This window comes from Cupressus sempervirens, chromosome 3, assembly GCF_028749045.1.
Source record: "Cupressus sempervirens isolate cs-2001-9-10 chromosome 3, ASM2874904v1, whole genome shotgun sequence".
NCBI classification, from domain to species: domain Eukaryota; kingdom Viridiplantae; phylum Streptophyta; class Pinopsida; order Cupressales; family Cupressaceae; genus Cupressus; species Cupressus sempervirens.
This window is the reverse complement of record NC_143120.1, coordinates 622,626,812-622,698,900: the sequence shown is the minus strand read 5'-3', so window position 1 is coordinate 622,698,900 and position 72,089 is coordinate 622,626,812. Positions and strand designations below refer to the sequence as shown.

The 72,089-nt window shown below is 34.1% G+C and overlaps 1 protein-coding gene across 1 annotated transcript; it reads right to left on the bottom strand.

Moving 5' to 3' along the window:
* Positions 1–39,923: 39,923 nt before the first annotated feature.
* Positions 39,924–49,640, bottom strand: LOC149568210 (uncharacterized). The gene is made up of 4 exons (XM_089821213.1): positions 49,179–49,640; positions 47,576–48,530; positions 46,531–46,826; positions 39,924–40,545 (listed from the first exon to the last, which is right to left on the bottom strand). Exons 1-4 carry the CDS (start codon positions 49,627–49,629, stop codon positions 40,175–40,177), a joined length of 2,073 nt encoding a protein of 690 aa, XP_089677339.1. The 5' UTR covers positions 49,630–49,640; the 3' UTR covers positions 39,924–40,174.
* Between the last annotated feature and the right edge of the window lie 22,449 nt (positions 49,641–72,089).

The following is a 72,089-nucleotide window of genomic DNA, read 5'->3' as shown; positions in this document are numbered from 1 at the left end:
ATTCGGTATACTAACAGCTAGCAACAAAATTAAACATTCCAACAGCCAGTGAAAAATCCCAAAAAAGCCAAAAATAGCTAAAGAAAGCCAAAATCATTCCATCTAAGTCCAAAGTCAAAAATTCAAAAAAATAAATTTAAAAAAATAAAGCGTCCACTAGTGAAAACTTGGCAATTCAAGCACCTTGGACAAGTACCATGATGAAAACTTGGCAAACAAGCATCATGCATAATCCAGCCATCCCCAACTTAGCCTATCATCCTCATGCTTTTGGTCACATCTTGACATCCAACTCCATCTTCCAATCTATACACCTATCCTCCATCCTCCAGCTTCCATCTCATACCATCCATTGATCTTCTGCAGCTTTAGCCAATCATCCCAGCTATCATCCATCTCCCTAGCGCCTTCCGCTTTTCCATCCTAGCTTGAATCCTATCACATCCATCGTAAGACCTCCTTCCACACGTCATCTTCTGACTGGGGGCACTGTATTCCTTGGAGATCTTGTCTTGTCCATCCTCCCTTGTCATTAGTATCCCGCTCTAGGCTATCCTCATGCAAATCCAATGTCATCCTCTCATTAGCCATTCACTCTAGCGCCATCTATTTGTTCAGCTACCACCAACCTTAGCATTGTCCCCATCATCATCATTGGATGCATCTTGTCAAATCCATATCTTTCGTTATCACCTCATCCTTAGCTTTTACCTCTTGCACCAAATTGAGCCATCCAGCTATCCTCTCATCCTGAGCTTTTTATCCATCTGTATCATACCTATCATTGGTTCGTTAGCTTGTACCATATCTTGATTAGCCCACTTGTAAATATCTTGGTCCATCAGCTTGTACATCCTCTTTAGCTTAGTATCATTGTATCTATCCAGCTTTTGTGTCAGTTCCTCCTTGATCAGCATCTTGCACACATCGCACAACCCTTGGTTAGCTATCCCAATGCATCCTTTAGCTACATCTCCTGTCACCAAAGTGTTATCCTTCTTAGTTCAGCTTGCCAGATGCATCACTCATCCAGATCCACCATCTTAGGTGCTCTCCGATAGATCCTTGTAGTATATAGCTTTACTCATGTCTAATCTTGGTCCGTTAGTACCTCATCCTACCCATCTCATTGGGAAATGTTTCTCTTTTGGATTTTCACTTTCTTTTGATTTGGAATCTTCCCTTTTGGGTCTTGAAGTATCTTTTCCAAACAATCTTTTTGTTCCCTCCTCAAAGTTGCCACGATCTTCCATATCATGGTGTACTGCAAATGGGGCAATTTGGGCGTAAGGTCTTGATCAAGTCTTTTGTTTGTTTTTTCTTTTTTGCTTGTGGGTTACCCAGTGTCGGTTCCACTCTGATTCTTTCGAGATTCATGTGTGATGCTGGGGCAATCCTTGTGTGTTTGTTTTGAGTCAGTCTGTCAGTCCTCTGGATGGTTGGTGACACGGCCTTGATGTTCTTGGTAACCTTGGCAATTAACCAACAGTCCTATAGCAAATCTAGTGCTCAACTACATGGTGGTACTTCTCTTTGAAGTATCCCCCTGCTCAAAAAAAAAGCTTCAATGGTTTCCCTTCATCTCCATTATCACCCATCCATATCTAGCATATGTCTCTCCTACCCCATCTTATGCATCAGTATCTCTTTGAATCAATTCTCACCTTTAGCTTGAGGGATCCACAATCCTAGTCTTAGGGATCCAACAATCCAAATCAATCCACCAAGCCTCATCTTTCGAGATCCACAATCCTAGTCCTAGGGATCTCCGAAACCCATCTTCTACCAATCTGACTCTTTGAAATCCTATTGCATCAGCTTTTTAATCCCCTCATCCATCTCCCCATCCTGGATTCCTTTTATAGCGCTCTGCTCCTTCATCCTCTGCAATCTCTGAGATCTTAAGCTTGCTTCCTCTTGTGCCTCTAATTCTCCCTTTATCATTCTCTCGTAGTGAGAGTTTGAGCTAACTAAACCTCTTCTCTTAAGCCAATCTAAGTCTTCTTGCTCATCTTGGATTCTTGTACTTTTCAAGAAGTCGTCGAGCCTCGCTTTCTCTCCCTACCGCCTTCTTGAGGGGGCATCTTGCAGTCCATTCTCTCCTCTTCTGCTCTAGCCTTGGGCATCTTATTTTCTTATCTTTGATGCCATGCCACTGGCGGCATCACATCAAAGAGGGGCAAAATGTAGACACCTAAAAACCTTTAGAAAATAAAGTATTTTTATTTTCTGAAAAATTCCTGATGACATCATCATTTATTAATTATTTATTTATTTATTTTTATGCCATTAAATCCCTTTATCTTAATTAAAAATATTTAATTAAAGAATCCCTCCCAAAAATGTTTAAATCTTATTTAAACATTATTTCTTTATTTATTAATTATTTAATTAATAAATTGAACAAAAAACTCAAAATAAATAAAAAATTTATTTTTTGCCCAAAACTTGGCCAATTTCCTTAAGACCACTAACCTCTTCCAAAATCTTCTAATCCTTCTTTAATTTTGATTAAAGGCTAATCCCATCATTTTCTACCCCTAATCCCAACTCAAAATATTTAATTAAGATTAAATATTAATCCTCATGTTTACTAAAAAAGTTTTAATAAATATCTCCTCAACCCAAACCCTTGAAATAAATAAAACTTTATTTATTTCCTAAAAATCTAATTTATCCTCATCCTAAGAAGTTCTAGACTCTTCTAGAAAGTCTTCATCCTCATCCTAGGAAGTTCTAGACTATTCTAGAAAGTCTTTATCCTCATCCAAAGTCTAGACTCTTCTAGAAGATTTCTTTAAACCTAATCCTAATCCCCTCCTAACCTTGTCACATTCCCTAAACATGGGTTAAAACTTACTAACCCAAGCCAAAGTTAACAAATATCTCCTCCTTCACCCACCCTCATTAAATGTCATCCACTTGCCTATCCCTAAGCTAATCCTAAACCATCCTAATCCATCCTCTAATCATTTGCACAATCCTAAGCAAGCTTAAAACCTTCTTAATCAAGCCCAAGTCGAAATTCCTCTCATCTCCCTCACAATATCCCAACCATAAAACTTTATGAAGCCCACTAGGCCATAAATGACTCTTTCAAGCCTGTTTATTGCTCTTACAAGCCATTATGAGGGTCTTTATGAAGATTTTATCCCTTGAGCCTCCTTTGTTGACTCATCCTTCCCCTTTCCTCCATCCTCTCACCCTGTGACATGTGTCACTCCCTGATTGGCTGTAAGGAAGCACAATCCATGTGCTCTCCTCTCATGCAATCTGAGCCCTCCATGAGCTTTTTCCCATCCTTGCATCTTAGCCCTCAATCCCTCAAGCCTCTTGCCTATAAATTGGATCCTTCCACTTTGCAAAACAACACAATCCATGAAGTAAAGTCATAATGCCATTTTAAGAAGCCATTTTACATCAAAACCATACACTCACACCCAAATTCCAACTCCATTTGAAGCTATTTTTGAAGCATAAAGCTTGAGCATACATCCTATCTATTTAGACAAAGCTACTCAACAAAAGAGCTTCTCATTGAGAGAGCCCATTAATGGCTCATATTCTCAATTGAGAGCTCATCTTAGTCTATCTTGAAGTTTATGAATTTTGTTTAGTTTGTAGAAGCTTTATTTAAATTTGGTTTCTATTAGCATACTAACATTGCTCATTTACAAGTGTAACCTTTTTGTGTTGAGGATATAGAATCATGTCGTACTGAATGAGTGCCAGAGGATGTTCAAACTGATCAGCAGGTAGATCATGTCGAACATTCAGGTAAAGAAAATCTATGTTTTGTTCTTTTAAATTAATTTTTTGATTTATTGTTCTTTTACTTAAATAAAAACTCGTAATTCACTAATATAAAATGGTGCAAATTTAATTCATGAAGTACTTGTTATTGCAGTGGACCCCCATTTGGTGCAATGGCCTCATGATGTTCCTAAACGGATGAGGAGGAGACATGTGTTAGAACCAGTAGAGGAAGGGGATGACGAGGACATTGATATTCCTCTTAGAAATTTTATGAAAAAAAGAAATGGCAAGAAAGCAAAAAAGATATGATTATTCATGAATGACTTACTCTTGAATATTGTGTTAATGAATATTGTTAATGAATATTATTCATTAATGTTGGGTGTTAATGAATATTGTGTTAATGAATTATTCATGAATGACTTACTCTTATATGTTGTGTGTTAATGAATTTTGTGTTAATGAATTATTCACGAATGTTGTGTGTTTATGAATTTTATGTGTTAATGAATGTTATCATGTGATTATAATGATTGAATGTTATATTTCAAAAATGGATGAATTGAACGTTATTAAATGTTAATGGAGATGAAGAGGACATTGATATTCCTCTTAGAAATTGTATGAAAAAAAGAAATGGCAAGAAAGCGAAAAAGATATGATTATTCATGAATGACTTGCTCTTGAATATTGTTAATGAATATTGTGTTAATGAATATTATTCATTAATGTTGGGTGTTAATGAATATTGTGTTAATGAATTATTCATGAATGACTTACTCTTGAATTATTCATGAATGTTGTGTGTTTATGAATTTTATGTGTTAATGAATGTTATCATGTGATTATAATGATTGAATGTTATATTTCAAAAATAGATGAATTGAATGTTATTAAATGTTAATGGGGAATTTAGAGTGATGTTAAATGGCAAGAAAGCGAAAAAGATATGATTATTCATGAATGACTTACTCTTGAATATTGTTAATGAATATTGTGTTAATGAATATTATTCATTAATGTTGGGTGTTAATGAATATTGTGTTAATGAATTATTCATGAATGACTTACTCTTGAATTATTCATGAATGTTGTGTGTTTATGAATTTTATGTGTTAATGAATGTTATCATGTGATTATAATGATTGAATGTTATATTTCAAAAATAGATGAATTGAATGTTATTAAATGTTAATGGGGAATTTAGAGTGATGTTAGCTGGGGGGGTGGATAGGCCAAATGAGCTTCCACCTTCACGTGGTTGGCCCTGTTAAGTAGAGAATATTTAACTATTCTCGAAACCAAGTGAAGCTCAAACTTTAAAGATAAGCTTATAGTTAATAGTGACAACCAATTAGCAAGTCGAAATGAAGTTCTTTGTTACAAGTACCTTTTTAGTTTTTAAAGCACGATATCATGTTTTAATATTGTATAGTTTTTTTTCTTAAGTTAAAGTATTCTTTTACTATAACAACATAATTTATGACCATTTTAGTAACTATTCTAACATCGCTTTATGACAAATCTTGTTTTGGCAAAGATAGCAATACGTGGTGTTGTCTATTCCTTGGGAGATTGGATTGCATAGGTTTGTATCTCAACATCAACATGGAAAATGGTGTGAAATTGCACTTTCCTTAGTCGTGGTTGCATACCTACTGCACTCTTTCATTTGAAAAATGAATAGAAATACCATATCTAGTAGCTTCTCTTTATTGTATTCATTTCTTGGTAATAATTCAATGTCGTGCCATTTGATGGTAGCTTCTAGAGTTTCATATAGTTGTAAGGTGTGTCTTATCTTTTCAAGTTTGTATACTCCATTTGGTAGTTTGGTATTAATTGATGATGTCTGGGATCTTCTACCTTCACTGTAGTCTTCATCATCATCCAACTTGTTGTTTGGTATTTTCCATGTTATCCTCTATTTCCATGGTCTTCAGCATGGTTGTGTATTTTATCTATCTAGTTCAAAGACTCTATGTGCCTAAGGTGGAAGCCATTTAGAACTAACAGTTGGAGAGATCGTGTTTCCCCTCGTAAAACTAGAAAATGTCACGAGTTTAAGGTCAAGAAGGAAGAAGTCGTAACATTTTGAGTAGCAAAATATGCTTAAAATTACATATTTAGTTGATTCTTTGGTGAAGTTTCTTATTTCAATTCAACTGATTTTGGTTGTCAACCAAATTCCTAACTCCAATGTATATTGTATTTCAATGCTACATTTTCATAGGGATCTAAGTAAAATGGCAATTGACTATTATTTATATTTGAGAATTTTTGTTGTGCCTTACTATGATCCTCTGATAATAGAGGAGAAATCAATCTGAATTTGTTTCTCATGTCCCGTGTTGGATGCTTCTTCTTGTGTAACTAACCACTTTTGATGTGGGTTATGAACTCTAATGCTAGTATGCTATTACACTGCCATTTATTATAGAGTAGATATAATAAGTATCTCTAAATATACTGTAAGGATCTCTAAACATGAGTAAAGCAATATTACATAATGTAGATCTGAACTCAAAATTCATGATGTTTTCCACTCTGGAGAAAGAGGGGAACTTAATATACTCGTAACACACCCCATCAAAAGAGATCCATTGCATGGTTTTTGTTGGGGTTTGACTCTCCTGGTGTAGCACTAAGCTAGGCTTCTAGGTGCTAGGATATTTTCTCTTGTTGGTGGTTCTAGACCCGCTAAATGCTCTAGATAATTGTTTGTCAAATTTTGGTTGAAGGAGCTATGCTTGGGCTGTCAAGTCTTATGCAAAGTTTGTCCTATTTTGTAGTGATAAGATGGACTTTTATTAGTGCAGAAGTATGGTCTATAAATTCTTAGAGTCTCTAGTGCCTCTAAGATTTACACCGTTGGGTGACTAATTCTTTGAAGTCCCTAATGTTTGGTGACATTGAGCTATACCTATGTGAGTTATGTTTGGGTTTTCCTTCCTCATCTTCATTTCACTTTTGTGAGTTGTTTTGCCCGAGGCCATTGGAAATGTCCTTTGCTAGTTCCTAAAATTGGATGGATCTAGTACAATTTTGGAATATTCTATGTTTGTATTCTAGTTGAAATAGAGATCTCTCCACTTCAATCATGGTTGATGAGAGGCCATGGGTGAAGCATTGAATATGAGGGTTTTCCATTTTGTTGTAAAGATTGCATCTCTATAGGATACATGCCTAATGATTGCCATTTTGTGTTGGATAGGTGTTGTCACTTGATGGAGGGCCGTGAAAATGACCATTTGACAATTAGAGCTACTTATTTTGTTTTAGAATTTCCTTTTGAGGACTTGTTTTCTAATGAAGAAGAAACTTTTTTTTATTATATTGATGCTTCTAATGCTATTGGTCTGAGCTAGACTTCTATCACTTTCATTCGTGTCACAATTTTGGATGTTAGACCATATTACAAGTGTGATGCCTACTAGCCTTGTGGCCTATGTTGTTGAAGTTACTGCTCCCACTTCTGTTTTGAACAAAATTCTACTGATAATGCTGACTCTTAAATAATCACTCTTGGGCCTTGTTGACAGGTTGTAGTAGGGTTTCCTTTGTTGCAATCCTAACAATAGTGTTGCTTAGACTTTTGTCCAAGTGCATAGGAAGAGGTTTTTTTTTTGTGTTGTTGATGCCCTATGTTTATGCTATCATCCCTTGTTTGTGTAAAGGTTAACAACCCCTTGTTTTTGCTATTATAGAAAAACAACATATCAATATCATCCTTTCAGATTGAACAATACTAGACGAGTAATGATACTATCTTGAAAAATACAAGAAGCCAAGACTACAATATACACTCATTTGATGAAGCAAATAAAATCTTTCCAACAATAATTAGTCAGAACTATCAAAGTGAATTTTTAGGATTGTATAAACACAATTGGAAAATGGATCAAGAAGATTTCATGTCTTTCTCATGGCAACTTTGGTTATTATGTGTAAAATTGGCCTCATTCTTTTAACAATTATTTTCATGTTATCCATAGAATTTTTTTTATCATTTAAGTTTCTTGTTCTTGCAAGATGAACTACGAGATGCAGTGTTACTGGTGTTTGCAAATAAGTAGGATATTCCCAATGCAATGAATGCTACAGAGATCATGATAAACTTGGGTTGCATTCTCTTAGGTAGCGACACTTGTGAGTATTACATTCTTTATAATTTTCAGTATTAAAAATTGTAGATACTAATCATCTATTATGTTGCACTATTTCTACTTTGCATATAGTTTATCATCACTCTAGTAAACGAGAAAAAAAATGGAATGTTAAGTGTTGCTTGTGAAACAACTTGTATCCTGTCCTAAGGTATATACAAAGCATCTGTGATAGTTTGTTAGAAATAATTCCTTTTATTTTAGTTCTTATGGCTTTTGTTTTATTTTGCAGGTTTGAAAGATTATAGTGGAATAGGGTTCAAGAATTTTTTATTACAAAAACGTCTTATTTCTTTATTGATACAGATAGATTAAGGAGGTAAAAATTCCATTTACATGCATACTCATATGTAGGATGCAAACTTATTTTGATGTGACATTATGTGTGTTCTCTTTCACATTTTACTATCAATTTTCTATCCAATTTAATGACCCAAAACTACTGAGAAAAACTGTGAAGGTCACAATTGCTATTAAAATCTTGTACTACCTTTTTATGTTTATCGCTTACCTATCTGCAACTCCACAATCGATATTGGTAGTCTCTTGCCCTCACCTTGCAACTGAACTACAAGTGCCTTTTTTGTTCTTGACAAATCGTAAGCTTTCAACTTTTGTGAAGCCATTACGGATGCAAATGAACAACTGGTGAGGTGTCAATTTTAAGGCAATTTTTTGTTTCTGTAATGTACAGTTCAATTGCTAGAAATATTTCATCTAGATTGTTAATTGATAGATTGTTAACTTTTCATGTCATTTTCTACTTTGGTTGGGTAGTTCTCCTTGCATTTGTAAATCGTAAAGCTTGCTACAGTCTTTAGCCTAATGACAGTTTGGTATTACATCCAGGGCGATAACATAGTTGACTTAAAACTTTGCATTAAAGAAAACATCAAGGGATAATATTTGAATTGTGAATATTTGTAAATTATGTTGGTTTTAGACATAGTTATAGTTATAGTTATATATGTGCTCTTATGATGATGTGATTGGGACTATAAGTTTTTTTGTCACGTTTATCTATTTGAAAAATAGATGAAATTATTGGCTTTCATTCCTGATAAATAATTATTTCCTAATTTTATTCTTCCCTGCATGAACCAAAATTTAGACGCGTTGTGTCAATCATTGCAAAGGCTTTGCTCTCATAGAAGCCTTATAAACTGCACAAAATTTGAGTTGTAAAGCATAATTGCTCGGTGGAGGCTCAAGAGATCGTGCACATTTCTTCCTCCTTCCCATTGTTTTGTATGAAATAAATCATGTGATGAACAAATCAATGGTGTGGAGGTAGAAATGTGCACGATACCCTGACTCTCATGCACCGAGCAATTATGCTTTAGAATCAAGTTTTGTGCAGTTTAGAAGGCTCCTATGAGAGCAAAGCTTTTACAATAACTAGGATAGCTCGTCGAAATTTCTACATATCTTGGTCTCAATTTCGACACAAATGCAAATAAGAATTGGTATTTTGGTCGCAATTTCGACACCAAAGTGGTCGCCTTTGACGTCGCTTGTATGGCATCAGCGTAAAAAAGTAAGGTGTTTTCATAGCAATTTTGACGCCAAATTGGTGTAGGTTTACGTCAAAATTTTGACCAACGGCGCCCGCAAATGAGGAAATAACAGTTCAGCTTGGACTAGGGAAATCGACGAAATTTGCGTTGGTAAGTCCACCTTTATGAAGTCAAAATTTCGATGCAGAATGTATGTGGTGAAAAAATGACCTACTCTTTATCAACCTACTCTTGTCGAAATTTCAATCTTTTCGCGTCGAAATTTAGGCCTAAATTTACTAGTGACTCATGTGTGTAGCACCACCATCATGAAGATCATAACATAAAGATTGGATGAGAACACAAGCAAAATATCACTCAACCGAAAACAAGCTTGGGAGGACAGATTCTACATGAATCCCAATGAACAATAAAACCATATATCATAAACTGAGTCAACCGACCTCAATCCAAGAGTATGGATTCTACATAGAAAATCCTAAAAGACTCTAATTTACTTCATCTTCAAATTCCTAACCATTAAATGACAATTTGCATCTGAAAGTGAAGTTTTCTTGAAAATTCATAATTTAGTGTCAATTTAAGCAAAAAAGTGTAACCCACTATTGTGGATTCACCCAAGGATCTTGTAGAACTATTACTTGCTTTGTATTTTGTCATAACTGAGGAGGCCTTATAGCCTGGTACATTGCTTGTAATCAGTTATTTTATGAATAGAGAGTTGTGATTTGGTGTCAGATCTTGCATTTTTTTTTATCTTTTGTTGTGTATTTATTTGTTGGGAGCTAGGACATCTCCTTTGGGGGTTCTCCTACCTTGCACTACATCAAGTGGTATCAAAGTGAAGGTTGTTCCTAAGTGTGTACATCAAGCGCCCAAGTTGAGGCAGTTTGCACCAGGACCTTGGGAGGACATGCAGATGGATCTATGGTTGCAAATATGGAAGGTTGATCTTGTTTAGGAAGATTGATTTGTTGATGATTTATTGCAAAAGGTTTGCAAAGATCTTGGAAGATGGCTATGAGAGGATTGGACCCTAAGGTGATTGTGAATCTCTGTGATGTGGCGGAGAAGAGGTTTTAGAGATGTCTTCTTGGTTTGAAGCTAGTTTGGTTGATCAAATTAAGCAAGGGATGATTGAGTTTTGTAGATATTTGTGGAGCTAGAGTCTACCGATCTGGAGGAGAGTTGTCTAGCCGGTTAGAAGACTTGTTCAAGAGAGAAGATGGCATCGCAAGGTCAAGGTGGAAGAGTTTAGTTTTGTTGATTAGTTTGTGGAGCTAGATACATAACCTATAGAGAAACTAGAGGTTGTTGTTGAGGATATTCCTAATCTTGTTGATGCTAGGATGGAAATTGGTTTTCATGATCAGTTGGTTGAATCTGACATGGAGATTGCAAAGCACTCAATCATGGATGATCTGATTGCTATTGGTGGTGACTTGTAGAGAATCTTGTTGTGATCAATGAGATCGTTAGTGTTGTAAGTTTGAAATGTGTTGATGGAGATCTACATATTGCTATTGATGTGGATTTTGTTGCTACTAGTGTGGATTCACTACTTGTTGATGTGGATGAGGGTTTGTTGTTGAAGCATTAAGTTCAATTTGTTCCTAGGAGTGAGCATGTTGATTGGATGGTTAAGATTCTGGTGTTTGATAAAGTGATGCAGATGTGGATGATTTTCATGTTGGTTTTCTTTTCCCTATTGGAGTGAAAGCCTTTGGTGAAGATGAAGACGTTTGTGGATTTTTTATTTGGCCATCAAAGTGTGGGACACACTTTTCTCTTCGCACCTGAGGAATCTAATGCAAGAGTGTCCTAGGGTAGTTGGCTATCCTGCATGATTAAGGGATTTTGGTGGAGTTGAGTGGACCTATTTGGGTCTTGGGTAATTAATTTTTATGTATTTAATAAGTATTGTAAGCCTTTAAAGGCATTTAGTATTTAATTTCTATTGGAGGCCGACTTATGGCTCTTCATGTAGTTAATGTAAGGGTTATTTAATTTGTAGCTTACTGGGCCGACTTGTGGCTTAGTTGGGTATAAGTAACAGGTATTGTGGAGTCTTTTGACATTCATTCATTTAAAGGAGTGAATCTGGAGAGTAGTTGAACAGCGATTTTTTCATGAGTTTGTGGATAGAATGTTGAATGTGGGGCAGTTTATAGTAGGATTGTGATTATTCATCCATCTTGGATAAGAGGATGTGGTAGAGGAGAAAATTTTGAGAAGGGTTGGTAGTTGAGGCTTGGAAAACAAGGAGAGTTTTTGGTGGCCTTGCGAGTACCAGTTTGGATTTCCTCAGAGGTTTCTACCAAAGTGTGGATGGGATCTTAAGGGATCTTGTAGAACTATTACTTTTTTTATATTTGGTAGTAACCAGGAAGGGCTTACAACCTGACACATTGCATGTAATCAGTTATTTTATGAATAAAGAGTTGTGATTTGATATTGTTGTTTATCTTTTCTTGTGTTTTTATTTGTTGGGGGCTAGGACATCTCGTTTGGGGATTCTCCTACCTTGCATTGCATCAGTATGTCAATCATCAAACATGTATAATCTGGATGAATTTCTAGATCAAATAACAAATAACAAAAACACATAATTTTGATAAAAGTCTAGATCAAATAATAAACAACAAAAACATGTACAATATGGATGAAAGTCTAGATCAAATAATCTATAATATATAAAAAACTATAGATCGTTAGGTGCAGGACTATCATCATGATGTCTCCTCACAGTGCAGTTTGGAGACTGACTATCAAGATGTTGACTAGGATGTGTTAACCCCTATATATATTCAAATGAAAGTGAAATCAATGTACATAATTTCATATTTAATTAAATCTCTTTTAAATTTACAAATTTCATGTAATTTATATATTACATTTAAAACTTACATGTGTCTAATTTAAAAAAATTAAAATTCACCTATCCACTACTGACATCATCGAATGAGTCTCAACGACTTACACGATCTAGCATCAAAGATGGAGTAAAAAGAGGCATGTCCCCCTACAATACATACATACATGTGTGCAAAAATCAAATTGAAACATGTATTTAATTACAAAGGCACGATATGTATACATGCATAAATTATTAATTGAACAAACAATTGAAATTTTAACATGAATGTAAAAAACTATAGATTTACCTATGTAGATGTTGGTATCTAATAATATTCAGACTCCCTAGCATCGATCATGTCCACCAATATATCTACATTTTTTTGGGCCTCATCTAGCTCCATCTCTGCATCTATGGTAGCATGACTAGTGGCTGGCAAACATCCTAATAATAACAAGGCAAGTGAACTGACTAGATGAGATCACATACAAGTATAATCATCACGTGTCAACAAGTCCATCCATCCTATGGTCGACAAGTTGATGTCAACATCATCAAGGCCTACATCTAAACTCTAATCATGCCCTGCACTAGTTGAAGGGTCTGTACTAGTATGTATATGTCCCTCTGTAGAAAAAGAGTGGTAAGTAGGTAGATCATGATGTGTACTACCACAATGACCACTACCTGATCGATGAGAGGAATGTGGCTAAGGATGTGTCCCAATACCACCATGGACACAATGTCAAACATCTGATATGGGTATGCCAAGATGTTGTGATATGAATCTATATGAATACAATAGATCCTCAGCAAGACTAGTCATAGTATCTCATGCCAACACTCCAATGAGACCCTCTAAGCTCGTCAACAAAGGGATTCCTATTGCACTATACAAGTCTCTTAGAGATGAAGCATCAGATGATGATCTGAAACACCTATGAGACATCAAATATTGACCAACCTTGTCACTCGAAATAGATCTAATAGTTGTGGAGATCTTTCCAAATCCCTAAATCACCCCCCACAATTGGGTGCTACGCATGGCCTCATCAGTTGACGGACCTAATATAGGGGAAATAGTAGATGCCCTCTCTCTAACAATCGACCTATGTGTTGGTGGAGGATGACCTAGCTACCTATCAACTAGTCTACCATGCCCTTATCCCAAATGGGATGGTAAATCAGTGTATTTCACCATCCTTCCTAAGAGAACCTCAGAATAAAGCTATCATGCAAAATAGAGTGGAATTTGGTCAATATTTGGATAACGACCATGAGCAACAAGGAAGCATGGGTATATAAGTGTAGCCATCTATGGATCTGTACACTTAAGAGGAGAATACCCCTTCACATACTTTAGTGGAGCATAATGAGGGAAACATTCCCTCTTCAGTATCTCTTTGGGAACTAAGCCCTATACATGCTGCAACAAAAAACCTGAAGAGACCTCTCGTCTCTTACTATCAAGGAAAATTTGCATAGTACATACAGAATATGGAGCAGCACCATGAATCTCATCTCTAATATATGTGAGGCTATGTAAGATGCTTTGACATGTACTACTATACACATTAGAGTATGTGCCACCAGCCAAGGATTCATGAAGTCTCTGAATCTCTTGGTTAGTGTGATCATAGAGCATGTAGGGTGGGATAGGTTGTTGATCTGCAAGAATAGGGTTAGGTTAGCATTAGGTTACAGTTAATTTTAGGGTTAGGCTTAAAGTTAAAACATTAGGCTTAGGTTAAGACTTATTATTAGGGTTATAGTTAGGTGTAGAGTTATAAAACTAGTAATACATATTATTCTTGTTGCACGTGCCTCATAGTGCATCAATTAATTTGATTAGTGCTGGCATTCAAGGTTAATGTTATATCATGATTATGGTTTATATTGTGGGTCTAGGGTTAATTTTACGATTAGGGTTTAGTACTAAGATTGAGTTTAAGGTCATTATTAGGGTTTAATCATGGTAAATTTTCATTTAGTTAGGGTTTGGAAAATATTTAGGGATAGGGTTAGGAGTGTGTGTTCAAATATGGTGTTTTATGTTGAGTAAGCTATTATTGTTCTAGAGTTAGGGTTAGTGTTATAATTGTGTTTATATAGTCAAATCATTAGTGTTTAATATTAGTGTGAGACTTATGTTAGTGTTACGAGTTGAATTATGATTAGGTTTAAGATTTAGTGTTAAATATTGAGTAAGTTAATATAATTAGGGTTAGGGTTTAGTATTAGGATTACGGTTTATATTATGGTTATAGTTACATGGTTACGCTTAGGACAATTTGGTTAGGATTTAGAGCTATTTGTTAGAATCATGATCAATGTTAGGGTTAATATAATGTTTAGGGATCTTTAGGATTAAATGTTTAGGGTTAGTGCGAATCTAGATTAAAGATTTTAGTTAGGATTCATATTAAGGTTTTTTAGGGTTAAGAAGTGAGGATTATGTTGTAAAAATTTATAGTTAGTCTTCACATCATGGTTAGGTTTAGGGATAACAAGGATTAAAATGATACAACTTTAAATTTGAAGGTTTATGTTTAGGGTCAAACTGAAGTTAGATCTAAATAGTTATATAATTATTGTTATGGTATAGCCTACATGGCTAAGATTAGACACTTGTAGGATTATGGAACTACAATTTAGATTTTATGTTTATGGTTAGAATCAAGGTCAATTCTAGGGTAAATATATAATGTTTAGAGTTAAGATTAGGATTAAATTTACATGAGGGTTAGCATTGTGTTACATGACATTTAGGGTTAGGATTGTGGTTATATATTTTTTAGATTAGATTTTAGTCAAGGTCTAATTAGACTTAAGATTAAGGTGAGGACCTTGAGGTGAAGCTTATATTAGGGTTCATAGCATGACATAACCCGTTGGAACTAATGTTAGGGTTAGTTCATTGAAATTATTATTAGGGGTAAGTTGAAGATTTAAACACACAAACACACACATATGTATATATATATATGAACTTAAAACTTAATATATTACAGGTTCATGTGTGTACATTAAAAATGTAAATGTATGTGAATATCCACAATATGTATGTATACATATATGTATGTGTATATATATACACACACATACACATGTATTTATATACATATGCATATATACATGTACATGATACACACACACACACACACACACACACACACACACATGTGCATATACATATACATATATGCATGTATACACATGGTGTGTGTGTGTGTGTGTGTGTGTGTGTGTGTGTGTGTGTACACATACAAAATATATATATATATATATATATATATATATAATGAAACTAAAATCATTTAAAATGGGTAAAAAAAAGGGGAAATCATACCTTTTTCGATGTTTGATAATTTTGAATGCCCCTCTCTACATTGTGCTTCTGATTGAAACTCTTTATTTGTAGCCCCACTAGTGAAAATGACATGTGGGTCACAATGAAATTATTTACATTTTGGTTTTTATTAGTTTCAATCGAAACTTTCTTTACTAGTTTCAATCGAAAATGGTAAGCCTGAGACCAGGGTTAACAAAGCCAAGTTGGGCTTGGTACTTTCGATCGAAACTACATTGAAAGTTTTGATCGAAACAAGCTATGTAGTTCTGATCAAAACTACATGGCACAAATACTTTCAATAGAAACTCGTATTTTTTTAGATTTGATAGAAACTAAATAGTTTTTTCGAAACTTTAAAAAAACTTTCTATCAAAACTAATAAATGGAAAATTTGTAGTTGCAGGATTTTGAAGGAATTTATTCCTTTGAAAAAGTGTAACCCACTATTGTGGGTTCACCGGGAGACTTTTAGAAACATCAACCTCCACAAGAATGTGAGCATACATCGTTTTATACACATCAAAAGATTTCGCATCAACTATTTGGAAATCCTTAATGGCCTCCCCCATGGCCTCCAAGACTAAATTCAACCAAAAGTGAAGGGGAAGATTTAGCAATCTTACCCATAAAGGTATCTTATTAAAGGATTCAGTAGTAAAATCAAATCCCTAATGCCAAGGTTTGCCCATCAAGGGAAACCTCTCCTCCCAAAAGAAACAATTTGTACACAAAATGGATTTCCTATCTACAAAATTAGCAAATTTCATGATAAAAAAAACCCTTGCTATAGGATAAACCTAAATTGTATCAATTATGATTGGTTCCCAATGTTTGGAAATCCAAGCATGTAACTCTGGAAGAGAGGGCCAAAAACTCCTAAAATGAAAAATAGCAACAATAGAAGAGTAATCCTCCACATATTTGGAAATCTCATCAAGGGTTTATCAATCAAGAATAATCACAATGGGTTGACTTACAAAGACAAGCACAACAGATGGATGGGGTCCCCCTCTTCCGCCAAATTGACTACCGAGACCTGCCTCAAAAGCAACCAAATCTGCATAAGAAATCTCAGACCTCCTAGTAGCAACCACATCTGCATAAGAAATCACATACCACTTAGGAGACGTAGTAGCATGGTCCAAGGTCTTCTTAGGAGCATCACCCCGAACCACAACAGATGCAGCCACAAGAGGACGGTGGGTAGGAACTATAGAATTTTGAAACGCAGTGTGAGCAAAAGCAGTGGAAGCCATCCTATCAAGATGGTGGGGAGATGAAGGAACAACTCAATTTGATGAAGATTTGTTGCCTTGGTTTCCTAATCATCAAACTATGCCAAAACTTCATCTTATTGAGCCCAAGCGAATTCAAGTGGGTTAAAATTCAAGCTTTAAAAAAATATTCAATTTATTTCCCTTTCAATAATCTTATGGCTTCGATGCTTCCGGCTCATCTCTAGCTCTGCTCAGCACTTTGAATTTTTTTAATTAGTCACCTAAGTGTTGAGCTATGACAAGTTAATGAAAGCTCTCAAAATGTGTGTTTTCAATCGAAACATTAACCTTTAAACATTAAGAGGTTAAGAACGGGGGTTCAAAACATGTAATTTCGTTTGAATTCTTAACCTTTCTACCCAAAAGGATGTTAGAAATATTAATCTTTCCTTGGATGTATTAAATTTGGGATATTCCAAGGATACCTACATGTAGTTTGTCCTCTTGTACACATGAGGAGGATGTGTCATTTACTTGTCCTCTAGTCCACATGTGAGGACGACTTATTTTATAATTCATTTTATAAAGGAAATTAGTTTATCCTCTTTAAGCAGATCTTGACACTTTTCACACACTTATTATGAATGTGGCATTCATAGAAATGGGAGTTACGCATGTGACCATATGCAACTCTTTTCTCATCTCCATTAAAGAGATGTTTATTTATCATTCTTCTTTACACATCACATTGATGTTATTGTAATGAGATAATTTGGTTCACTACACTCTCTCTCTCTTTCTCTCTCGGCTTTTGCCTTCATTCATAATACTTACAAGGGTAACATTTCTTCTCACTCAACTCACTTGGATTGATCTCATTTTCCTTACTCTCATTTACTTTTCTTTCACAACATCAAAGCTTGGTTACTAATCCTTTCTTTGAGTTTTTAGTGTTGAAAGTTGTCATTCATTGGAGCTCATAATATTTGGAGACTTTTTTTTTAGAGAAGAACTTTTTGGTGGTTTTAACTCATTCTAACTCTATGTATAAAAATTTATTGTTTTATCTATTATTTTTCACTAACCCCCTTTGGAAGGCTTGCCGTCAGAGGGTTGTCCTTCGCTGCATTTTTTTTTCCTCTTGTTTTGGAAGGCTTGCCGCCAAAACAAGAGGCATTTCATTCTAATATTTTTCAAAAGTTGATTGCATTCTTGAGGTGAATATTTCTTAAAAACCTTCACTAATTCTTATCAGAGGTTTCAGTGGGCTAATGCTCGAATTATAGGATTTATTGCATTAATCTTATTAAAACTTTGCTCATTCTTTAACCTTCCTTGTTTGCGGGCTATTCTATATCTTGTTATTAATCTATCCTTGCATGCATTTAGCAATTTGTACTCCATTTTAGATTAAATAGTAATCTTAAACATCTACCTTGTTTGGTAAATCACGTGTATACCTATTATGTAGTTGATATAATCTAATCTCTTATTTATGTTGTTGCTTCAATCTGATTCATTTTAGTTTTTAAGATATATCTTTGGTGCATTTCAATTTTGTGGTCATTTTTGTCAACTTGGGCATTTTTTAGTGCTTCCAGCTTGGTTGCCCCCTGTTTCCTTCTCCCTCCTATTCTGCATGCCCTCTTGTGTTTCAACGGCCTCTTCTCGATTTGCAGTCTATTTTCTCCCCTCCCATCTATGTTTCCCTTGTCTTAGCATGTGCTTAGTCTTCTTTGACCTTTGTCTTCTATGCATTTTTGTCTTCTCTTCCAGCTCTTTAAGTCTCTCCCTCCTCCTTTGTCTTCAGTCCTCCACATTCAATTGAGGGTGTTCTACCCTTTCAGTGAATTTCACTCCACTCGAACCAGCAATCAACAAGACCTCTACTTGTGAGATTAAAGGTCCTCAGTCAACCCCTCTCTCCTCAACGACTCCCATTCATGAGTTTATTCTGCTCGTGTTCATTCTCTCCCACCCTAGTTCCCCTACTCCCTATGTCTCCCATTCAGCTCTCTGCGCAATTGTGTTGGATTATTTTTCATTAGCTTTGAGCCTCCAGTGCATTATTCTTTTGTTGCAACTTATTATTCCTTTAAGCTTAAGTATAAGGATTTCGGCATTCAGATTGTGCTTTCATAGTTTCATTTGCCAATTTAAGTTTGTCTTCGTTTTTTTATTCTTTCTCTATCATTGTCCAACAACATTATTTTAGTTGTTGAATATTTGTGCGTCCCTATTTTCCCTTATGCAATTTGTTACTATCTGAGGCGTTTTCTCTTACTCTCTAACAATAGTGTATTCTCTGGTTATTTCTCTTTCTTTGTCCACAAACAAGGATCTTACTATTATATTCTATCTTTTTCTTCTCTTATTTACTAGTTCCTTTATATTCATTGTTAAGTTTTCTTTTTTAAACAAAATTTCACTTTATATTGGTTATTGTTAACTTTCTTCTTAATATTGTTCAATTTTAGCTCTTCAATTCATTATTAAATTTATTTTTATCTTTTAAAGGGGGAGATATATATCTATTGAAAACAATTGGTTAATTGTGTATCGTCTTTGATGTACACAAAATGTCATATCTTTGTCAGTCAGTGTATGTCAAGCTCACTCGAGTGATGAAGACAGTTTCATGTGTCTGCCAAGCATTTCAGAGTTTGTCAAGTTCAAAAGACAGTGTCTACTGAGGTCACTCGGACGACAAAAAGAAGTTTACAGAAAATTAAGTGTTAACCGAGCTCCTCAGTTAATGAAAGAAAAGTTGGATGGAACCAGTGTTAACCGAGCTCAATTGATTACCAAAAGAACTTTGTGAAGATGCAGTGTTAACCGAGTTCACTTGGTTAACACAAAGAAAATCATTTCTGAGTTAGTGTCTACTGAGCAAGGTCAGCTAATGAAGGATTTTCTTGTTTTGGCATATTGAGTTCAATAGATTTGTTTGTTAATTCTAGCCGAGTAGGGAGATGAATATTAATTATTCTAAGTTGTATACGTGTATAATATAAATATAAGGTCAACTTGAGAATTGAATGTGTGCAAGGCAATAGAAGAAGAGAAGATACTTAGAGGAAGTGAATTAGAAGGATGAGCACAACATCCTTGTAGAGCTACAAAGATACATTCGATCAAAAAGGATCAAATATGCAAGCCAGATTTGAGATATGTAATTAGCAAATTCAATTGCATCATAAATCGGGTCATTTCATTGTTACTTTCTAACCATTGTACCAGTGATCTAAATTTCTTTAAAAAGTTGGCTTAACAGCTATTTGTAAATCCTCTAAGAAGGTTTCATTTCAAGATTGAAGTGTCTAAAGACCTCTAACAAGGCCACTCCTAATAAGGTGATTAAATCCTCTAATAGGGTCACACCTAACAGCATGTTGTGTAACCTTTAACAGGGTTGGCTCTTCATAGGGCTCACTTCAGAAGAGTAACAATTAGTAACTAGTTGCAATTAGTGGTTTTCCCAAATTGGTTTTCCATGTTAAATCTTGGTGTCATTTGTGTTCATGTTATTTCTTCTATGTGTATGCAACTAAGTTAAGTAAGGTTAATCATGGATAATATCTTAAAGATTTGCATGTTAAGAATTTATCGAGTTACAATGTTTACTAGTGTAAATCGAGTGCCTGTGTATTTATCGAGCATCAATATTTTTAGTAAAGTTTGTGTTTTGTGTTGACATCTAAGGGATTTGGGATTTATTTTAGAGGTAATTGATTCACCCCTCCCCTCTTAGTTACTCTTATATTTCCAACAATATCACCATTTTTTTCTTTTTTTTAATTATGTCAACTTTAATACCTTAAATCAAACTTAATAGTTCTAACTATCACTCATGGAAAATGCACAATTCCTTTATTTTTCATTTTAAACACTTGTTAGATGTTGAAACGGATGCTTCTGTTGAGCATGCTACAACTGCCACCCAAGTTGAACAAGATGCTTGGAAAACTAAAAACGAAGAAGCTTTAGGATTAATTGGCATTAACATTATTCTAAATTTATATGTTTTAATTGCAAATTGTTTTAAAGCTCATGAAGCATGGTCAACTTTGCAAACTACTTAAGACAGTACAAATGTCGCAAAATTCAATTGCAGGATCAGCGTGAAGATCTCACGCATATGAACTTTAAAACAATAGATAAATTTCTTTTAAAATTTGATGCTCTTAAAAGTCATTTGATTGGCTTAAGTGTTCAGTTAGTTGATATTTGTTTCATTCATATTATTCTTAAAAAGTGCCTTCCTAGACAATTTCAACAATTTATAACTAATAGTCATGCTCAGCTTGCTATTCCTAGTTTATCTTCTCAATTGACTTATGGTATTTTTCAAAACTTATTGCGTCAAGAAGAAGCTAAACTAATTCAATTTGGTACTCTTAAGTCAAGTGAACATGCTTTTATGTCTAGGAATTCAAATAATAACTTTCGATCAAATAATCATAATCATAATCATAACTATAACAACTCTAATCATTCAAATAATAAATCTAATGTCAAAAATAATAATAATAATCGTAATAATTCCAACTATAATAATAATAATCAAATGAATCATTAAAATTCCAAACCTCATTGTACTTGTTGTGGTAAAAATGGTCATGTTGCTAACAATTGTTTCAAAAAGAAAGATCAGAAAAAAAACCATGAACAACAATAATCACCAGGGATTCAACATGCAGTCTCTCCCGCCCATCATCCTTTGGTTGTTGTCTAGGATTCCCTTCGTCCTCTGATTGTGGTGGTGGAGGCTTTCTACCCTCATGTTGTGGCTCAAGTTGTTGCCGCAAGTTCTACTCCCATTACTCCAACTGCTCATGATGTGGATGTTCTCCATTCTCTTGATACATCTCAAGTTGTTGGGAGGAGATCTACAATTTCTTATGTGGATGTGGCTACTTTTAAGGCAGGTATTTGTGCTCCTGTTATGAAAAAGGGGATCCATTCAGTTGTGTTTGTTTCTGTAAGTAACCCAATTGTGCTTAATCTTTATTCAAAAATTGTTGATGAGATTTCCACACGTGGAGGATTATTCTTCTACTGTTGCTATCGAATTTGCATGCTAGGATTTCCAAATATTGGGAATCAATCATTTCTGATTTAGTTCAAATTTACCCTGTGGCAAGGGGTTTTTTTATTGTAAAATTTGTTAATGTTAATGATAGAAATGAAATCTTGTGTCATGGTTTCTCTTGAGACGAAAGGTTCCCTCTAATGGCCAAACCTTGCTATCTGATTTTTTATCCAACTACTAAATCCTTTAATAAGATTCGTCTTTGAGTAAGGTTGTCGAATCTTCCCCTACATTTTTGGCTAGATTCGACCTTGGGGAATGCCCTTGGGGATTTCTTGTTGGTTGATTTGGTTTCCTCCAATCTCTATGGGATGACGTATGCTCGCATCCTTGTGGAGATGGATGTCTCAAAGGGGCTTCTTGAAAAGATGAAGTTGGCTTCTCCAAATGGTTCTTGGATTCAGCCTCTTGATTATGAGGGTACTCCCTTTAGATACAAGAAATGTCATAAGATCGGTCATCTCATTGTGATGCTCCTCTAATAAGGTTAGATCGAAGAGATCACCTTCTTGGTGGTTGGGAGTTCCAAATGATCACTATATGACTCAAAAAGTATCCACGGATGTGGATGAGTTGGATAGCTCTTCTCATATTGATCTCTTATTGGCTGAGGATTTTCTTGTTGTCTTTGATTATTCAAATGTTGTCCCTACGATGGTTTTGACTCAGAATGTTGTTGTTGACCCTTCTCTTGCTGCTGATTTTGTTGATTTGATTGTTGTCACTTTAGTTGCTTTGAATCAAAATATTGATGTTATCCCCTTTTCTGTTGCTAACTCTGTCCAGAACATTGTTGTTGGTGCTTCTCCTGTTGCGAGGGTTTTGGAGGTTGGGGGGATTGGCAGAACGTTATTGGGAAGGTGGAGGATGGTTGGACATAAGTTAAAGGAAAAAAAAGGAAAATCCTCCAAACCTTCATTTGATGTCTTTACATTCTCAAAAGATTGGACCAAAATATAATTCTTGATGGTTTGTGGTTTCTTGGGTTGTTTGCCCTCTTGTGGGGAACTTCAGTGTGTCCCTCTAGTTTGTCAGATGGTTTTCCATAGTTGTTTGAAGAGCCTTATTGTTATATCTTTCTTATACCTTTGTACAAGGTTTTGGGTCCTTTCAAACCCTGTTTTTACTTAATAAAAACAATAATCACCATCAAAAATCAAATCATAAAAAATATAATTCTAATGGTTCTAATTCTCATAATGCTTTTACTTGTAGGTATAATATTTCTCGACCATTAGAATGGATTGTGGACAGCGATGCTTCTCAACATGTTACTTTTCATTAAAAAAAAAAATCTTTGATTCTTTGCAACTTGATTTGGCTAATATTCCAATTCAATTGCATGATGGAAGTGTTCCTAATGGTAAATTGCATGATGTTCTTTATGTTTCTGATTTGAAAACTAATTTTCTTTTCATTGCAAAGTTATGTCAAAACTATAAAGTTGAATTCTATAAAGATATGTGCTATGTGATTGATCCTCAAACTAATCAAGTTGTTGCTAATGCTAAATTGAATCATGATAATTTGTTTAAATTTCATGATTGCTAGTTCAAGGTATTTTTTACATACCTACATTGATTTCAATACATGGCATGAAAGACTTGGTCATTTAGATTCTAATTATATTACCTTGATGCAAAAAGCAAAATATGGTTGATGGATTGCCTCAAATTATTCCTTCCAAAATTGTATGCACTAATTGTATGAGTGGTAGGATGCATAGGGAGCCCTTTCCAAGTGGTAAATCATGGAGGACAACTAATAAATTGTTCCTAGTCCATAGTGGCCTATTGGGCCCCATGGAGAATAATTTCATCCAAGCTTCTTGGTATGCACTTACTTTTATTGATGATTTTTCAAGGAGAACTTGGATCTATTTTTTGCATAGCAAGGATTAAGTTCTTAATATTTTTATTGAATTTTATTTATATGTTGAAAGGCAAATCTGGTTTTAAACTTAAGATTCTTAGAACTAATAATGGGAAGGAATGTGTGAACAATGTTTTTCATTCTTATTCAAAATCATGTGGAATTAAACATGAGCTTACTACTCCTTATACACCACAACAAAATGGCGTGACAAAATGAAAGCATAGGACCATTCTTGAAATGGCTAGATGTATGTTACATGCTAAGAATATGCACTATAAGTTTTGGGTTAAAGCTATGTCTTGTGCCACTTATCTTATTAATAGGACTCCTACCAAAGCTCTTAAGGATATTACTCTCGAAGAAGCTTGGTCTGGTAGGAAGCCCAATTTACATCACTTGACGATTTTTTGAATCTACTGCTTATGTGCATACTCCTAAACAAAAAAGGCATAAATTAGGTGCTAAGTCTTCTCCTTATATTTTTGTTGGGTATGATGAAAACACTAAGGATTTTAGAGTTTATGATTCTACTACTAACAAAGTGCAAGTTGCAAGGGAAATTTGTATTGCAAAAAATGGAGTCCATGATTGCTCTAATGCACAAGATGCATAATTTAGTGGCACTAAAATAATGCTAGTGGATGACCAACCTCCTCTAAACCCTCCTACTCTTAACCCTCCTCACATTCCAAGTACCATTCCTCCTCATGTTACTAACGATGCTTTTATAGAAAATAATTCTTCTTCTAGTGATGATTTTATTACTACTACAAGAAAACCTAAATAGGCTCAAGGTTGGCTTAATGAAAGTGATGAATATATTATTAGAGTTGGTGGCCTTAAACCTAAGAGGATTAATTATTGCAATAATGCTTTGATGACTTCTATTATGAATTTTAATGATCCTAAGTCTTTTGATCAAGCTAACTATCACCCTTATTAGCAAAAGGTCACGCAAGAGGAATATGATTCTTTAATTGCTAATCAAACTTGAGATTTAGTTTTAGATTAAGGTAAAAACAGGTTTTGAAGGGGCCCGAAACCCTTTACATAAAAGAAAAAGATAAACCATGAAGCACTATCAGATTTTACTAGGACTTGAAACCAGTTGAAAAATCAAAACCAAGTTTTACAAGGACCTAAAACCAAAAGATAAGACTAGAAAAAGCAACCAGATTTTACAAGGACCTAAAACCTAGAGACTAAACAAACTGGAAAGCAAAAGATTATATGAATTTTAATGATCCTAAGTCTTTTGATCAAGCTAACTATCAACCTTATTAGCAAAAGGTCATGCAAGAGGAATATGATTCTTTAATTGCTAAACAAACTTGGGATTTAGTTTTTGATTAAGATAAATAGATTTTGAAGGGTGCCTGAAACCCTGTACAAGACTAAAGATTTTCATATAGGTTCAAATACAAAGATACAACAAATAAAAACAGAACTGGTCGCCCCTCGAACATAGGGTAACCAAGGTGACAAAAAGCCTATCACTGACCAAAAGTAAAGATCTAGCAAGGGGGCAGAGCTAAATATATCACAATTTTCCCTTTGATTTAGAGCCACCCTTGCACGATTGGAGGTTCATTTCTATCTTTTTACTGTAGTCCAACCATCCTCCACCTTAGCTGCCTCAGCAATCCAATCCCCAGATGAAACTGAACAATGAAGCCCAGGGGAATCCGAAACACTAGCAATCTTCCTAGAAGAGTTCATTGCCAACTGGCCCCCCACAAAACCAAGAGGAAGGACAGGGGCAAGGCCAGGAGAGGGAAAAGGGTCCTGGCCCCCAACGGGACTAGGAGAAACATCCAGTATTGGGGCAGAAGAAGGAACAAGAACCTCCTCTAACACCAGCACTGAAAGATCATCAGTAGAGGAAACATCCACAGATACAACCGCTGAATCCAGAGGCGCATCACTGGACTTAACCATCATGTAGTGTTTAGAAGACACCCCTGCCCACTAGAAAGGTGGTCGACTAGATTTAGTCTTCACAATAGCACAGCGAGCAACAAAGTGACCAGTGTTATGACATTTTCTACAACGAAAAGGGACACCTTCATAATCCAATATTAGGGTCCAAGAGCCCCTCGAAGAATCCAAACAAACCTTCTCAAGAAGGCCCTTAGAAATATCCATCTCTACAAGAAATCGAGAATATGTTGAATGAAGGATATCCAAAGTGTCTGAGTCCACATATAAAAAATCACCAATGGCAACTCCAATAGCTTCATAAATTGAATCCAGCCAGAGATGCATCAAGAGATTCGGTATCCGGAACATGATAGGAACCTTGTTAAAGGATTCAATTAGCGGATCAAAATCCATATCCCACGGTTCGCCCATAAGAGGAAATCTGTCCTCCCATGAAAAACTATTATTGCACAAAATAGTCTTCCTATTGTTAACAGAATTAAACTTTACCATGAAAAAACCTTTAGCCACCGAAAAGATGTGGACCTCACTATCTAAAATAGGCTCCCAATGCTTAGAAATACAAGCATGAAGATTAGAAAGAGGGTCAGAAACCTCGAAAACTGAAGACAGCAACAAAAGAAGAGAGCTCATCTACCGTACCTAAAATATTATCGATTGTTTCAGAGTCCAAGAGTACCCTTATAGGGTTTGAAACACCTACAAGGGAAACTTCATGGGGATGGGAAGGCCCCGATTGAACAGCTCGAGCACCATGAAGACCCGCCTCAAATGCAACCACATTGGCATAAGAGACAGATCTACCCCCAGAAGGCATAGTAGAAATCAACCTAGAACCAGCAACAGCAGTAGGAGGCATAGCACTCCCACACTCTGAACTTGCAACCAACGAGCAGTTACCTACAACCTAAAGTGCCCAAGCAAAAGGTTATATAAAACCAAGTTGAATGCCAATAATGAAATTAGCAAGTTTAAAGTTAAATTAGTTGCTAGAGGCTTTTCTCAAATTGACGGTTTAGATTATAATCAAACTTGGGATTTAGTTACTTTACCTAATGGTAAGAATTTAGTTTCATGCAAAAGGTTATATAAAACCAAGTTGAATGCCAATAATGAAATTAGTAAGTGTAAAGTTAAATTAGTTGCTAGAGGCTTTTCTCAAATTGAAGGTTTAGATTATAATCAAACTCTTGCCCCCGTTGCTAAAATGCCTATTATCAAACTTGTTCTTGTTTTAGCTTCTAAAATGAAATTGGCCTATTCATCAAATGGATATTAAAAGTGGTTTCTTAAATGGTGATTTACATGAAGAAATCTAAAAGGCTCAACCTCTGAATTTTGTTAAAAATCGTAGTAAAAATTTAATTTTCAAATTTAAAAAATCCATTTATGGTCTCAAAAAATCACCTAGGTAATGGTATTCTAAGATAAATTATTTTTTTATTTCTAAAGAATTTTCTAAAAGTAAGAATGATCCTAACTTATATATTAAACATAATCAAGACAATAGTTTCATTGTTATTCTTTATGTGAATGATTTGATTCTTACTTAAGTTCAAATGCTTCAATTTTTTATATTAAAGTTTGACTTAAACAAAAAATTTAAATGACTAATTTAGCTATTTTACATTACTTTGTAGGCATGCGAATTTAGCAAACGCCTAAGAGTTTTTTTCTTTCTCAAAGCAAAGTATGCTCGTGCTCTTTTGGAAAAATTTAAGATGAATGGTTCTAACCATGTTTCAATTCCATGTAAATTAAGAACTAAGTTAATCGCTGATATGAATATTCCTTTTCTTGATGAAACTTTAAATAGGCAACTAGTATGAAGTTCGAATTATTTAACTCTTACTAAACCCGATATTGCTTATAGTGTTGGTTCAATTTCATGATTTATGTCTAAACCACAACACATTTTAAAGTTCCTAAAAGAATATTAAGGTACATCAAAGGAAACATTAATATGGGATTATTTTATGATACAAATTCTGATTTTACTTTACAACGCTATACTAATTTCGATCTAGGTGGAGATCCCAATGATGGGAAATCTAATTGTGGATATTGCATTGATTAAGTAAAAACAAGTTTTGAAAGGACCCAAACCCTTGTATAAAGAGAAAGAAAATATATAGCAATGAAGGATCTTAACACAATTGTAGAACACCACCCAACCAACTAAAGGGACACACCATAGTACCCAACAAGAGGCTAAAAACCAATCCAAAAAAACAAAAGACCATCAAGATTTACATTTTGGTCCAATCTTTTAAGTGTTTCTTTGTTGGTTCTGGTGCAATTTTTTGGAAAAGCAAAAAAAAATATTATATTTCTCTTTGCTCAACTAAAGTTGAATACAAAGGTTGTACTAATGCATCTAAGGAGGCTTTATGGCTTAGAAGGATTCTTGTAGATTTACGTGTGCCTCTTTAAACACCTACTCTATTATATTCTAACAATCAAATTGTCATTGACTTAGCAAAAAAACCAATTTTCCATGCAAAGACAACATATTCCTCGCCAACATCACCTTATTAGAGAACAAGTTGAAGACAAGCAAGTTACATTTCTTTGCTGAAGATCAAGTGGCTAATATTTTGACAAAGCCACTCTCTAAAGAGAGATTTCAATTCTATTGTAAAAATTTGGGTTTACAACCCCTTGATGTAAGCTCCTTAAGTAAAGATTAAGAGGGGTGTTAGAAATATTAATATTTCCTTGGATATATTAAATATGAAATATTTCAATCATCCCTACATGCGGTTTGTCCTTGTGTACACAGGTGGAGGACATGTCATTTACTTGTCCTCTAGTCCACATGTGAGGACAACTCATTTTATAATTTATTTTATAAAGGAAAATAATTTGTCCTACTTAAGAGGATCTAGACACTTTGCACACACTTATTATGAATGTGGCATTCATAGAAATGGGACTTACGCATGCTATCACATACAACTCCTTTCTCATCTCCATAAAAGAGATGCTTCTTTCTCATTCTTCTTTACACATCACATTAATGTTATTGTAATGTCTTAATTTGCTCCACTATTTTCTATGTTCTCTAGGTTTTTGCGTTCACTCATAATACTCACAAGGGATTTTCTTTGTTTTCCCCTTTCAAATCCTTTGTCTCCTTGTTGCTCTACTTTGCTGTATGCTCTTGGAAATTGTTTATATCATGGTAACATTTCTTCTCACTCAACTCACTTAGATGATTTTGTTTTTCTTGCTCTTGTTTACTTTTCTTGCAAAGGAGTTAAGAAAAGCACTTCAAACACATGTATTGAACACGAAACATTAACCTCCAAAAACCAAAAGGTTAAGGAACAAACCAAAAACACATGTTTTGGAGATGATTATTAACCTTTGCCCAAATACAAGAGGTTAAAATTCCAAATTGTAATGAATCTCACTAAAAGGTAGCTATTTGGAGGCAATGCTAAAGTTGAAGAAAACATGGGACATTTGAGATGATGCTCATGGTTTTCAAGCATTGGTCAAACCAAAACATTTAGAACAACACCAGATACTCTAACTGCATATCCCAATTGGAGGAATGAGAATTGGCATATATCCAAATATACGCAAAAGGCAAAGTTTCCAAAGAAAGTAAAAGCATCAAACGCCACATCCTAGGGGAAAAATGGTCTCCTCCACAAGCATGATACAAATTATCAACATCACTATGTTTGCTAACAAAATAGCTTTTCTTCTACATATCCCCTTTGGAGCAGCCACGGGTAGAAAATTCATGGCAATCTATTGGCTATCATCAAGCCAATCCTTCCTTGAAAATTAGCTTTGACTCTCCATACCAAATGAAATCTTTAAGGCGTACGTTGAAAGGACTTGAAGTCTACCAAAACTATACACATGGTCTGTGTCTCTAGCTCTAGCCTACGTGCAAATAAAGCTTGTGAAATCTAGTATCTTGAAGAAACATCCCACGACATATTAAATATCAATTAAGGAAAGAAGCCAAACGACATGGTTGTAAGAAATCAATAATCCCGGTTTGCATTCCACATAGGCAAAGAAGGTTTTGAATGTCAATACCACAAGATGAGCTTACTCCTGAACTGTAATAGCTATAGTTAGAAGATTTTGAATGCATATAGCTATAGTTGCAAATATGGAATTTAAGAATGTTGTGTATCAAATGGTGGGAGCATCATTTAGCACGTGATCAGTTTCTAAAATATTCAACGTGACTAAAATTATGTTTGAGACATTTTATTCAAGCCATCCAATCTCTATATGTGAGTGGTCACACACATGGTATTGTTCTCAATTCTTGGGATTGTGTTAGCCATATTGTTCCAATTTATGAAGGATATGTGCTTCCCCATGCTATCCTCAAGTTGGAACTTGTTGGACATGATTTGGAGATGCTTAAATGAAGATCTTGACAAAGAGATGAGATGTGCCAAAAGGTGTTCCATCATTTCCATTAAACAATTAAGTCAAAGTAAACATCAAAAATTAATTTGAAAGATGAAATATAAATATCAAAGGCCAAATTATGCCTCGATCCTGGAAAGCAATCTCCCAAATATTGGTGACACCATTCTAGGAAATGTCCACTGGCAAGATTTTTGGTCATCTCTAGAAAGTGGCAACATGACCTCCTTAACTACAAAGACTAGCTCGAGTCGAAAGTCATCCCATCTCAGCACAGTGTCCCAAATAAGTGTTGGAATGTATGAAGAGGTGTCACCCTAACACCAGAGAAGTGATTACATCAAATAATATGGTAATCATTAGTTCGATCCAATTTCTATTGCCATAGCTTTCCACTTGCCTTTCAGAGTATTATGTTGCAAAAGGATAGCAAATGAGTATTGTGTTGCAAGTCAAACCCAATGATTTTACACTATTGCAAGATCATAGTTCTAACAGCCAATAAGAGGTAAATCCTACTTTGCAAAGACTATTAACAAGTCATCATTAAAGGAAGATGTAGCAAACATGGTGCAAATGAGTATTATGTTGCAAATCAAACCTAGTGATTTTACACTATTCTAAGATTGTAGTTCTAACAGCTAATAAGAGGTAAATCCTACTTAGCAAAGACCATTAACAAGTCATTATTAAAGGAAGATGTAGCAAACATGGTGATTCTTCTACATAGAATAATGGGACTTAGGGACTCAAATGAGTTTGAATGTTGGATGTTTTTTGTTTATCAATATAATCTGTGAAGGGAAACAACACATTGATTGGGCAGAGCTTGTTAGCAATGCCTTCATAAGCAACTCTTAGTGCTTCGCATTAATGATTACTTCTATGTGACTTCTTCCCTCTTCTATGCTTTAGCAAGTACAAAGAGTTAGCTTGGACTCAACAGGAAGGGTATCTATGATGATACAACTCTCATTTATAATCACCTCACTCAGTTGCAATACGAGAATAGCCTACATCATTTTAGGAGAGTGAATGATGCAATCACAATGTTAACAGCGAGAGAACTTCAAGGAAACATAGGACTCAAAATATCACCAGAAGCAGCATTTGAAATTCCAAATATGAAAGTTACTTCATTCAATGCTTGAAGAACTAAGAAGGAAAACAAAACATTGATTGGGCGAAGCTCATTAGCGATAACCTTCATAAGCAACTCTTAGAGCTTCGAACTAATGATTACTGCTACATGACTTCTTGCCTCTTCTATGCTCTAACAAGTACAAAGAGTTGGCCTAGACTCAACAAGCAAGATATCTATGATGGTGTAGCTCTCATTTATAATCACCTCCCTCAACTACGATACAAGAATAGCCTACATCATTTTAGGAGGGAATGATGCATTTACAATCTTGGCAACTAGAGAACTTCAAGGAAACATAGTACTCAAAATACTACTAGAAGCAACAGTGGAAATTCAAAAGTATGAAAGTTGCTTCATACATTTCCCAAAGTTCACTTATATCTACTTGGCAGCTTATGATGGATATTGCCCTCAACTACGATACGAGAATAGCCTACATCATTTTAGAAGAGTGAATGATGCACAATGTTATCAGCCAAGGAAGTTCAAGGAAACATAGGACTCAGAATACTGCCAAAAGAAGCAATGAAAATTCAAGAGTAAGAAATTTGCTTCATACAATTCCTGAACTTCACTTGTATCTGCTTGGCGGCTTATGTTGGATACCCCCTCATGCTACCTAGGTTCGTTGATGACAAAACTAGTGTTGATTGAGATGTGCAAGCTATTCAATCAAATTAAGCTCTGTAGAAACCAAAGGGTAGATGAGATTCATTTTCCTATTGGCATTGAGCACTAAAGGTGTGACACATCAACAAATGTGAAGAACACAGAAAGATCCATTGCTAAAATCAATTTGTATCCCTATACTGTGATTTACTGATGATAGTACAGGCTATGCAATCAATGAACTAAAGCCACCTCTTGGCCTTGGTCATTTCCCAACTGTAGAAGTCTTTTGGGAGGATTGTGGGAGCAATTTTGAAGGTAGGAAATGAGACTCGATGAGGCTTATTGTGTGGCAGATGATAAATTTCAAAGTGGATATGGATGTGATGGACATAGAAGATAATGAATGTTCATTGATTGGTCCTTTCTACAATGAGAAGATTTGAGTTGTTGGAACTCCCACCGATTGATTGGTCTATTCGAGAAATGATATTTTTTAAGGAAAGGACAGTTACATCATCAAGAGATCAAAAGAATCGGACAGCTTACATCATTTTAAGGAAAGGACAGCTTACATCATCTTATTAGTCATTATACTTGTATAATAACAATATATTTAATCTAAACAAATTGATATGTCAAGGTTACATAACATCTCATTTACTCATACGGTCCCATGTTCAAGGAACAAGGAATTTTGTGGTAATTAGGAACAACACAACTATACAAAAAATAGAAAGATTAAAATTTAAAAATACACATAACAGCGCTAAATATACATATTATAGTCTTTCTCTAAACAATAGTACTTCCGTCTTTCTAACCAGGAGGCAATCATAATTCCAATTTACAATGATAGAAAGAAAACAATTCTAAGAGTTGTAATTTTTCATACGGGATGGTCATTCATCCAATTTACTTCTGAAAACTAATACAAAAAACAATTTTTCATTGGACGATCCGGAAAATATCGGAAGAAGGTAACAACAAAAAGATCAGTTATTTTTTAGACCCACATCAAATTTACCAATGGCGAACGTTCTTAACACCCTAAACAGTATTAAAAATGCTCCTACTGTAGGAAAATTAATATATGAAAAATTCCTATTGTAAGAAAATTAATAACAGTATTCCTAGATTATAGATACGTATATTGAAAATGCTTTTGTTTTATAAATGTTTCTTCTCAAGTATATACATATGTTGCAAATTGTTTGTAAAAGCTTTCTTCCCAAAGATGCATATCTTTTATCATTCCTAAATATCAGAAGGTTTAATATTTAAATAGAATTTTATCTCAGACCGTCGCCATGTTAAATGTTAAAAATGACATGCTTTCATGCTCTACAAATGGAAGAATACAATTTAAAAACAACTCATTCATCTGAGCCGTGGCAGATTTTATTTTCGATGTCGAGTTCTCCAACTTCGATTATTTACCTCACTATTTTATTTATTATTCGGCAACGTTGGGCTTTTCATTATCTATCTCAATATTTTCCTCATATAAATATTATTTCATGAAAGAATACAAATTGACAAATAGCCTATGTTAATATTGCATATGATACCATGCGCTTGGAAGGCTACGTTGCCTAAGATGCAATTGCATCTCTTCTAATAATAAAGATTATATCTTCTTCCAATTCACAATTTCATATTGGCAACCTTCGAGATCTACTTCATTTCCAATAATCAAAAGTGATGTGCTCGATGTGTTATAAGGGGTATTGAAGAAACAACGACAATTGTAAGGACAGTTATAATATGGCATTCACAAATTTTATTCGATGCAATTGATTTCTTTTAACGTTAAAAATCCAATAACAAATATTTAGAACAAAGTGAAAAGAACAAAGCCTCAAAAGGGTAGAAGAGTTTTATAAATTTTCAACTGTCACGAATTTCAGTAATGTCGGATGTCATGGTGCTTCGTGCTGTAAAACTTTACTATCATGGAATCAGAAATTGCACTAAAATGTTAACTAAAATCTGGATGAGATTGCCTTTGTACAAGTCAATAACATATTTTTGAGAATATTATTTTCAAGTGTTATAGAATATATAAATCTTTCAATCCCAACTAGGCTTCAGACTACAAATAATTAAATGAGAACTTCTGATGAATCTTAATATCTGGGCCTTGTTCTCTGAGCTTGATAAATATTAGGAAAAAACAGTTTAATATATGCATCTTTTACAGTAGCTTGCACTAACCCGTAATTGAGGCATATGGAAGCATCTTTGAGGACCAATGCGCATAGCCCAAGAGCAAAATCTTTTATTGGGTGAAGATAACACAGTATGATTTATAATACAACAAATGAATCTACCATTCACCGCCAATATGCACAAGAATAGTTTCAAGATAAGCTTCTTCCTCGTATATTTTACAGGAATCAACAACGAAGTCATAACAGGATCTATTCAGCCCATGGCTATACAGCCACAAAAATGCACTTCCTTTACATTGTTTTTTCTAACTTCTTAAAAAATTAACTAAGTCCTCTCCTTCGTATGGAAGTGCATTTTCGTGGCTGTATAGACGTTGCCATCTATTCAAATGGCCAAGGAAAAAAAAGCTTAAGGAAAGCTCTATCACGAATTGTTTTGCACATTGACGGACTAGTGCTTGAGCACAGTTATTGAGTGTTTCAATAATGAGCTGTACTAACTAATCAAAACTTCATAATTTCATATCCACTGGACAACACTGATAGTATCTTATAACCCTATCAACTACAGCGATACTAACTAATCAAAACTTCATGATTTCATATCCACTCAACAACATAATATCTTATAATCTCATCATCTACCTTCTCTGAAAAATAAAATACTCCATGGTCAAATTTGAACATTACAAAGACAGGTAAAAACAGAATAAGCTTTCCTAAAGACAAAACTTCGTGCCAATGTAACCTTGCCCCTTCAAAGAGGTAGATGCAGACAAAAGAAAACACTTACTAATATAAATATTCTATCAAATAAGGTCTCCAACAAAAGCACTTCAGTTAAACTCTCTCTGTACAAAACAAGTAATTAATGGAGCTACTTGGATGCCAAAGAAACAGAACAATACTGTCACTTCTACCCTTCAAATTTAGTTTTACTTCCCAACATGATAGTAAACATTCTCTCTGCGTGTTTCATATTTAAATGCCATTATTTGGTTTTACGGATTAACCAGTGAACTACACAAGCCACTCTTGTTGACATTAGTTGTAGCCAGCCTACAAATAAGAAAATATTGTAGCAAGATTTTAATCTATATAACATTGTAAGACTGATATAAAAAAAATTATATCATATGATTTTTATTAGCCCTCACTATTAACGCAGCTTTATTTAAGTAAAAAGTTGTGTTGACTTTTAGCATTTATTGGCAGTGTCAAAGGTTCCTCTTCCAACCTAGTTCAAAGTGAAACCCACCTCAATTCTTACCATAATTCAGTGTGCTACCTGCATAATAACATTTATGAGGAAAAATTTTGTGCTTAATGAATTGCAGCTGCTGTGAAACCTGAATTGGGGAACTTAGTAGTTAATCTGTTGCTAATCACCAGAACTTTTGCCTACCTACTGCCTCATTATGATTAAATATCATACTAATTTCTAATATCTAGATTTCTCATGATGTTCTTAAACAATGTGATCCCTGACATCCTTCTCGCAACTCAGTCACACCAGCTTATCATCTGCTGCATTCAAATAAAAATAATTACTGACGCATAAATTGGATTTGACAGTGAACCTTATGTTTATCTTCTAGCATCTAGATTTCTTGAAACATTTTTTAAAAAATGTGATTCATGGCATCCTACTTGCCATGCAACTTAGTTACATCAGCTGGATTCAAAGTTTCAAACAAATCGATATACTGATGCATGCATTGAATCCATCAGTGAACCAGCAACCTAAATATCACTCTGTCAACCTCAAATATCATTTCACCAAGTGCAAATTTTTCCTTTCAAGTACCAGTGATCTACTATCAATGCAACGTAATCACATTGACTTACTGTCTGCTGCATTCAAACGAAACTACAATCTGATGCATGAATTTAATCTGACACTAACCTAAATATCACTCTGACAGCCTCAAATATCATTTCAGCGGTAACCTCTATTTTTTTCATTCAAGTACCAGCTGTCTTACATGTTTGAATACCCAATTTCAAAAATTGCTACTGTCAATGCTTGTATCAATAACCATGAAGATTGCCTGAATAAAGTTGGGTAACCAATACTGTTGGTTTTTCCTTGGAAGAATAAAAGAATGTAAAATCAAAAAACTAGGCTCCTTAAGAACAAATTTCAACAAACATGCTAACAAAAAACCATCTCCAGATTCTTAACAAATTATTCACAGGACACATTGTTTTGAGGGACTTCCAAATGGTCAGAAATCAACTCAACAACCTGCCCCTACAAGAAATACGCCTATGCCTATATTCTTTCTTCTAAAAATCCTAGGCCTGTTTTCTTCCTTTTAAATCTCCTATTTGTATTTTCTTTATTTTAAGCACTCTATGCCTACTTCCTACGTCTCTATAAGATATACATCTATGCCTACTAAACCCAAACATGGGCTCTCAACTTTTATCACATTTTGGAAAAAACCCAGGCAAAAAGGTATCAATAAACTCGGTTTATCACACTACATTGATTTCAAATATAGCTTTTACTTTAAAAGTAGAAAATTAGCTAAGTTGTGAGAATTTACAACTTCAAACTTCTGTCCCAAAGCTGTAGGTGAGCTACAGGTAACCGCCCAGGTTTGTCATTTTGAATGCCACTTATGAGCTAAGTACTGTTCAAGACTTTCATAAAGGCAAATGAGGTGTATTTTCCACTGCTGACACCGCAGTTGCACAACCATGACAAAACTGTCCTGCTAATACCTCAAAGAAATTCCCTACAGGCTTACAGCCCACTATCTTTAGACTGGAAAGAAACAAAGAAATGTTGGCTCCTACTATCCCTACAAATAGGAGAATCAAGAGTAAATGTCTCTCCCACAAGTTATCTGCACCTAGCAAAATACGATTCCACCATAAATAAAATGAGTGTCAACTTCCATGAAATTTGTTATTCAACTTCATGGATGTGAACCACTTGAATGAGAGAAATTATACAAATGTTAGTTTGACATCAACATATCCTCGAGCTAATTTCCAAACTGTAATAACAGTCAGCTATCGTGTTTCTGAATCTCCAATATTCATGCTTCTGAAACATAAAGGTCTAAGGCATCAAAATATCCTCACAATAATGTCCAAATTCTAATAGTAGTCAATCATAACATTTTTAAAATTCCATTCTTCATGCTTCTAAAACATTAAGGTCCAAGCCATCAGCATTGGCTAGAAATAGCAAGTTCCTGCAAAACAAACTTGAAAGAACCCTTCATGTGGCTATATTCTGAATTATTAAAAGGATGTTCAGTTTCACCCAAGGTGTTTCGAAGGCTGCTGATTTAAACTTCTGAATTCTGGTCTTGTATGTATGTACGTACGTACATATGTATATATATTTAATCTTAAATACATCCATTTAAAAGACAAAGGCACCAAGATATACCAAGAGAGTATAGCTGATATAATATATTGCCCTATATTATGATTTAATAGGTTTCTAAATATACATCCCCTTTAATATATTGCCTTATATAATGATCTAATAGGTTTGTAAATATGCATCTCCATAGCAGAAATCATTATTGGAACGACCTTGGGTCAAACTGCTCTTCAAGGCTGTTGCGACTCCACAGATTCACAATCTGTTGCTGACGCATCCATTAGTTCTTGCTGATGTTAAATTAATAGATAATAGGTAGAAGTCAAATATATATCTCAGGTACTTGAAAATTTAAACAAATCTTTTGAGATTTTATGTTGTGCATATCTTGAAATATAAAATAATATATAGTTTAAATATTACAAATCCTATATATATATATATATATAAACTGTAAAATGGCAGCCAATCTTGTGTAAGGATTTTTTGTTAAGACAAAACACTATTAGCATCCCACCCCTTGCTGCCATTTGTAGTTACACATCTCAAATTAGAATCAACTAAACACTAATAATATAATTATTAAATAATAAATTTAAGCATTAGCTAACTGTAAGGGAACTTAGATTTGAGAATAGAGTAACCCAAGAAGATAACACTTGGTGTCATCACATAGATGTCAGCCACTTTAATCAAAATGCTTACCAAGAACAGCTTCTATGGTAATTGTTCTACAATAAATGAACAGAATGCTCATAAACTGAAAATTGCTGCAGCATCTGGAATGGCCCTTGTAATAAAATCCAAGTGTATCTTTACTTCTTGCAATGCTTCACCGGGGAAAAAATAAATGGTTCTGTATCTTCTAAACTATTTGTTTTTAGAGATTAGAAATTTGCAGAACCCTTGAATGAAACTACCTTTTTTATTTCAAGTGACAAATGTTGGAAGATATTTAAATTGTCAAAATCCTGGACTGTCTAATTTGCTTGATCATCTCCTCACCCTATCCAAAGCTATTACTTACGAACAAAACCTCCAACAGCCTTTTAAGGCCATTTATATTATTAATTTATTAAAATGTAAACAGTAAAAGCAATAAAAATAAAATTTCAAATCTAGGCAATTCACCAAGCTGAGATGTAAAAAAATAGCAATCACTATAAGTTTATTGTTGTTATAAATAAAGCATATGAGCAAAGGGCAATTGCAAGGAAAATAGGAGATGTAATAGAAAGACTAACTATGCAGGCAAATAGACATGTAGTCGCACCACCAGAAAAATAGACATGCATACTAAAACAAAGTCGTAATAGAAAGACTAACTATGCAGGCAAATACACATGTAGTCACACCACCAGAAAAATAGGCATGCATACTAGAACAAAGTCACCACAAATGATGTCAATATGCAAACAATCAAATATCAGCTGACTAAACATGAAAAGAACATAATAATTACAAGATTGCTTTTCATGATGTCCTTAAATATACTAATGGGACAGAACCAAAAAATTCTGGAAAAGACATGCAACAGAATAGGAATATTCAAAGCACTCCATCAATCCAAATAGAGGCAGCCATAAATACTTAGCAGCCTTTTACGATTCTGTTTATATTATTGGTTTATCAGTAAAGACTAAAAAGAAAGCATTAAAAATTGAAGTCAAAAAAAATAGCAATCACTAGAAATAAAGTGTTTAGTCAAAAGATGATTGTAATGACACCTGAAGCAGATGTAATAGAAAGAGTAACAAATGTAGACAAATAGAGAGTCATACAATCCAACCACAGGGACAAAGAGGCATATGCATGCTTAAACATTGACATGCAGAAAGGATATTAAAATGGAAACAATCAAAAGCATATAGGAAAAACGTGATGCCAAAGACACCTGAAGCAGATGTAACAGAAAGAGTAACGACAGAGAAAAAAGGAGACAGTCATACAATCACACCTCCATGAAAAAAAGACATGAATTATAAAACAATGTTGGCAGAAATGATATTGAAAAGGAAACAATCAAAAACAAGCTCAAGAAATGGGAAAAGAACAAAAAGATTAAAAACTTGCCCTCCATGGCATACTTGAAGGAACACGTGGGACTGGTCCAGAGGATAGTCCCTACAGACACATGCAGCAAAATAGGCATATATACAAAACACTGAACCAATTTAAATACAGAATCCAAAATAAAATGGAATAAAAGAAGCCAACTAAGCAATATTGAGAATCAGCATTGGGCTTTTAAAAAGAGGGGTAATGTGGCATAATTTCAGTGGTTGCTAAGTAAGTTTTCAATTTATATAAAGGACCTTTCCAACTTCTTGTTTTAATCGATTCAAGTCGTCCTAAGGTAAATGCCATGATATCGGACAAAATGAAAGAGAAAAATCAGAACCCAGATTACTAACAAATCTAGTAAACAATTTCAACCCATGACAGGCACAATCCACATTTATAAACTGCAAAATTACCAATAATCAAGGGGGCAAATGCTTAAAATTGTATGATAAGTATCCGAAATTCACGATCCAAGCCAATGGTTGGTTGAAACAGCCAACTCCATGATAGAAGAATCCAGATTCTACAGCGTTATCAATCACTAACCACTTAGAAATATGCATGAAATACCACACAACATATTAAGTTCTTCTAGACATCCCAGCAAATAAATGAAATTCAGGGCACCTCAACAAATGTGATCATGTTATATTGACAAAATCACACACCATCTGCTGTAGCATCGACCTCCCTCCTGCTTTTCACTATTGCCTTTTTTCTCATTTCAAAATCAAGTTTCTCCAGGTCCCCAACAATCGCAATATAACCATAGAAGACCCTCTTTTCCATCTTAGTTTTTTCATCAATCTGAACTAAATCTGGATTCTTATCATCATTTCCTTGATTTGCTGTTGCAGCTTGCACTTGTAACCAATCTTTCCGTCCATGTTTATTGACTTCAAAATGTTTAACCAGTCGATCTGCCTCTCGCATCCCAGAAGAAGAGGGTGAAAACTTAACTACTACAGTGCCTTTATAGTGGCCATCTTTTCCATACAGTGCCTTTGCCTTTCCACCGCTAAACCCAAGTTCTGCAAGCAGTAAGCAACAAACATAATCTCACATGCTAAATCACAGTTCCCCACATTACAATAAGCTATTTCAATCTTTAGTAGACTTCATATTTTGTAAGTAATTCAAGACATTTATACAGCCACAAAATTTTGAGATACAGTTTAGATGCAAAAGTTTTACATACTTGATTTGAAAATGCCAGAACGGCCACTGTGTTTTGCTGATTATAATGAGTTAAAGACACACAAGGGCTAATGATCTTCTGAGGTTAATGAATTCCCTCCACAATCAGACCTTTGATTTGTGAAACTGGTGTGTGATGATAAATCTCAGATCAAAAATCCCATTGATATCTATTATGCACGCATATTAAGAGTATGCAAAGGACACCTGACAAGAAGAGTACTAACATCCTAGCTCCAAAAAAATTAGGCCCTTTCTGCCTTCCACAATAACAAGCATAGAATAAACTCTTCAATGTACCAGGATAAATATATAATATGTATATGTGAAAAATGAGTAACCGTCTGAGATCTTAAGAGTTAAAATAAATCAGGCAATTGAAATAGGCATTATCAAAACATGAAGCACAAGGATCTTTCTTTACAGAACTAAGTTGCCGATTATACAAAGACTTACATATACCACTCATCCACGTATGCAATGAAAAATAATTGTCAAACAATTATAAGTTATTAAAATCTAAACACCTGTTCAGAATGTCATCATGCCACATCCAAAAGATAGAAGTGACAACAAAAAGAGGATATATTCTGTACTATGCAATGAATCCATTGCCTGCATTACCCTCTGTGTTTGTGTGTGTTTGCCAGGCACATCTATATACATCTGGGTGTGCGGGTGTGTGGGTGAATTCAGGTTCATGTGTCAATGGCTGTTTCCACTTACTTCACCCTGAAGAGTTCAAGGAGCGACAAATTAAGTTGCCTTGATGTCCTTCCAAAAGATTTCATTTCTCTAGTGTGCATGTTTGTGTGTGTGCACAAGCACATTCAGGATCATTTATAGCTGGATGTTTCAATTAAACTTGCGAGAGTTCAGAAGCAACCAAATAAGTTGACTTGATCATAGCTCAAAATCTCGGTCTCTGCCACTTATCGGTGAGGCAAAAAAAAAAAATATTGGAGATAAATCGGTAACTTCTCAGGAAAATATCAGGAATTTTAAATCGGTCTACATGGCTGTCAAACACTATTTCTCTCCTCCAAAACCCTTCTACTCTCCTCCAAACGCTCAAAAATGCAAAATGAATATAAACTGGGTGTCATTTTGCTGCTGCCGCCCACGAGAAGTATGCTAGTTATCACGATAAGTGGTTAAGTGGCCAACTTCTCACTGAGAAGTTCAGGACTTCAAAGCTAGAATTCTCAATGAGAAAACCTTGTTATTTCTCATTTTGTGAAACTTTATCTGCCACTTCCTGGTAAGAATTTAATCTATGGTCTCGATAGCCTTCCAAAAGATTTCCTTTTCTAAGTGTATGTTGGTGTGTCTAAGTTGTATCAGTAAACTTCCAAAAGATATCCCTTTCCAAGAGTGTGTGTGTGTGTGTGTGTGTGTGTGTGTGTGTGTGCATGGAATGTGTGAGAGGGTGTTCTAATTATATTTGACCAGAAAGCTCAAGAAGCAACAACTTAAATTGTCTTGATATTCTCCCAAAGATTTCCCTGCCCAAGTGCAGGTGTGTATATGCACAAATAAATTTACCAAGAGTTCAATCACCCACAAAATAAGTTACCTTAGATGTTTTACAAACAGAGAAGTGAAATCGGGGTGATTACCAGATGGGAAGTTTGGACACTCACACACAACTGTTGAATACACTGACTGTACGAAATATTACCCCTTGAGTTTGCAGAATTTAGGTCCCTTTTCAATAAATGGTGATGATGACAACCAAAATGAAAATTTCTAAGAAACAATATCATGGAAAAACTAAAGCATATCTGCACCAAAATTTTAAAATCTTTGCAACATAACTTCTAGTTGTACTCCACCATGAGGTAAGTATCTTGAATTTAAAACCGTTGAGGTTTGTTTCATTTTTAATAATGCAACATTGATCTAATTCCATCTACAATTATACTCTTTACATTAATGAGTTTTAATCCATTATCCATTCATCGAAGTGCTGACTCTAGCATGCACATGGATAATGGAGATTCTGCTACACCAAAGTATGGTAGCATAGTCCATTCAACGTATTTAGATTTTTCAGCTTTAAAAATGTCTAGTAGTTTTGAATCTAATATTTCAGGGTCAACAAAACCACACAGAGCATAGCAGCTGTAATTTGAGACCTATGAAAAACAGTTTAAACTCTTTAGACTTCTATTTTTCCTAATTATTGATTGTTCAGGACATATTAAAGTCAACTTTTACCTCTCATAAATGACATGCCGCTGGTGCAGGAGGTTGAGGAGATATTTCTTCCCTAGAAGATTGAAATTTATAAAAGCAATCAGACTTCAAGGAAACCAACACATCTAGTGATGATGAACATGAGAAACGCTTTGACCTAATTTTCGAAATCTGGTGCAAATAAACATGATCCTTGACACAAACACCCATGTGTATGCGTGTCTTAATACTTTTGTGTTTCTCAACATGTTTGCATATGAATGCAGGTGTTTGCAAGTGTGCACTAATATGTGACCACATGTGCTTATATATGAGCAAGTGTGAGTGCGTGTGTGAATGCAGGTACATGTGCATAACTTTGCCGATGTGCACTGCATGCATGAAAATACATCCGACTTGGTGTGCGTACATTGGTTATTGTATGAATGTGAATGCATGAAAGATGAATAGAATGTCTTTATGGACACAAGAGTGCACACATCTGTGACTCAAATTAGTGTGCAATTAAGTCCTATCAAGAACAAATGTTCATAGAGAAACAACATAATAATTAATCTAGCAATTATTGTGACGACTCAAGTATGACCATCACCTGGCCCATCATGGATATCGTTACTACACAGATCCTCCATGGGTCTGACCAATCTCCCTTATCCCTTATGATACAAAGTTCTTAAAAAAACACAGCAACACATCTCCGAGCAGCCACCTCAACAACTATTCTCTTCAAGCCCCCCAAACATCACATTTGAACAGTGTAGATATAATAACTATATCCAAGGGCCTTTGCAACTACCAAGCTTGGAATTGATGGGTCAATTTGACGATCATATGAATTCATCATGGAAGGGAGGTTATAATTACCAAATAACTATGCAGTCATCTCAGACATGTATCCAAGGCTTACATTTATTTCTGATTTCATATAGAAATCCAAATGATACATAATTACTATCAATTAGATGTTATCAATTACAGTATCCTTCTCTCCACACTGTAAGTTCCCTGAATGTGGTTATATTCACTGCCCCCTTGTATTAGACATTGAACTAGATGGAGAATAAGTTGAAACAACCAAGTTCAGTTCTGCTGTCAGAATAAATTTATACAATATCCTACATCCTAGTTCTCATTGTTCAATGATTAACCATATGAATACCATAAATTAAAAAAAAGCATACTTTGCAATAGTGCAATCCTCAAGTCAAAATGTATCATATGCTCTATAAAGATCTTGGAGTTGCACTGAAGAATGACACAAGAGCTCACTTGCTACACATATTAGAAGGTACTTGCAATGTACATCACCTAGATGCATACATTGTGAATCAAATATTACAATATCTCAAGGTGGAATTACCTAAACCATATCTTAAAGGTGATCCAAAGTCTAAAATTAAAGTGACCTATTGCATGCTCAGAAGTTTGAGATGTTGCATGAGAAGTAGCATAGGCACATCATTTCAAGCTCATCCTAACATATCAGGATACCACATAATTTATTGTGAGAAAATAAGACAGCCATAGTCAAAACTTGCTAATACAATGGTTAATTTTCGCAAACTGGAGAAGCTTAACTGACACAGACACAAGGTCATACTCTGAATAAAGATTAAAAAAGGATCCTCCATTTTAACTGACACAGGCACAAGATCATATGTTAGCAATAAAGATTAAAAAAGGATCCCCCATTTTATTTGCTTCAAGAGAAAAAACGTGGACTCTTAAACTAGGTCAGATTTCCTCATTGTCTCATCTAAGAAGATTGAGGTTTTTATAACATTTTAGAGGGAAGAGTTACCAAGTTATTTCAGACTATCCCTTAAAAATTTCCGAATTCTGAATTCAGTTTCACATAGAATGAAAACCCTCAGCCAAGGATCTTGTTCAATGTTTTTCCTAGTGTATTTATGAGAGTAGATGCAACTGGAAACCCTGGAAAAAATCTTCACCTAGGACTCAATAATAGAGCAACTGGAAAGCTCAAAATCAAGCCTTAAATTAATTTGTTGTAAATGGATTTTAATATATAATATAGAGGCATGCATGTTTGAATTTAACATTGTGATTTCAAAACCAGTGATATGGATAATGCCACAGCATAGCAATAAAAACTAAAATGGTTAAATTTCAATCAACAATGCAATCTCCTAGGATGAAACAGTGAAAGGCTTACTTTTTATTGTAGGCCTTCAAGTTCAAACTGATGTGTTGGTAAGGATGTTTACAAAATTCCACCATTTTGCTCCCATGGCTTTGGCGTAGGCAATTTAATCTTAAGTCGTTGCTTTACAAGCACTGACACGACACATGAAAAGATTACTTTCCAAAACAACCCCAGAACTGCAATGGACTGATTAATAAAACCAAACCTCAATCACCCGAAGTCCAACAACAGATTAGTCCTGATCAAATTGGAACTGAACATTCAGTAACATTTCTCTCTTACAGCTTTTTCATCTTGATAAAGATCACAGAGTGTGATGTGAACTGATGCTATTGAAAAATTGCGCACAGTTCAACCCAATAGCGGAATAGATGCATTTGATTATGAACTGTCATAATCTAGTATCTTTAATTCAGTAACATGTTTTCATTAGCTTCTTGAGTTCTTAAAATGCAACAAAGGACTACTAAGCATCATATGTACTCAGATTTAGCATAATACAATAAATTTTAGTGATCCAGCAACACATCCATTTCCTGTCCTCTAAAGTTGTCCCCTCATGTAACAAGGATATACCCTCATGTCCCCTTTGAATTTTATTTTCATGTGATGTTAATTGCAGTGATGTTTCCCATTTTGTAAAAAACATCTTACAACACTAGCAAATAAAAGAACATCCAGAGATCTCCTATGTCTGTCCCTACCGCCCGCCAAATTGTGGGATTTTTTGGCCCTGCAAGAAATGCGTCCTCACATCCCCCATACATATGGCCAGAACTTTGGAGAAACATATATGATAAACAAGATTGTCAGGTCCTTCTGGGGCATTATATAGCACTTATCATTCAACTTACCATGGCACAGTGCAATTAACATCCCATATAACCATGAAATTTCAGTGGTATATCTTGGATATTCTTAAATCTATAAAAGAATCACCCTATCTGCAAATAAATAGTCCATCTTCAGAAATACCAACCACTTAAGTTTATTAAATTGAAATAGACAAATCCTTTGCTATCCTGCAAACAAAGTGATTACCAAAATATACCATTTACTGCACTTTTTGGGAAAACTTGTGATAAACAAGTTATTTTCCCATTGTGTGTCAACTACAAAATAGCTAAAAGTTGGGTTCGGAATCCTATTTGCATAAAATATATCTTCCACATTGAAACAGTTTCCTTACTTCAATCCCATGGCCACAAAAATTATTGCAAGATAAAAAAGACCTCAACTAGCACAAAAGCATGTACCAAAGCAAAGCAAAGGTAATTGGCAAAAGCAATGCGCAGCAAAACGAAGAATTCTTGTGAGAAAGTTAACAAGCTTCCTGCACATATTAGCCAGACCTCCAATATATATGAAATCATTGTGTAAACAGGCTTGAAAATTGATGCAATAAATAGGAAGAAAAATAAAATAAGAAAATTTCCAAGTTGTTCTAGTGTACCTTTGAGTTTCTCCTCCATCTCTCGATTTCCAATGCTATCTCTTTTCTTTCCACTGTATGCATTGTTAATAATAACAAGGGGCGGCCACAAAATTAGATCTTCTTTGTTTGCTACTGCTTCAGGTGATGTGAGGGACTGATATGACTTGGCACTGTCAGGTGGCAAGGCATAACTCCATCCCATCATAACACACAATGCTTTATGTAGTCCTAGGTGATCTGTTCGCAGTGAAGGATTCTCAGCATTATATGCATGCATTACAAGGCTATGAGTATCCATAAAAAATTTCGATTGCCTGCAAAATACAGCAACAAGTGATACTTAGACGACCAAATCAATATAAAAATCTGAAAAGTAACCACTACGAAACAACACCATAGCACTGAGTTGATTTCCTTGTTATCAGGAGCTTAAGTTACTAAATTTAAGAGCTAATTCTAGCATCTTTAAGTAATTCAGTAAATTGATTCAATGACAGGGCTTTACAGAAATCAAAAGGTTATCAATTTTAAGCAATACATCAGAATTTCCTAGATGAATGAGATGATAATAGAAACACAGTAAAAAGCCTCAAAACATGTACAATACTTGAAGCATGCTATTTGTATTAGAGGCTAATCCAACACCAATATAGTAACAGAATGCATATTACTTAAGTTTTGCAGATAACATCTGGGACGTCCTAATCAATATTTGGGATCTATATTAATGCTACTAAAAGTTATTAAAACAGACTAAATTCTGATGATGCATTACCATATAAGAACTTCATAGGAAGATATCTGCAGAGCATAAATACAGTGATAAAGACAGACTACGATAATTGCAGTACAAGAATGAAACTCTAGATGTTAATCTTTATCAATGGATGTCCTTATGACTATAACTGTAGAGGTTTGAATTACAATTTCTTTGTTATTACAAATTATATTTCACTGGGACCACATGCCCATTCAACCCTAAGAAACAACATGACTTACTTTAACAAATCCAAGAAACTTAAAGAATGCAAGTCCCAGAAATGTAAACAATAAATCCACGTACCAGCCACAGACAACACAACGCACTTGACCAGCTTTTCCATCCTCTTCATATTTGTGGCATTGTTCTGGATTTTCATGTATTACTTTTGACAGTCGAAGAAAGGCTTTCTGAATTTTTTGCTTGAACTCGTCACTGCTATCATCAGCACCTAAAGCATGCACAGGTTCCCTACCAATCTGCACATCACTATTATGAAGGCGATCATCAACCGGTGCCCTATCATAACCATCATTCTGTTTTTGATATTTGGAAGGTCGATGGTAATCATGATCTTCCTCCCTTTTCCTAGTCAGTGGACTGTTGTTATACGGCAAATCTTGCCTCCCTCTGTTTGGGAAGCCACTGGGTCCCGCCATGCGGGATGGCGAAATCCACTGTTCCCTATCATGAGGCGGCACCCCTGACGCAGATGCCCCATGTTGACTGTCATATGATCTTGCCATTGCAGGCATCTTCTGTCTCATTGAATCATCTTCCATACGTAAAAACCTAGCCCGTTCCTGTTCTTTGCTATAATAGTCATGTGCCTCCATTTCTCGCATCTGCCGCATATACTCCATGTCACTGCCAGAAGCTGCAGCGCCCGGATTCCTATAAAGATGTTCTTCCCTACCAGGCCCCTCAGGCCGGAAGAAATCCCTTTCACGCCCAACCTCAAAATACTGAGAATCTCTATCCCTTGGAACTGAACCTTCAGCAGGCTGAGATTCTCTAGGAAACGACTCATTATTTGGACCATATGGATTGTTTGGACCATTGAAAACTGAAGCTTCATAAACAGGGCCACCAGGCCGCGGGGGATTTGCTGCGTAAAATCTCTCAATCTCAGCTTCCCTTTGATGATTTTCAGGCCGATTATATGGATTACTTATTTCTTGGCCAGGGTAAGGTCCGGGGATTGAATCACGCATACCAAAGTTTGCATTATCAAAGTGGGGGATAGGTCCACTGTTACCTGCAAGTAAAAAAATTAGAAGTGAATCATTTTTGCAGTTATATAATGGCATGCGAATCATTTCAATTAAAGAAGTAAGAAATGTACGCCTTCCATCCTGATACCATACAAAAACAAATGATTTCTCCATAAAAGAAAAAATATTCTAATAAAAAGGTCGACCTTGGGAGGGGATCCAAAGCTCCTAAATAATTAAGCGTTCTAATCGCCTGGTGCTCAAACATGGGTTTTTCATATGTTGCCGCCCCGTTCCAACCAATTCAGGCCAGCAGCGTTTGAGTGAATCTAATAAAACAATGTACTTAATACACGATATATTTCCAGAATAGGAGGGGGCACAAGGCTTACTGTATCGGAGAGTGAATATTTTGGTAATTTTACTATTGCTCTCAGTACCACAAATACTCCGGCTGTTAAGCAGGTAGGCGCATCTACAATGGATGCAAAGGGCGTCATAATGGAATGAGTGGATAACAAAAAAACACCCAAACATAAATTTCGCAGTCCTTTAGATGGCAAGCATCCGTTACATCCCGACCGCAAATACATTTCTATAATCGCAAATACAACCCTTATCTAACCAGCGTTACAAACCCAATACCTGTACAAAAATGTCAATAAGCTAGGGCACGGGCGTAGGGGGATTACCTGCAAAGGAGGGTGATGGATGTGAAGGATCAGAGGGTAGAGCGTAGTAAGAGCGAGAGGTGCCATCGGACATGATGATTGATCGCTTTTCCAACACCTCGAATCCTATCTGTGGCGGCGCCTGTGGTGGCCTCCATTGCGCAGGGCTGTTTGCACCACCTGCCGCCTGAGGGTTCTGAGAAGGTGCCGATGGTACAGTTTGTCTGCGCTCTGCAGGTCGGGGGATCGAATCTTGAGGGGTTGCGGCCGCCTTGGCTTCCTCGGGCTCTGCTGATGGCTGGGATTTGGAAGAACTTGGCTTGGATTCCTTGGTCTGCTCTTTGTCCCATCGACTACCTCTTGATTTGCCTTTGCCTTCACCACCTTTAGGGTTCTCTTCTGCTGCATCTGCCGCTACAGCGCCTCCTGCTGCTGCTCCTCCTTTTTCTCGCTTCATCTTCGTTCCTTTCATCAATTTGTTTTCAGTTCTGCTTCACTGCTTGGATGCTTTTGTAGGTCTTTGATGAGCAAGTTCTGAAGCATCAAAATTCTTCTAGGCGAAAAAAAGGTGAAAAATGTTAGATGGGCATATTGATGGTTTGGGTTAGAAGAAATCGTATTTTATATCAAGGGGAATTTTTCGTAAGGTGGGGAAAGTTTTGTAAAGGTGTGGTTCTATCCACCTATATGACAATGAAATGCTTAAAGAATATTGTGTGATAATGGAAGAATATGAAAATGGTATAGGTTTTGATGTTAGTTCTTTAAGAATATTAGTCATATGAATGTTATTAAATTTTACTTATTAGTTCCTTGTCAAGGTAGGAATATTTAAGCATTCATGTCAATTCAAATATGATATTAACACTCACCAATCAAATTCAAGAATTTAAAAGATTATATGAGATTTCAAATGTTTATATCTTTTTCTAATTTTCCATTAATTTATAAATCACATTTTTCATCCATTCTATTGGTCCATACTATTTTTGGTGGCGGAGAAAATTAATTTTCTTCAACAAAAAATACAAATATTTTCTAGCAACTTCCTCATTAATTATAACTTTATCTTTTCATGACAAGTTGATAAGATTTTATTTTTTCAATTATTTTATCTTCCACAATCTATTAAATATTAATTATCACAATCTATTAAATATTTTTTATTTTTTATTTTAAATATATTTATTATTAGTTTTACATTGATGTTTTTTTTTGACTATTTGATATAACTTGTTCCTAAAACTTTATGTAATACATAAGTTCAAATTATATATATATATATATATATATATATATATATATATATATATATATATATATATATATATATATATATATATATATATATATAACTAATAAATATGTCTTTTTAATATAATTTCAATATGTTATATCTTTGTATTTGAATTTCTAATTTTTTTTAAGTTTGATATTATTTATTATTAATAAAAAAAATTATTTAAACTATTTATCATTTAGTTTAAATACATTTAAAATTTAAATATATATTTTAATATTAAATTAATAATTATATTTTATATCAAAAAACATACTAAAGAAATAATCACAAAATAGAAGTAATTCAATTCCAAAAGATACATAAGTTATTATTAGGTTTTTATAAACTATGTATTAAAATAAAATAGTTATATTTTATTTCTTATTTATTATATCATATTTATTCATCAACATCAAATTTATATGTATTACATCTATTTATTATTTACAAATATACATATTAAATTATATAAATATTATTTCATAATTAAAAATTACTTAATTTTATGAAAATTTTGGAAATACAAAACATTAAATAGTAAACTTCTCTAATTGTTTAAAATTAAACAATTAGTTTTACTTATAAAATATTTTTTTAATCCAATTCATTTCATTTTTTCTTATAAAAATGTGAGTTTTAATATAAAAATTAAATTCTTAGTTTCATTAATTAAAATATAATATATTTTAATTTTTTATTATAACCATGATTTTATTTTGACTATTTATTTTAGTAAGAAAAATAATTATATTTAATTCTTTCTCTCTCACACACAACTTATGTTGTTATCGCTATATCTTATTATTTTATCTCTCTTCCTCTTCCTCTATATTATCTATCTTTTTTTCCTCTGCATATATGTTTATGTTGTTATTGTTGTATATTGCTATTTATCTCTATCTATATCTATATCCTAGTTTTTGTCCAATGCTAATGATTAAATAAAAATAGTGTGAGTTCCATTTGATAATCAAGATGAGAATAATACATAGTTGGGGGAGTTATTCCAACTACTTATGGTTGTCTAGTAGCATGCATGGTATGCTTAAACATATAATGTGATACTCCAAATGCTTCATCACTTCTTCAAGTTCTATAATTCAAATATTGGTATGGATATATTTCCTCATTGCACATAATTTAAGTTGTCAATGTAGAAGGTGCAAATTTGTCTAAAGCATATGTATTGATCATAGTATGATATTAAGTACTTAGTGCCATATTGGGGACTTTGGCCTCTTATTCTTGGGTTTAAATGTCCAAAGATATAATACTATAGCACAAGAACTTAACAACAAAATATGAGCCATCCTATCAGATCACAAGCGCATTTCTAGGACAAGAATTTAACCACAAAATATGAGCAATCCTATCAGATCACAAGTGCATTTCTAGGCAAAAATTAATGCATTCATAATGTTAATTTAGATTCTCACTCATCTACACCTCTACAACCATTATGCGTTAGGCAGGAACTATGACGCATTACGTCTCTTGTTAACTTATGTTTCATGAGTACTTATGTTTCATGAGTAATGGTTTATGAGAATTCATTTCTCATGATATTGAATAAAATACTTAACATTTCTTGCATATAGGTGATTTCATAGAGGTGAATCGTTCGTAGAGAATATGTTGATTCAATAATAATGGAATAATGAAGAACATATTAAATATGAAGATATTTTTCTAGTTGAGGGTAAAAGTATGAAGTTATGTCACCTTTTAGACTAAGTTGGTAGGTCTAGTCGAAATGGTTTCAATCAAAAACAGTCTGACCAAACAACTTTCGATTGGACATAGGCGGTAATGGTAATGTTAGAAAATCTTACCAAATTTTTTAATTCTTAACCTTGTTTTGGTTTCTAGTTTCTTAACAATTTTGTCTTTGTCTTGTAGGTGGTGTTCTTATCTCTAGGTCGGTTCTATCTTGATTTGGGTCTTTATTTTATCTGGTATTTTCAATTTTGTAGTAGTTATCTAGGTGGAATTAAGAAGGTTTCTAGTGATTCCTAGTTTAGATTTTCTCATTGATCTTAAAGCCTCGTATTCAATTAAGTTTTGTATTTCTTAGGTCTTTTAGCTTTTCATTCTTAGGTAGAATTCTTTATTAGGATTTATGTTAGGATTAAACCTCAGACTGAAATAACAATTACATGCAAATATAAAGAATAACAAAAAATAAAAGATCGCACAAAAGAGAACACAAGACACCAAGATTTAATGTGGTTCACCCAATCCCTAGGCTACATCCACCAAACAACAAGTCCAATATTATTATGATTTAGTGATTACAATTCATAATCCCTTACAGCTCAATACTGCTGCAAGAAGTAATTTTTGCATCACCCACAATAAAACAATCCCTAACCTGAAGCCTTTTTATACAAGTATTCTTACCACTTTAGGGTTATAATTAATGATTACATGTCGGCCCAAAATCCTGATAAAATAGGGCCCAAAAAAGTTTTCTCGGGGGCATCGCCCCCAAACCCCTGGAAAGCTGAGGCCTAACAACCCCAACTATATTGGGGACTACCACCCCCAAACCCCCACTCAGGGCTCAACCAAGCCCCGAACCCCACTAAGGAATTATGGAGTATGTACACTACTTCCCTAATTAGTCACCACAATCTAACAATTTTTTCTAGTTGTTTTGTTCACTTCTAATTTAGTTCTATGGGAATACTTATGTTTTAAATTTGGATTTGAAGGGTCCAACCTTATCAGATAGAGGATGGTGCAAATTATTTAGTAATCTAATGACTTGTGGCTAGAGAATTCTTGTTTTTTAAAGGTCTTTATCATAGCAATCCATTAAGTTGTTTTAATCCTTCTATAGATTTGCCTCTTGTATTAGATTATAGTCATGTGGTTTAAGTCTCTAGCTTTTCAGTTAGCTTTCCTTTTATTTGGATTAGATATGTTTTTTGTTTAGTGGAATTAGAAATAAACTTCTCAAGTGACATTGTATAGTTGAGAATGTTATTCTCGAACATAACAATGTCTCCAAAAACATTTGCCCCTTTTATACCTTTTGATTTGTATTCTCTGTAGGCCTCAAATAGAGGATTGATTCTTATATGATCTAAAGTTGGTATCTACTATGGACTTCAATAGTTTTAGCCTTAGATTGCTTTGTCCTCTAAAGTATGATGATGTTGAAATCCAACCTTGAAGATTGATCCTAACTTTGTGCATAAACTTATAGTGTCAATGTTTTAAGATTTGTTAAGAGTATTAATTAGCATGTTTAGATTTGGTTAAGTGTCTTCCTGCATCGAACTTTCCTTGTCAGTAGGTATATTTTGTAGGTGAAAACTCTTAGTACTCACCAAAATAGGAATGTTTCTTTACCTTCATTTTATTGTATCCTATAGTCTATTTCAAATCAGACAGTTTCTAAGAGCAAAAATTTGGTGTCTATTCAACTTCATTGGTTAACCTCAGAATTTCTTAAGTTGATTATAGAATCTAATTGATAATCTGTCACCAAGGTTTTACTTTGTAATTTTCTTTGTGACTCTTGACCTTTTGACTAATAAATAAATCATTTGTCAAATAAACTTTGCCATTTTTACCTTCTCGTTATCCTATCCCTTCATATCCCATACATTTTGGAATAGATTTCTATATAGAGAGCAATCTAGATACTAGTCTATTACAGGCTTGATTTTCATTAGGATCAAATATGGAAACTATCATCAAACTCCCCAAGCATGTAGTCCAAACAACCTTCAATGGGCCAATAATAGGAATCATTATCAAACATATTTCTTATGATATAACTTCTATGCTCATTGTTATGGTTCACTCAATAGAAGCATAAAAGTATGACATAGAGCTTCTATGTAGGAGACTTTTCAAAAACATGTATCTAGGTAATCTCGAAAAGGTGTTGATAAATATAAATGAAAATTACATGGTTCCTAGGCCATGTAACTATGATATCAATATGATGGGAAGGAATAATATTCCCACTTTTCCCATTATAGTCACTATAGATTGAAGGAGATTTAATAAACGGGAATCTATTGTTAAAAGAAATGTGGACTTTTTGATGTATTTTCCCCATGTCAAATACCCACATGGGCACAATTGGATCGATCACTTTATGAAGGAGGATCAAGTCAATTTATGGGAGGATATTAAAAACATCAAACTCGAACACATTAAACCAAATAATCCTTATGATGAAATCTTTGATTCTGACACTCTTTCTTAGTAATTTGAAGTTCAATATTTTATATGTAAAGAAAGGAAGAATGAATAATAAATAACATTTTATACATTTAGTTTCATACTAAAAGATTGGAAAATTTATGGCTTTTCATTCATATTTTGAAAAAAATGTTGTTAAGGAGTAATTTAAATAGTAATATTAATGAATATCCTAATGCACATTTTGGTTTTATTTATCAACAAGTAAGAGATTTACTTCTTTGTATTTTATAATTCATTTATCTCATTTATAACAACTTAGTGTTAGCTTATTTTAATTAGCAGGTACTTTAACAAGGAAATCTAAAAAGGAAAACTACAAATAAGGAAGTTAAAAGTTGGCGCTAAATGATTAAATTGTTATAGATAATTAAGTAAAGGTTAAACCAAAGATAACTTTCCATCTCTAATCATCTCTAATCTTTGGTACGTAAATGAGACGGACATCTAATTTATTTCCAAACTTGGGCCTTTTGCCCTTTTGCCTAGTAAAAAGAATAAAAATGCTACAAAATCTTAGAAAAATGTTAGCAAAATTTGTTAGAAACCCTTAGAAAAATGTTAGATTTAACATTTGAACTATGTGATGGTTATGATAGTTTAAAATGTGTGTGTGTGTGTGTGTGTGTGTGTGTGTGTGTGTGTGATGCTTTGTTTTACATTATTTGATCTTTTGTGCTTTATAGTACACATGTGTATCATACTACTTAAAATTTTTGTGTATAGATTATAGGACTCTTTAAGATCTAACATGACCTAATAGGACCCCTTTAGGCCTCACATGATCTTGTATGACCCTTTAACACCTAACATGACTAACATGACCTAATGGGACCCCTTAAGACCTAATATGACCTAATAGGACCCCTTGAGGCCTAGCATATCTAACATCACATAATAGGATCCCTTAAAGCCTAACATGAAATAATTTGACAATATATGTCTAAAATGACTCAACATCACCTAATATGTCTAACATTGCCTCTTAGGATCTCTTAAGTGATATTATGACCCCTTAAGACCTAATATGCCTGACGAAATGTATTAGGACCCTTTAAGACCAAACATGACCTAATATTTCTAACATGGCCTCATAACACCTAGCATGACTGGCATGACCTAAGGTGCCCCTTGAGACCTAACTTGACCTACTAGGACCCCTTGAGGTTCTAACATATCTGACATGATGTAATAGAATCCCTTAAGCCTAATATGACCTAATATGCCTAACATGATGTAACATGACTTAATATGTTTAATATGATATAACATGACCTATTTTAAGATCCCCTAAGTCATATCATGACCCCTTGAGACCTAATAATGTCTAACATGACCTAATAGGACCTCTTAACACCTAACATGACTTGATAGGACCCCTTAACACCTAACATGACCTAGTATGTTTAGCATAACCTAATAGGACCCCTTAAGGCCCAACATATCTAACATTATGCAATAGGACCCCTTGAGACCTAACATGACCTAATATGCTTATTAGGACCTCTTAAGCCATATTAAGACCCCTCAAGACCTAATATGCCTAACATGGCTTATTAGGACCCTTTAAAACTCAACGTGACCTAATAGAACCCCTTAAGGCCTAACACGCATAACATGACCTAGTATAACTCCTCGAGCCATAACATGACCTACCATGACCTAATAGGGTCCTTTAAGATCTAATAGGGCCCCTTAAGATATATTGGGACCCCTTAAGACCTAAAATGTCTAAGATTACCTATTAGGACCCCTTAAGATCTAACACAACCTATTAGGACCTCTTGAGCCATATTAGGACCCCATAAGACTTAATATGCCTAACATGGTCTATTAGGACCCCTTAAGACATAATGTGATCTATTAGGACCCCTTAAAACCTAATATATGTAACATGACCTGTTAGGACTCTTTAAGACCTAGCATGACCTTATACAACCCTTTAAGCCATATTGGGACACCTTAATACCTACCATGTCTAGCATGACTTATAGGATCGTTTAAGACCTAGCATAACCTAATACGACCCCTTAAGCCATGTTAGGGCCACTTAAGACCTAACATGACCTTTTAGGACCCCTCAAGACCTAATATGACCTATTATGACTCCTTAAAATCTAACATTTGTAACGTGACCTAATAGGACCCTTATAACCTAACATGACCTAACACTCAAACTAAGAGGACCCTTAAGACCTAACACAACCTAACATAACATAACATGACCTAGCATAACCTAATATAACCCATAACATGACCTAATATGACATATGAAGACCTAAAATGACCTAATAGATCCCCTTATACTTAACATGCCTTGCATAACCTAATAGTGTGTGCTAAAATGTTGGCACACTTCTATGAATCATTATATCCAATATAGCTCAAGAATGAGGTCTCAAATGGCAAATCATAGCTCTCTATTCATGGAGTGCAAGGGTTTATAATGGAGGCCCTCAGTTTAGACCTAGTTTTTTCCCATGCAAGTACACCATAAAATGAGAGATTCAAACAGGAAAAGCAAGAGTGCTAGTCTTCATGATCATCAAATTTGCATGCAAATGAAAATGGAAGCTATTCTATATGATAACAACGTATGAAAGAAAACTAATTTATGAATGGAAATGCAAATGCAAAATTATTCTATGGAAGGAAATATAAATCTAATCTAACATGCAAGTGCAAGAGTAATCTAAATGGATTGCCGTGGATGCATGAGAGAAGAAGACAAGAAAAAAGAAGTTGCAATGTCCAAGTACAAGTGCTCAAGCTCTACTCCAAACTTGCGGCATCGCAATAAAATCTTGATCTATGAAAATGAGAAGGGGAGGGCTCTTTATAAAGAAAAGTGTGGAGAGGAATGCATCTTCAAGAGCAATGTGGGATAAATCCCCAAAAAGGCAAGTGAGAGGGAAAAGCCCACCACTTAGAAATATGTGCAAAAAAGGAATCTTTATTTATTGGTATTTAATTTAATTTAATTTATTTCCTTTTAATTTGATTTAAAAGAGGGATTTTCTTTTAATTAAATAAGACAAGGTTATTTAATTAAAAGAGAGATTTTAATTAAAGAAGAGAAAATTATTTTATTAAAAGAGAGATTTTAATTAAATAAGACAAAATTATTTAATTAAAAGAGATATTTTCTTTTAATTAAATAAGATTATTTTATTTATTTAAAAGGGATGTTTTCTTTTGATTAAATAATATTACTGATGAAATTATCAAACCTTAGGAAATATTGAAATAATTGAATTGATTACAATTTGATCAAGAAAATTGATTTTAATTGAAAATATTGTAAGGCATTGATTCAGGAAATTGATAAATTGATTCCATTATTTGATAAATTGAGGAATGGGGGCCCATAGTCTAGGCGACCATTTTAGGGTGCATACATTTGCCCCTCTTTGACTAATGTATGATCTTTATAGGAACATATGTAGTCAAAGAATGCAGTTGAACTGTGAGATTAATTTGGGATCACAAAATAACCCAGACGTGTGATTGATGAACAAGAACACATTGAGACAAAGATAAGTTGATTGAAAAATACAAGGTCAACACCCCTCTAAATAAGCAATTGACATGTCCAAGATAAGAATATCAAGCAAGGTTGCCTCAAGCGAAGCAATTGATAGGATTGATAAAGTTGAATCAAGGATTGAAGTTTGATAGGTACTACCCCCTCATGATCGAGATTGAAATGAGATAGAGGAGAAACAAAAAAATTGATAAATCTGATTAAACTGAACTAAAGATAAGGTTCTTAATGTAAGATGAAAGATATAAGGATCACAGAACCAAGGTAGATCATCAAGCATGAAAGGTTATGCCCCAAGGTTGAATTAGAGTAAAAGAAGTTGGGCGAAAGCAAATGGAAGATAGAAGTTTAGAAGAGATGAAAAGAAATAGAGAGAAGAAAGAGAATTTTCCTTAAGAAAAAGAATGCCTTAAAATCAATCAACTATTTAAGATAGAAAATTTTGATTGAGATCACGAAAGAAGATAAGGAAATGAAGCTAAAAACATGAACACAATTGATTAAAAGTCCACAAGAAAGATGAAGGGAAAAAAATCCTCTCAAACTCATAATGCAGCTAAAAATGCAAAGTAACATGAAGTATAGCAATGCAAGCTACATGAAAATGCAAAGGTGTACTTGCAAAAGAGCAACCATAACATAGGATTTTGTGTTCATCATTCATTAGAGAATGTTAAGGAACTTATTTCCATCATTGGGCCATTATTAACAAACATCAAAAAATCATATAATCATCACTTATTAGAAGCGAAACTATGAAGATATGAATGTGATTTATATCGGATTGGAATGTGGAAAGATTCTAACATAAGCATCAACGACATAAAAGTTGAGATGACTTCGATGTTAGCTTACCCAATTTAATGTAGCAAAACCATGCGCGCATTAAGGCATAGATGTCAGGATGACCATAAGAATGACTATGCAAAAATAGTCAAGGATGATGCATCAAATCTCCTAAGTGTTTCAAGGGGACAACAAGAGACATTCTAGAGTTTCAAGACCACACCCACAAGCAGAAAGCAAATAAAAACATGCCCCATGTCCCAAGTCCTCTAGCTATGCATACCAAAGAGACTTATTAGACAATGACACTCAACAAAATTCAATAACAATAAACACAGAAAGAAAAGATTATGACATAGTTCAAGCATTAACTGTTGTTGTAATGCTCTACCAGGGAACCCAAAAGAAATTAACCTAAAGTTTCACTAAGTTTGCCAGAACAATTTTTTTTTTTGAAAGATAATAACATCAACAGATAATATAGTGGAAGTAATAACTCGCATACATACAATCATTATAAACAAATTACATCTCTTAAAGATCTCAAGACATTGAATCACATTTATAATTTATTAATGTTAAATTTAACACATAATAAAAAATCCACATCATGGAACAATCACAAGTACGAATCCAATAAGTAATATATAATTACAAAGGATGTCACTTCGCATAACTAGAATGCCTAATCATCCACTGTACAAATCACAGGGTATGAAAAGCTCAAAGAATATACATCATAAATAAATACATCATCTCATAAGATCTTTGATAATCAAGTATAATATAGTAGAGTATAACCACCATTAGAAAGACAAGATAAGAAAGAAAGGAACAATTGCACAGGTACATCCAACAATGACATCCAATAGTCAGATCTCAATGGTATAAGAAAAATGCACTACCACCTAACCTCATGGAACCTAAATGGCTCACTCCCACCATGTTGAGGAGATAAACTCAAGTCCCATACGGATATCAATCTCAAAAGTCATAACCAACATCAAGGTCAAGGAAACCCCTGAAAGCAACTATCTCAAAGGTACCAAGACACAAGTATCATCTTGTTATAATTACAATAGGAAAGGTAAACTTCTGAGGGGGGGGAGGTGGGGTGAATTAGTATTTTAAACTTGGACCCATAAAAATTTCACCATACATCTACCTCGTGCATTCAATGAGTAAATTAAATTAACATGTAAAGCATATACATCTAAATCATATAACCATGTAAGCATTCACACACATAACACCATATATGATTACCTAGAAACCCTCCAAGTGAGAAGGTAAAACTGGTGCAAGGATGACATCCACAAATCTTCACTACTACAATAATAAAGTGTATCCAACGAAGGTTACAATGTTTTGACCATGAAACATGATCTACCTTATGAAAGGTTTTCCCTGTTAAAGGCTTACAAAGACTATTAGGTCTCACCTTGTTAGAGGATTTCAACACCCTATTAGAAGTGTGCCTTGTTAGAGGACTTCAACTTACAACTAAGCACCTAGTTAAAGGAATTCATACAACCTGTTAGGACTACTCTGTTAAGAGATTTAACTGAAATTACATGTCAAAATGTCTCAGCATAGATCATGTGTTTAGCACTTGCTTGCTTGATAACATATCACCTCTAAACAATGTATTCTTGATCCTTCATGATCAGATGTCTCAATGTTGTATCCTTTGCTCTATCTTATGTTCTTCTCTAACTGATTTTGTAATTCACTCTTTCTTCATAACTTCTAAGTCACCTTGAATACTCTTGTTTTCTCATGCAAACTATCCTTTTCAAACCTTCAATTCCTTACACACTCGATAGATAGTTTAGGGTTTTTGTCCTCCTTAAGAAGACTTAGGTGGCTTAGGGTTAGGTATGAATCTACGGCCAAGATCCATCCATTTTGCCAGTTAATCGTTCCCATTTTCTAATTGGTTGCATGTAATTGCATAGGGAATCCAAATAGAGATTCATCCTTTTCTTTAAAATATCAAAATATAATCTTAAGTCGGCTCAAAAATGGTTTACATAGTTGTTTGTGCCATTACAAACAAATATGTCAAAACTATGTCACTCGGCATCTGAAGTCTCTGATGTTCGACATGCACTGTTCTATATATTATGACTTGGCACCCACTATTTACTTAGCTCTTCAATCACTCAGCACTTGAGTGACTTGGCACTTATTGCAACTTGGCATGGTCTATTATTTACATGTTGTGCTCGACATGTATTACTAGTTCGGCATGAACTAAGTAAATGGCTTAAGTGTGTTGACACTCACTTGTCAAAACCAATTTGAGATCAACACATCTAATCCTAGAGGCAACACAAACATGTGGGAAATCTACTATGTAAGTGCAAGTGTCATTGCATGAGCCAACTCTAAGGTTACCCTGGCAGCCACTTTGGACTCCAACCCCCTAGTGTCTCTATGCGGCACCAATATCCTTTCGTACAGACAAGGCATACTAACAAAGCAAGGTCGCAACCAAGCATCATCTCTACTCCCATCCTAGCCTATATTAGCACTCGAGGCATGGGAAAGGAAAAATAATGACTCTTATTAATCAATTTTAAAACCCATTTAATGAAATGTTATCACTTATTATAACAACTTACAATGGGTTACCCAAGTAGTCACTCTGGGCTTTGACCTCCATTATAAGCCACTTCCCAACGTACACATAGATTACCCACCCTAGGCTCATAAAACTACAACTCATAAAAATCACAATTTTCACCTCAACCCTTTACAAACAAATGGAAAGCACTTATAAGATAAAACACAATATTCACCTCAATCTTTTACAAGCAACTGGAAAGCACTTAAAGACCAATCTCAATATCACCTCAGTCCTTATGCAAGAAACTAGAAAGCATCAAAAGATAAAACATAATAATCACCTCAGTCCTATACAAGCAACTGGAAAGCATCCAAAGATAACTGATTGAAGACTCAAAGCTTACACCAAAATAGTCACACCATTCACCTCAGTTCTAAACAAGAAAACTAGAAAGCATTAACAATCAATAGAACAAACTCATCGTAGAAGACATGTGACTACATCATAATATTTGGGTAGAAAAGATCATATACATAACATCATCATAGAACATAACCCCCAAGCCTCTAGTAAACATCTTGATTTGGTCAAAGTATTAAGTCAAAACCCGAACCCAAAGCAATAAACTGCACATCATACAAAGTACAAGACAATGTAATTTTCATAACTCCTCAGGTTTTGAAAACACTAAAGTTCAATTTTTGCTAATAGGTTTTCAAGTTTTCATTTTCATTTTCAAGACACAAGATTCGATATACAATTGGGGTTTCAGTTTTCCATTTCCCCTAGTGTTGATTTGTTGATGTTTCTGAGTTCACAAGAGTAATAGCTTCAAAATTCTTATTAAAAGCCAATTAAATATGACATTGAATTGTCAACCAAAACCCAAGTTTACCAATTTTTCCCAATTCACAATTTATTGTACAAATACATTTTAATAACAAATTAACTAAAAACTTCAATTAAATATTATAAAAAAATCAATTAAGAATCATTAAATTATTAATGATTATGATTAACTATTAATAAAATAATTAGGATTAAATTATTAATAAAATGATTATTATTATTATTTATAACATTAAATATTAATAATAAAATATTTAATAATAATTACTAATTTTATGAGTTGAGGGCCTCTGCTGCGAACATGAACATCCTAGTTGATCAGGGTGTTGAATTATTGAAGACCTTATAACTATCTTGATGTTGTGTTTATGTTGTCTTTTTGTTGTCCTTCTCCCTGTTTGATGTTTTATGGTCTTTTGTTCTAGCTTGTCTAGTTCTATGGTGTTGATGTACAATTTCTCGTGGGCTTTCTTTACCTTTATGCTTATTACTTTGTAAAGAGTTTCAGGTCCTTTCAATTTTTATTTTTTTTATCGGTATTTCAAAATCTGTTTTTACTTAATCAAAATAATTAGTAATTATATATATATAATCATTAACATATAATGCAATTGTCTAAACTAATAATAAAAACATAGAAAATAAAAAATAACTAATTCTTACCTCACATTAATGTGAACTACATTAAGTAGCCGCAGGCTGCCTTTTGCAGCCACAGACTATCTTGGGCAGTCGCGTGCTCCATGAGCAGGTTGCCAATAGGAGGAAGGTAGGAGGGGTGGTGGCCTGCCTCCCCAAAACCATATTTTTAAAAAAAAATTAAAATTGTACACAGCCCCTGTCGGTACAAAATCAAAAAGGTCAGCATCAAATCATTTTCATTATTTTAAAAAAAAAAAGTTTTATATTAAACCAAACAAAAGAGCGCGGGTGCGCGCGCACACACACACACACTAGCATAGGTCTGATAGAAAAATAAATAAGAACTATCAAATTTGTAGATTTTTAATCTCTGGTATTCCTTTTATTCAAACTCCAACCCAAATTCAACCAACTAAATATGAATTCCCAAAATTCATCGAATAATGATTTCAATCTTCATTTGTTTACAAATATTTTAGAAATGAAAAACAATAGATTCACAACAAGGGTTTCAGATTAAATCACTGACAATATAATAACGAAAATCAATTTCTTCTCAAACAAGGGTTTCAATCACAAAGAAGACAAAATAATTTCATAGAGGAAACTACTACACAAAACTCACGAGATCGTACCTAGATCTGATGCTAAATGACAAACACACATAACTCACAAACAATTCTTTTTCTTTCAAAAACCCTATTCTCGAAAATCAGCTCCTCCAAACTTGTGTGCGGAGAAATGAGCTCTAATTTCCTAATAAAGAGCTTTCCCCAAATCAAGGCTTCGATTTTGTAATCACGTGAAACTTTTTTTCCTATATTTTTTATTATGTTTTAATTTTCACGTGCAACCTTTTTGCAATTTAATTAAAATAATTTAATTAAATCAATTTCTTTCTCTTTTTTATTAGATCATGAGATTTTTTTTTAATGAAAATATCTATTAATCTAACTAATAGTAATATTTAGAATTTATTATAAAAATGAAACTCCTAAATATATTATTATTAAATTAAATTAATATGATTACCTCAAAATTAGAACTTTAACTATATCTTTAAATTTAATTCTTTTATTTAATTAACTTCTCAATTAATTAAATATAAACAAATGTTGAATTTTCTTTATAAAATTTTCATTAAATTAAATCATTAAATTATTTTTTAATTTGATTTAAGTATAACTGAAAATCACAACAAACCCACAAGACTAAATATGAAAAACCCATAATAAAGAACAAAATACTAGATCAAACTCAAGGGTCAAAATCATGAATTCACATCACTAGATGAATTCAAAAGGGTAAACAACTCAAATTCTTGTCCTACTTTCTAGGACAATTGGATTAGGGTTAGCATTTGGACTCAAGAATTATCTCCCCTCTTTTACCATTGAGATACTACGATAGGGAATGCTCATCCTGACAATTCAGGAAAGTTGATGCTCAGTACCTGTAATCTGCATAATCTAAGCATGTACATACACATAATCTAAACCAAACATGCAATGGCAGGGAGTGGTGCATCATGTAGATCCTGACTAGTGGGCGATTATAACTCAATCCTGTATGCACCCAAAAATGGTCGCCTAGACTATGGGCCCCCATTATTCAATTTATCAATTTATCAAATTTCCTGAATCAATGGTTTGTAATATTTTATTAAATCAATTCAAATCAATTTCCTTGATCAAATTCAATTATTTATTTTTCTAAGGTTGATCATTTTATCCTAAGTTTTATTTAATTAAAAGTAAATCTCCCTTTTAATTAAATAAAATAAGTCCCCATTTAATTAAAAGAAAACCTCTCTTTTAATTAAATTCATCCACATTTAATTAATTAAGAGAAAAACCCCTCTTCTAATTTAATTAAATAGGAAATATTTAATTAAAAAAAATTGCTCTCTTTTAATTAAATAAAATAAGTCCCCATTTAATTAAAAGAAAACCTCTCTTTTAATTAAATTCATCCACATTTAATTAATTAAGAGAAAAACTCCTCTTCTAATTTAATTAAATATTTCCTATTTAATTAAAAGAATTTGCTCCTTTTTAATTAAATGAAAATCCCACTTAAATATCTCTTTTTGATGAAAAAGAAAAGAAAATAAATTCTTTTATTTAATTCCTCTACACTTAAATGCACATATTTCTAAGTGGGACTCATCTTTGCACTTTCTTCTCAACCACTCCTCTTTTCTCATTGGTGGATCCTTATTTCACATGGATCATTATTTCTCCACCCTTGATTAAATCTTTTTCCTCTCAATCTAGATCGTCCAAACTTCTTTATAAGGGAGAGCCCTCTCCTCATTTTGGATACTCATGATTATGCTATTGTTATGCTACAGGATTGGAGAGCAAATTTTGAAGGAGTTTTGAATGCTAAACCTTTTGTGGAGAACTTCTATTTTCTTGTCTTATTCTCTCTTGCACCCATTGCTTTCATCATGAGATTTTATCATTGCATTTGCATATTAGTTTAGAGTCATATTTGCTTTCATAGATTAGATCTTGCTTTGTTTTGCATTGTTATCATTTAGATTAGCTTGCATCTTCATTTTCATAAATATTTGATGATCATGGAGACTAGCACTCTTGCTTTTCCTATTTGAATCTCTCATTTCATGGTCTACTTGCATGGGCATGAACTAGGTCAAATTGAGGGCCTCCATTGCAAACCCTTGCACTCTATGAATAGAGAGCTATGAGTCACCATTCGAGACTTCATTTTTGAGAAATCTTAGATATAATGACCCATACTAGTGTGCCCACATTTTAGGCATACAATGTGGGCACACTACTATGGGTCATTATATCCAAGATTTCTCAAAAGTGAGGTCTCGAATGACGACTCATAGCTCTCTAGTCATGGAGTGCAAGGGTTTGCAATGGTGGCCTTCAATTTGACCTAGTTCATGCCCATGCAAGTACACCACGAAATGAGAGATTCAAAGAGGAAAAGCAAGAGTGCTAGTCTCCATGATCATCAAATATTTATGAAAATGAAGATGCAAGCTAATCTAAATGATAACAATGCAAAATAAAGTAAGATTTAATCTATGAAAGCAAATATGACTCTAAACTAATATGCAAATGCAATGATAAAAGCCCATGATGAAAGCCATGGGTGAAAGAGAGAAGGAGACAAGAAGATAGAAGTTCTCCACAAAAGCTTTAGCATTCAAAACTCCTCCTTCAAAATTTGCTCTCCAATCCTGTAACATAACAATAACATAATCATGGGTATCCAAAATGAGGAGAGGGCTCTCCTTTATAAAGAAAATTGGACGATCTAGATTGAGAGGAAAAAGATTTAATCAAGGGTGGAGAAATAATGATCCATGTGAAATAAGAATCCACCAATGAGAAAAGAGGAGTGGTTGAGAAGAAAGTGGAAAGATAAGTCTCACTTAGAAATATGTGCATTTAAGTGTAGAGAAATAAAATAAAATAATTTATTTAATTTCCTTTTTCATCAAAAAGAGATATTTAAGTAAGATTTTCATTTAATTAAAAGGGAGCAAGTTCTTTTAATTAAATACGAGATATTTAATTAAATTAAAAGAGGAATTTTTCTCTTAATTAATTAAATGTGGATGAATTATTTAATTAAAAGAGAGGTTTTCTTTTAATTAAATGGGGACATATTTTATTTAATTAAAAGAGGAGATTTTCTCTTAATTAAATAAGACTTAGGATAAAATGATCAACCTTAGAAAAATAGAATAATTGAATTTGATCAAAGAAATTGATTTGAATTGATTTAATAAAATATTGCAAACCATTGATTCAGAAAATTTGATAAATTGATAAATTGAATAATGGGGGCCCATAGTCTAGGTGACCATTTTAGGGTGCATACATTTGCCCCTTTTTGACTAATGTGATCGATTTGGGAACACATGTAGTCAAAAAAAGAAATTAAAGTGTGAGGTCGATTTGGGATCACAAAACAATCCAGATGTGTGGTCGAATCGAGAACACATTAGGTCAAAGAATACAAATAAATTTTGACTTGAAAATGTCAAGGATAAAATTGATAAAACTGAATCAAATATTGAATTTGATAATTACTGCCCCCTCGTGATTGAAATCGAAATGAGATAGAGGAGAAACAACAAATTGATAAATTTGATCAAATCGAACAAAAGATAAGGTTCTTGATGTAAGATGAAAGATATAATAATCATAGAACCAAGGTAGATCATCAAGGGATGATAGAAGTTTGGACGATATGGAAAGAAATAGAAAGAAGAAAAGAAAATGCCCCAAAATCAATCAATTGTTTAAGATAGAAATTTCGATTGAGATCATGAAAGAAGATAAGGAAATGAAGATCAAAACATGACCACAGTTGATTAAAAGTCCACAATGAAGATGAAGGGAGAACCCTCTCAAACTCATAATGCAGCCTAAAAATGCAAACTAACATGAAGTCTAATAATGCAAGCTACGTAAAAATGCAAAGGTATACTTGCAAAAGAGCAACTGTAACATATGATTTTTGTGTTCATCATTCATTAGAGAATGTAAAAGAACTTATTTTCATCATTGGGCCATTATTAACGGACATCAAAAAATACACAATCATCACTAGTCACAAGTGCAACTATGAAGATATGAATGTAATTTATATCAGATTGGAATGTTAAAAGATTCTAACATAAGCATCAAAGACATAAAGGTCAAGATGACTTCGATGTTAGCTTACCCAATTTAATGTAGCAAAATCATGCTTGCATCAAGTCATAGATACCAGGATGACCATAAGAACAATTATGCAAAAACAATCAAGGATGATGCCTCAAATCTCCTAAGTGTTTCAAGGGGACAACAAGAGACACTCTAGAGTTTCAAGACCACACTCGCAAGCAAAATAAAAATAAAAACATGTCCCATGCCCCAAGTCCTCTAGCGATGCATCATGGAGAGACTTATCAGACAAGGACACTTAACAAAAATCAATAATAGTCAGCACACAAAGGAAAAATCATGACATAAGTCAAGCATTAAGTGTTGTGTTTAAAATTTAAGTGTGTTAACTGATACTGAGTTCCGAGGATAAGGATCAAATGCTTGCAGGAAGGGAAGATCACATGATGATACTGGGTAAGAAAAACCAATAAGTGTTGAAAAACACTCGATGTCAATGGTTGTATTGAAAAATACAATTGGGGTGGTGTTGAAAAACACCGTTTACGAGGTGTCCTAAAGACTAATACATCCAAGAGACCAAAGCTAACATAGTTATGCGCCCCTAGACAAAAACCAATTTCAAACCAAGGCAACGAGGACAAGGCATGATGGATAAAGGCTAAGTGTTGAGGACACACGCTAAGAAATAGGGGTGCAAAGGCCTCAAGTAGCACACGTTTCCAAGTTTTCACCACTTGAATTTTTTTATTTTTTTATTTTTTTCAAGACTTTTAATTTTTTTTTTTTGTATTTTTTGCTACCAAGGCGCCTGTTTCCAGGTTTTCACCAAGGCACTTTTTCTATTTTTTATTTTATTTTTTGAATTTTTGAATTTTTTCTTTTTATTTTTTTGTATTTTTGGAATATATAATTTTTTTGGAGATACATCAAAGTGCCTATTGCTAGGTTGTCACTAAGAAGATCAAATTTTCAGGACATTTTTTAATTTTTAGAATTTTCGCAATATATCATTTTTTGAATTTTTGAAATATATCAATTTTTAATTTTTTTAAAAAATATATCATTTTTTGTATTTTTTCAAGATCAATAAATATGTACAGATAATATATAATGCCCCCAAACAAAAACAAAGATCAAACTCTCAAGCATGATCACATCATGCAGTCTCAATGTTTCGCAAGGTAGAGGACATGATGGAGCAACAAGCTAATAAATATGATGGATAAGGAAAGAGTGTATGAAGCAAGTGGAAGTGATCTTCAAGGACTGACTCCTCAAGAATACCCAAGCTAGGGAAAAATTGTCATGTAAAGAACATTTGGACAAGAAATGAAAGGCCAACATTAGATAATGCATGAAAGCAAAATGTAAAAGTGGGAAAGATGCAATCAAAAGGAGTAGACATGTCAAGAGGCTTCATAGCATCGTATTTTACTCTTTTTTATTAGATCAAGACCAAAGGGATAAATGAGAAAAGGATAGCGAAAGACTAGAATGAATGGAGGGAAAATGATGTGAAGGCTAAACATGAAAGGAATGAAAACAAGATAATCATAAGATAGCTCACAAGATAGCCAAATGTTTGTGTATAGGTCAACATTGTCAAGATCAAAGAGAGAAGATAGAATGGATGAAGATGTAGAAGAACTATTCATGATGCCTAATTGTCAAGTTTTCATCATGGCACTTATCCAAGATGCCACAAGGGAGTGGTTTTAACAATAGGATGAATTCATTTATCTTTACTTTTGCTGCCAAGGTGCCTAATTACCAAGTTTTCACCAAGGCACATTTTCAATTTTTTCATTTTTTTCATTTTTCATTTTTTTTTCTCAATCTTTTTCAATTTTATTTTAGTTTTTAAAAAAAAAATTTGGGAAGAAGTCAAGCTTTATAGATAATGCTTCTTGAAAGTTTAAACCATGACATGAAAAGAAGTTGAAATGGTATGCTCAAAGATGTTGATAGGGAAAGGAAGATGGAACACAAAAATGGAGGATATGGCTTTATGCAAGTGAAGGAGACTGGAAGATGGAAATGAAGGCAAGATCAACTTCAACACACACCTTGAAGGGTGGTGAGAGGATAGAGAAAACATGCATGAAGGAATATGTGAAGGAATATGATGAGTGGATAGAAGAGGTTGCAGTTTAGGTGCATAAAATGGAAGAATGCCTTTTGAAGTGGAATTCTTTGGAAGCTTGAATGTCAATTTCAATTGTTTTTCAACATTAGACTCTCTCAAGAGAGACTTTGGAATCCATATAGCCATAGGCCTCTTTTCATTTATTTTTAATGATTTAGAGATAATATCTTCAATGATGGATTTTGGAACCCATACTTGTCTTGTAATTTTCTTCTTAGATATCTCTTTTGACTTTATGCCCCCATGTCGATTAGAGGAGACATGGTGGTCTTCTTTTTTATATGGATTCTTGAATTGCTTCTTTTTCTTGTATTGAACATTCAAGTTACTTCCAAGAGGCTTGGGACTTGTGGAAGAAGAAGGATGATATGACTGGCTTAGGTGAGTGGGTGGATGAAAAGGATTTAAGGATATGCATCTACGTTGATCTTGAGAAAATATAGGAGATGGAGGGACGTAAGGACCCAAGATGGATGATGAATTAGGAGACTTGGGAGGGGAAAATGAAGGGACATAAGGACCCAAGATGGAAGGAAGACGTTAAGCATTTAGTATTGGTGGGGGAGGTTCAAGGATGGATGTGGAAGATGCAAAAGGATAATCAATAAGTTCATCAACATCTATATGACAATCAAGGATATCAACATCTTTAGAGTGATCATTAGAATTTTTGATAGGAATATGAACATCTTTAATAGGAGCAAATTCTTTGATAGGAGTAATTGAAGTTTGAGAAGACTTAGAAAGAGTAGAAAGTGGAAGGGAAGAAAGTGGAAGGGAACATGGAGTGGTAGAACAAGAAGATGGAAGACTTTGATCTTGACAAGGATCTTTGGATAACATAAGCATAGAATTGTTCTCTTGATTTTCAATAAGCTCAACATTGGAAGTAACAACATCATTTTTAATAATCTTAATGGAAGTATCATCTTTGGAAGGAGCAAGTGTACTAAGGTCATTTTTATTGTCAATAAGCTCAACAGTGCAAGCAGTATCTTGATCTTGCTTAAGAGAAGACTTAAGACATGGTGGAATGAATGAGAAAGGGTGTAAGGGATCAAAAGAACCATGAAATGTATCAGAGACATCATGAAAATAATTGGATGACATGGAGAGATCTTGACCTTGATCTTTCTTTATATACTTTTCTTTATCATTTTTAGAGTCCTCTTGACATAAAGCCACTGCTAAGGAGAAGGAAGCATGTTGGAATTGTATGGAAGACTTTGGAATAGGTGATGAAGGACTAGTTGAAGTAGGCATTATAGTGCATGAAGGCTTAGGCTCTTTAGATTTAGCATTATCAAAAGTATTTGCATCCAAGTGAAGGTTAGCCTAAGTTTCTCTAAGAGGTAGCCTTTGAGGATAACTATAGGGAACCACATGAAAAGCATTAGAATCTTTATTGGGTGAAGGATTGGTAGAAGATTTGAGAGACTCAAAATCTTTAGGGGATGCATGGATAGTGGAGGAAGTAGAAGATGGAAGGGGAGCATCAGAAGACAAAGGTTCAACATTAACATGATCTTGCTCAAGAGTGTAATCTTTATTTTCAACATGAGGGTTCTTAGAAGAGGAACTCATATCCCATTGATGTTGTATTTTAGCACAAAAAAATGCTTTCTCTTCATCAAAAAATGCAGATTTATCATTTAGATATTGTTCACAAAATTTATCAATGTTGTTTTCAAGATTCAAGTCATATAGATTCCCATCAGTATCTATATGTGACTCATCCCCTTTAAGCACAAGCATGGGATTAGGAGGACTTTTAGGATGCGTAGGAATATAATAGTCATCATCATCATAATCATTGTCACTATAGGCATTATAGATAGGCATATCACAAGACTTTTCATGTTTTTCATTATGGTCTATCTCAATAAGAGGAATAAGACTCTTGGTAGAAGTAGAAGAAGAATGATATCGTGAAGAAGAGGTAGGTGAAGACCTACATGAATGATATTTAGAAGAATCATCATAAGACTTGGAATATGAAGAATAAGATTGATATTTAGAAGAATCATGATAAGACTTAGAAGATGAAGAATGTGAATGATATTTAGAAGAATCATGATAAGACTTAGAAGATGAAGAATCTGACCGATATTTAGAAGAATCATGATAAGACTTAGAAGATGAAGAATCTGAATGATATTTAGAAGAATCATGGTGAAACTTGGAAGATAAGGAATATTTGGAAGAAGGATATTGTGATCTAATCTTGCA

Coding starts and splice junctions, on each gene's coding strand:
- LOC149568210 (XM_089821213.1), bottom strand. CDS start 49,629: ATGAAAGGAACGAAGATGAAGCGAGAAAAAGGAGGAGCAGCAGCAGGA. Junction 48,531..49,178: donor TCCATCACCCTCCTTTGCAG/GTAATCCCCCTA, acceptor TTTTACTTGCAG/GTAACAGTGGACCTATCCCC. Junction 40,546..46,530: donor GATGGAGGAGAAACTCAAAG/GTACACTAGAAC, acceptor TACTGCTTGCAG/AACTTGGGTTTAGCGGTGGA.